This window comes from Nycticebus coucang, chromosome 14, assembly GCF_027406575.1.
Source record: "Nycticebus coucang isolate mNycCou1 chromosome 14, mNycCou1.pri, whole genome shotgun sequence".
Classification (NCBI taxonomy): domain Eukaryota; kingdom Metazoa; phylum Chordata; class Mammalia; order Primates; family Lorisidae; genus Nycticebus; species Nycticebus coucang.
Window position 1 is genome coordinate 11,266,265 of NC_069793.1, and position 69,676 is coordinate 11,335,940.

Below are 69,676 nucleotides of genomic sequence, written 5' to 3' on the forward strand. Positions count from 1 at the left end.
CAACCTTCTGTTTTCTTTTTTTTCTTTCTTTTTTTTTCTAATGTTTTCTTTTTAATGCCTCTTGGAGCCAGATATTCTGGCCACTAATTATACAGTCCACCCAAGTCCTGAGTGTCGAGGATGAGAATGATGAAACTTCCTCTCTGGGTGAAAATGCTTCAGCTTCCTTCTCTGTAAACACACGAATATACTGAATATTGACAAACCCAAACGGTCTTTTGGGGGAAAGGTCGGGCCCAAACACCTCTGAGGGCAGAGGGGACAAGGGCTTTGCTTTCCTCTCCCAGGAGATGTGGCGCCAGATGAGGTACAGATTAACCTTGCCATAGACTCCGGCCAGGGATACTTCCCAGAAAGTGTTTTTGTTTTGTTTTGTTTTTTGTTTCTTCAAAACATGACAGCTGGGCATATCATGAAAAACTTGTCCCAATCATTATATTCGCTTGATCCTCTTTTTCTTCTAGAACTTGTGTTTCTAGCCAACAGAGTTGAGACATGAGAACGTTGATTTACTTAAACAGGTTTGCTGACCACTGCTTACAAACAAGGCCACAGAGAAGTGCTTTTTTTTTACGGTGCTTTCAGGTCTCAGAGTCACAGGGCTTCTGCTCTCATCTCACCAAAGGAGAGGCAGGAATGGTGCCCAGGAGAGAGCTGACTCTCTCCCCCATGGCACAGAGCCTTGTGTTTGCTATGAGGTAAATTAAGTACTAAGTAAATGTTTATAAGGTGAGAGGATGGGTGGGTAGCTGGATAGATGGCTGTTCTGTTTTTCTTTTCTTTTTTTAATTTTTTTTGTAGAGACAGAGTCTCACTGTACCGCCTTCAGTAGAGTGCCATGATGTCACAGGACTCACAGCAACCTCTAGCTCTTGGGCGTCAGTGATTCTCCTGTCTCAGCCTCCCGAGCAGCTGGGACTACAGGCGCCCACCACAACGCCCGGCTATTTTTTGGTTGCAGTTCAGCCGGGGCTGGGTTTGAACCCACCACCCTCGGTATATGGGGCCGGCACCCTACTCACTGAGCCACAGGCGCCACCCGGCTGTTCTGTTTTTCTTATGAAGAAATGATCCTTCAAGGGCCACCAGTAGCCAGGATTTTGATTCTCCCCAGGCCCAAGCATTGGTTGTTAAGTATAGAATGTTCCATCCCACCCATTCTTTCCCCAGGGACAGAATAGGGGTGTCCTGTCAGAGAGCCTTCTTACCCCCTCTTCTCTGATGGCGATTATCCAGAAATGCCTCTCTATCTGCAAAGTGCAGCTTGGTATGAATTTGGATCCCACAGATCTCCGAAAGAGCATTTGCTTCCCAAGTCTGATCTCTGAGCTTGGAACAAAGGGCTTTGTTGTCAGGTGGAAGTCTCCACCAGCCTGAGAGCCAGCCCTGTGTCTTCCCTGAGAAATGCTCTGCCTGGCACGGTATTATGCGGGGGTGGCAGGGATCACCTTAGCAGGGAAGGCCATGAGCAAGGGCAAATGAAAGCATAGGATTCCTCCAGGGAACACAGCAGAAAATCCAGAAATAGCCCCCACTGCGTATACAAAGCTGATATATGATAAAGGCAGCCTTGCAAGTAATGGGGACAGAATGGGTGACTTACTAGGTGGTGTTAGGATAGAAGGAGAGCCAGGTGGACTCAGCAACAATTGGAGGTGTGCCTCAGGCTGTGTACCCAGATGCATTGCAAGAGGATTGGAGATTTCAATGCAAAGACGGAACCATACAAGTACTCAAAGAAAGTACATCTTAATTTTCCTATAACTTGAGAGTGGGTAAACATTCCTAAATGTGACTCTTTATCTGAGAATAAACAATACGGGAAAGATGAACACATCTCAAGGAACTGAAATTTTGTATGGCAAAAAAAATTAGCAACATTAAAAAGATAAATAGACTGGTAAAAAAAAAAAAATTACTGGGTGGCGCCTGTGGCTCAGCGGGTAGGGTGCCGGCCCCATATGCCGAGGGTGGCGGGTTCAAACCCAGCCCCGGTCAAACTGCAACAAAAAAATAGCCGGGCGTTGTGGCTGGTGCCTGTAGTCCCAGCTACTTGGGAGGCTGAGTCAAGAGAATCGCCTAAGCCCAAGGATTTGGAGGTTGCTGTGAGCTGTGTGAGGCCACGGCACTCTACCGAGGGCGATAAAGTGAGACTCTGTCTCTACAAAAAAAAAAAAAAAAATTACTGCCTAGATCATAAAGGGCCAATATCCTTAGTATTGAAAGTTTCTAATTCTCAGTCTATAAAAATATGCTAATATTAATTAAAAGGCCAACCTGATAGACAAATACATTAAAAATAGGAACAGCTTGGCCGGTAGTGGCTCATCCCTATAATCCTAGCACTCTGGGAGGCCAAGGCAGGAAGATCTCTTGAGCTCAGGAGTTCCAGACCAGTCCGAGCAAGAGCAAGGCCCCCATCTCTACTAAAAACAGAAAGTTAGCTGGGTGTTGTGGCAGGCACCTATACTCCCAGCTACTTAGGAAGCCAAGGCAGGAAAATGGCTTGAACCCATAGTTTAAGGTTGCTGTAGGTGAGGTAGGCTGGTGCCCCAGAACTCTAGCTTGGGCAACAGAATGAGACTATGTCTCAAAAAAAAAAAAAACAAAAAACAGCTTACAGAAAAAGAAAGGCAAATATTTAAATATTTCTTTTTTTTTTTTTTTGTAGAGACAGAGTTTCACTTTATGGCCCTTGATAGAGTGCCATGGCATCATACAGCTCAGAGCAACCTCCAACTCCTGGGCTTAAGCGATTCTCTTGCCTCAGCCTCCTGAGTAGCTGGGACTACAGGCGCCTGCCACAACGCCCGGCTATTCAAATATTTAAATATTTCAAAACTATATGGAAAGATACTCAACCTCACTTATAGTAAAAGAAATGCAAATTGCCCTGAGGAACTATTTCTCACTGATCAGATTAGCCAAAATCCAAAAGTTTAACAAAATACTATACTTTCTTGCTGTCCAGGCTGTGAAAAAAACCAACATTCTCACACACTGCTGGAATGTGAAATGACACCATCTCTGCGGAAGGGGACTTGGCAACATCTAGCCAAACTGCGTGCAAATTTGCCCTTTGATCCTACAATCCCACTTCTAGGAATCTATCCTAAAGATACACTGCAAACACAATGAAAAGACACAGGGACGTGGCTGTTTATTATAATAGCCAAAGTCTGGAAAAAAGCCAAAAGTCCATCAATAAGGACCTTGAGAAAGAAACAATAGTACAAAAAAAAAAAAAAAGAAAGAAACAATAGTACATCTGCACAGTTGGGTATTTTGCAGCCATAAGAACAAGAAAGACTTTTACGAACTAATACGATGTGATCCTTAGGACACCTTATTAAAAGAAAAAACTGATGTGTAGAAAAGTGTGCCTAATGTACTATTTATCTGAGGAGGGATGCAAATATAAATAAAAATATATAAATACGGGCGGCGCCTGTGGCTCAGCGGGTAGGGCGCCGGCCCCACATGCCGAGGGTGGTGGGTTCAAACCCGGCCCCGGCCAAACTGCAACAAAAAAATAGCTGGGCGTTGTGGCGGGCGCCTGTAATCCCAGCTACTTGGGAGGCTGAGGCAAGAGAATCACCTAAGCCTAGGAGTTGGAGGTTGCTGTGAGCTGTGTGACGCCACGGCACTCTACCAAGGGTGATAAAGTGAGACTCTGTCTCTACAAAAAAAAAAAATAAATAAAAAAAAAATAAAAATATATAAATACATATTTGCTTAATGTCTATTAAAAAATAGACATTGGGGGCGGCGCCTGTGGCTCAGTGAGTAGGGCGCCGGCCCCATATACCGAGGGTGGTGGGTTCAAACCCAGCCCCGGACAAACTACAACCAAAAAATAGCCAGGCATTGTGGCGGGCGCCTGTAGTCCCAGCTGCTTGGGAGGCTGAGGCAAGAGAATTACATAAGCCCAAGAGCTGGAGGTTGCTGTGAGCTGTGTGACGCCATGGCACCCTACCGAGGGCAGTAAAGTGAGACTCTGTCTCCACAAAAAAAAAAAAATAGACATTGGTTGTTTCAACAGAAAGAAAGAACAGGGTGGCGGGGGCAAAGAATAGACACTAGGTCCTTTTAAATATACCTTATTTGATAGATTTGACTTTGACCGGGCACATTTTTTTTTTTTTTTTTGAGAGAGTCTCACTATGTTGCCCTCAGTAGAGTGACATTGGGTCACAGCTGACAGCAACCTCAAACTCTTGGGCTTAAGCGATTCTCTTGCTTCAGCCTTCTAAGTAGCTGGGACTATAGGCGGCCACCACAACACCTGGCTAATTTTTTTTTTTATCACCCTTGGTAGAATGCCGTGGGGTCACAGCTCACAGCAACCTCCAGCTCTTGGGCTTAGGTGATTCTCTTGCCTCAGCCTCCCAAGTAGCTGGGACGCCCAGCTTTTTTTTTGTTGCAGTTCAGCAGGGCCCAGGTTTGAACCTGCCACCCCTGGTATATGGGGCTAGCACCCTACTCACTGAGCCACAGGCGCTGCCCCACTTGGCTATTTTTTTGTTGCAGTTGTTGTTTAGCTGGCCCAGGCCGTGTTCGAATCCCCCTAGCCTGGGTGTTATGTGGCCAGCACCCTACCTACTGAACTACAGGCGCCACCCACGGACATATTTTAAATAATCATAAAATGAAGGAAATGTTTTAAACTCCTAAAAATTAAAAGCAAAATGAAGTAAATGCTCCTGTGTAATGAATTGGTAGCATAAACACACAGAGAAGAACTACTCCAAACAACTTTAAAGCACATTAATTTGACTATATATACCTAGTGAGATTTACTTTAAGAAGAAAACTAGAGGGCGGCGCCTGTGGCTCAGTCGATAAGGCGCCGGCCCCATATACCGAGGGTGGCGGGTTCAAACCCGGCCCCGGCCAAACTGCAACCAAAAACTAGCCGGGCGTTGTGGCGGGCGCCTGTAGTCCCAGCTACTCGGGAGGCTGAGGCAAGAGAATCGCTTAAGCCCAGGAGTTGGAGGTTGCTGTGAGCTGTGTGAGGCCATGGCACTCTACCGAGGGCCATAAAGTGAGACTCTACAAAAAAAAAAAAAAAAAGAAGAAGAAAACTAGAAATCATAAAGCGTAAGCTGTCTTCAGTAACAACTGTTTGGTGGGTGTTAGTATTAGGATTGATAATCTAAGACCTAGGGATGTGGTGGAGGAAAATGAAAATCAATAATTCTGTACATATAGTTGAGAACTAAGATTTGGGGCACAGGAGAAAGGCAATTCAGATGTTAAAGCTTTAAGATTACACATAAATCCTAGAATTCTGAATTGGAATTGAAAGTCTCAGAATGGACTCTTATTTCTTCTAAAAACTTTTTTTAAGTGGTCCTCATTCTGTCCTCTGAAAAGGCCTAGCAATACTGAACAAAACAGAAACATCGAGCACATCTAGTACCCACGGTGGCCTCTGAATACCATTTGCACCAAAAGGAACAAGGGCTCCTTGGAGAAATGGTTGATTGCAAGACTAAGGAATGGAAGCAAAAGTACAAAGTGCACCTCAGCTTGGAACACCTTGTAATATCAGAAAGCAAAGACGTCATCAAAGATCTCTAACATCAAGGTTGTGTCAAAAGGACTCAGGTTAAGGTGAACAGGCTGCCACTGGACCCAAATTGAGATTACTTGAAAATTAAGATCCATAATAACTGCAGTTAATTGAAGCACAGCAAATACTATTATTTTATTTTATTTTTTCAGACAGTCTTACTTTGTCACCCTCAGTAGAGTGCTGTGGTGTCATAGCTCACAGCAACATCAAACTCTTGGACTCAAGCAATCCTCTTGCCTCAGCCTCCCGAGAAACTGGGACTACAGGTGCCTGCCACAGCACCTGGCCATTTTTAGAGACAGGGTCTCACTCTTGCTCAGGCTGCTTTCCAACTCCTGAGCTCCAGTGATCCATTTGCCTCCCCTCCCAGAGTGCTAGGATTACAGGCGTGAGCCACCTCACCCTGCCCAGCAAATATATTTAAATCCAATAGTCCATAATGATTTTTAAAACTCATTGATCCCCTTTGGTGGATACTAGAAAACTAACTTATTATTTGGAAAAAGGGGGGGTGGGGGGGAAGCAACCATTTATTCTACCTTTTCCTTATGAACTATTCTTCAGGGTAACCAAATAGTTCATAAATTTCTATAGAAATAGTCCACATAATAACTGAAGACAAGATAATAAGTTTGAATATCACCATTTTGCAAATCCTAATAGATTAATAGACTGACAGCTCCCAACATGCAGAAAGACAAATAGACATGCCTCCTGATGGAAGAACAAAATACCACCAATATAGTAATTTTTCCCAAAAAATAATGCCCCAAATCTGATCAAGCCTCTAGATTTCACTGCCAATTTACAGGAAATTCATGGGACAGAAGAGCATGTTAACAATACCAGAAGGATGCAGTTGGTGACTCCAGATAGCAGGCAGGGGAGCAGAGTGAGGAAAAGCTGGAAAATTCATCGAGAGCCTGAAGACACATACTAGCCAGCCACAGAACTTATTTGGAACCTGATTCAAACAAACAAATTAAAAAATTCTTTTTTTTTTTTTTTTTGTGGTTTTTGACCAGGGCTGGGTTTATACCCGCCACCTCCGCGGCGCCTCTCAGCCCAGTAGATCTCACCAAAATGCCATCTCAGATGGAGCACGCCATGGAAACCATGATGTTCACGTTTCACACATTTGCCGGGAATAATGCCTACTTAACTCCTCAGAGTGCTCACAGAGAAGGAGTTCCCGGGATTTTTGGAAAATCAAAAAGACCCTCTGGCCTTAGACAAAATAATGAAGGACCTGGACCAGTGCTGAGATGGCAAAGTGGGCTTCCAGAGCTGCTTTTCCCTGATTGCGGGCCTCACCATCGCGTGCAACAACTATTTTGTAGCACACGTGAAGCAGAAGGGAAAGTAGTCGGCAGCACCGAGCAATTACTCTGCCCTGAAAAGTGTTCTCTCAAAGGATTGCTTCAAACATCTGCCCCACAGCTTCTCCCTATAGAAGGATTTCATGAGCAGATCAGGATCCTTAGAATATATACCAAAAAAATCCAACTCCCATTTGTCAAGCAGAGAAGAAAAAGTTAATTAAATGCCAGATGAGCTTTTGTTTTTTACATTGTTTGCATCCGTTTGCCCTCAATAAACATACCAAAAGAATCAGAATCAGACATACCAAAGGCCCAGTCAGATGAAGTTCAAGACCTTTGTTACAATATCTGTAGGAGGGGGGAACAGGGAACTCACTTTACCCCTGGAAGAAGGAGGCAACCCTGGATGAAGACCAGGGGATGGGAGCAGATCTAAGAGAATCACAGGGAAATGGGGCCAGAGCCTTGATGGAACTCACCCTGAAGTCCATCTCCTCTGGGCTTTTCAGCTTCACAAACCAATAAATCCCGTTTGTTGCTTAAGCTAGCGGGGACTAAGTTTTGTTGCTAGAAACCAAAATGGTCCTGACTAATGTGAAACCTCCTAACTCTTCTTGAGGGGTCTAATGCAGCCACACACACTTTCATCTCTTCCTCCTCCCGCTCTCCTCCTAAGACAAACACACAAAGGATCTGGTAGCCCACCCTGAGAAGTATACCAAAAGACCCTAACCTGACTGGCAAGCTGTGAAATCCGCCCACTCCCTATGGCCCATATCAAAGTGGTCTCTAACTGCCCTCTGGGGGTGCAGACACCATCTTTGCATGGCCTAAGCGGGTCATCCTCCCCTTTCGATAAAGCTGACCTAAACTTTTCTGCTCCCTCTGTGGCCTCATCTCTGGGTGCCATCGTTTAAACCTTTCAGCTCTCTCGTCTATCCACCAGGCACCACCTCTGAAGCTATGGCTCTCCAGAGCAAGCTCTTCCTGGATTATGTCCACAGGGGCTGGCCCAGAGGTAAGTGCACTTAGCCCTTCAGACCATGGTGAGAACTTATCTGAGATCCAGGAACACTTCAGAAATACCCCCCTTCCCTGAGAATAGCAGGGAGCAGTGGCATCCGGGAAGCTGGGCTTGGGTGGGGTGTTCGTGCCAAGGACTGATCTTTATTGTAAGACGGCATCCAGCATTTTTGTTGTGCTCTCCACACCCTCCTAGAGATAACCTATTAAACACAGATCTCCCCAATTTGATACATTCCCATTTGATAAGCATCCAATAAACATCACCCCCTTCTGTGTGGAGGCTCAGCAGAGTCCCCTTGTCCCCTTTCCTGCTCACACATCACATGTAAACACAGCCTTGGGGGTTCATCTCAGGAAGCAGAGGAACCTCATGAAAGAGGGCTGGTGTGGGGATCACAAGGACTAAAGTCTGGTCCTTGGCTGGGCCACTAACTTCTCCGGTAGTCCTGGGCTGGTCCTCTCCCCTCTCTGGGCTCAGTTTCTTCATCTAATCCAGGGCCTGGCACAGAGCTGGTATTAACACTGGCTGAGTACTTAAATGAAAGTATTAGATTAGATCATCCCAAAGATTCCTTCCTCCCTTGAAAGTTCTGAGACCCATGCAGAAATGAATTGCCATTTATATGATTTAAAAAGTGAGTTGAGGGCGGCGCCTGTGGCTCAAAGGGGTAGAGGTGGCGGATTCATATGCCAGAGGTGGCGAGTTCAAACCCAGCCCCGGCCAAAAAAAAACTGTAAAAAGTGAGTTGAGGCCAGGCATGGTGGCTCACACCTGTAATCTTAGCACTCTGGGAGGCCGAGGCAGGTAGATTGCTTGTGCTCAGGAATTCAAGACCAACCTGAGTGAGAGTGAAGCCCCGTCTCTGCTAAAAATAGAAAAATTAGCTGAGCGTCTGAACTCCTAACTACTTGGGAGGCTGAGGCAAGAGGACTGCTTGAGCCCAGGAGTTTGAGGTCTCTGTGAGCTATGATGATGCACTCTACCCCAGGGCAACACAGTGAGACTCTGTCTCAAAAAAAATAAATAACAAAAAGTTGATTGAAACATTTGTTGCCAGTGACAGAAAACATGTCCCTATTCCTGAATCTGGGGATGGAGGCAGTTCTAATTATAGCACATAGCTGCAGTGAGAAGAGGAGATAGTTCCCCCAGAGGAAAATCCAAATCTGGTATCCAGAATCTGAGAGTGGGGAGATAGATATTGGGAAGTAGGTGTGGATCTGGAGAAATCACCTATTTCACCAAAAGCAAAATATCTGAATTCCTGCTACACAATATTGAAAGGGCAGCTGGGCGGTGCCTGTGGCTCAGTGAGTAGTGCAACCGCCCCATATACCGAGGGTGGTGGATTCAAACCTGGCCCCGGCCAAACTGCAACAAAAAATAGTCAGGCGTTGTGGCAGGCGCCTATAGTCCCAGCTACTTGGGAGGCTGTGGCAAGAGAATTGCCTAAGCCCGAGAGCTGAAGGTTGCTGTTGGCTGTGATGTCACAGCACTCTACCAAGGGTGACAAAGTGAGACTATCTCTACAAAAAAAAAAAAAAAGAAAGAAAGAAAGAAAGGGCAGCTGGATAAGTGAGTAAATAGAAAAAAGAATAAGAGCTACTTAGTTCGGAATAATGATTCCAAAGAATAATAAAAGGCAGGGAAGTTTGACAAGGGGTTAGAATACCATTCATGCAGCTAGGAACAATGGGAAGGAAAAGTTCTCCTGGGTCTGACTTGGGCTGGCAGTCTTCCAAGCATCAGACCACAGCTTTGTCAGAAAGGTGGGTGGGTCCTGCACAGAGAAAGCTAAGAGTGGGCTAAGGTCCCCGAGGAGGAGCTGGAATTGCCCTGGTTTGGAAGTGGGTCATCCTACACTCCCCAATGTGTGATCAGTTTCTGCTCCAGGGACCCAAAGGCTCTTTCAGGAAAGTCTGCATGGTTCTCAGATCCCACATGGGAATGAGGGGCCATGAGATCCTCCAAGGAGGCATTACCCATAGCTCCTTGATATGGTGTGGCCTCCTGTGGCTGAGGAAAGACCCCTAGGCTGTAGAAGGAACAGCCAAGTGCATGGGGAACATGGGAGGTCTAAGGAGCCAGGCTGGATCCCCATTTATGATCTGCTACACAAATGCCCTCTGGTCTCAGGCGTGGACTCAGGTGTGTCTGGGGTTGCCACTGAACAGTCAAGTCTCCAGGCTGCTAGGCATCTCCTAGGCCTGCCAGCCACCAGCACCAAGATCAGGAGATAATTCAAGAGCAAGTCCATGGTCTGAGCCCTACGACCAGACCCCCAAGAGTGCTTTCTAAAGAACCACAAAATGCCAGGCACTGTGGCTAACACCTGTAATCTGAGCACTCTGGGAGGCAGAGGTGGGTGGATTGCTTGAGCTTAATAGTTCAAGACCAGCCTGAGCAAGAGGCAGACCCCATCTCTACTAAAAATACAAAAACTAGCCAGGCATTGTGGCAGGTACCTGTAATCTCAGCTACTTGGGGGGCTAAGACAGGAAGATCGCTCAAGCCCAACAGTTTGAGGTTGCTGTGAGCTATGATGATGCTACAGCACTCTACCCGGGCAATAGAGTGAGACTCTGTGTAAAAAAAAAAAAGAACCACAGAACTCCCACCAACCAGACTCCATTTACTAATCAAATCAACCTATTAATTTTGGATATCATCCTTCACAGCTTTACTCCTGGTGGAATCATAGCAACCACTTTGAAAGTGCCCATGGCCAACTCTGGTGCCTTGAAGCTGGTAGAAGGTGGGTAGGTGCTGACTCACCCTGGCCCAGGATTCGGGGCGGTAAGGATATTTCATAAATCTCCAGGAAACCAGAATCTTGATCTTCTTCTCTGTGCCTCGTGGTGAACGCTCATGTACTGTGCTGTGGTGCTGTGTTTTTCGTAAGTGCCATCACAGCTGTGTTGGGGCACCAGATTTAGAGGATTACCTCACAGTTAGAATCTGGGTTCCCGTCAGAGCGCTGTCTCTTCCCAGCTGTGCAGCCTCAGGCAAGGCTGTCACTTCACCTCTCTGACCTCTGGTTTCCTCACTTGGAAAAGGAAGACCCTGCTTACTGCACAGGCTACCTGCCCTGGCCACTTCTCAGGGGTGTTGTCAGTGTCAGCCCCAAAGATGTCAACATGCTTTATGAAAATCTGTTATATTTACGGCATTTATGGCGTGACACTAGCTCCAGTCCACAGCAGGAAGCACATATTATTTCATAGTAGTGATCAGGATTTATACCAATCCTTCTTCCCTTCCTCCGGGGTCCCTTTCTCCAGTTGAGGAAACACTCTGTGGCCACAAGAGCAAACAAAAGGAACTGGTCCTCAGAGCAGCAGAGCCTGTGACCAAGATATCACCCTCTGCATGGCCCAGGTGGTTCCAGACCTCACTGCCTTGAAGTGCCCACAGGTCTCTACTAGGGAATATTTCCCAAATCCAGAAAGATTTGTGGGAGGTAGAAGGAGCTAGTAATCTTACTTAAGTAAAGATGGAAAAACCAAAGCTATGAGGCATGGGGTGGGGGGCAGCCTATCCCTCAACAACAGGAAAGGTGAGTAAGAGCTGGGCTAAGAGCTAAGTCCAAGTTCAATCCAGCCAGTATTTTGGGTGTCTGTGACCCGGGCACTTTGCTGGTACAGAGGTGGGGAGGCAATGGCATGGCCAAGATCAATAGGGCAGGAGGTTCCTCCTGCTGGGGGAGGCAGGCAGGTAACAGAGCACTGTAGCACAGGGGACAGTGGAGACCTGCTCAGAATGCCAGAGGGTACAAAGAATGAAAATTCTCAGCTCTGCCAGGGCGTAAGGGAAGCCTTGGAGGATATGTGAGCTGGGTGTTGAAGGTTGGGTAGTTTTTCAGGAAGAAAAGTCAGAGGTAGACAGTCTGGGCAAGTTCCAAAGCCTTAGGAGTGGGGTACCCTGGTAGGCCCAGGAGAGGATGTGTTAGGAGCCAGGCCACACAGAGACATTTCGTTTGTATCCCCACAGCCATGGGCATCATTGGAGGGTTTTCACTGTAGAAGTGATATGCTTACTGTAGCATTTTACAGCTGGAACAGACAGGAGATAGGTTAGAGGGGCTGAGGCTGTAGGGGACAGTACCCACAGGAAATGAGGCCTGGGGCCTTTTCCATGCTAATGGTGACATCTTTAGGGTCCTGATCTCTTGTATGACACTCAGGATTCCCCGCTGATGACCAATAGGCCCCTCTACTGGCCCAGGCAGACATGCTGATTTACCCAGATTGCACCTAAGGGACCTTCACTGGTGGCAAGAAAGCTGCCTGGCCACTCTAAGCAGCTCTTTCTTAATTTTTTTTTCCTTTCTTTTTTTTTTTTCCTCTTCTGATTCTCAGACTTTTTTTTTTTTTTTTTTTGAGACAGAGCCTCCAGCTGTCGCCCTGGGTAGAGTGCTGTGGCATCACGGCTCACAGGAACCTCCAACTCCTGGGCTCAAGCAATTCTCCTGCCTCTCCCTCCCAAGTAGCTGGGACTACAGGCACCTGCCACAACGCCCAGCTATTTTTTGGTTGCAGCCATCATTGTTGTTTGGGCAGGCCGGGCTGGATTCGAACCCACCAGCTCAGGTGTATGTGGCTGGTGCCTTAGCCGCTTGAGCCACAGGCCCCGAGCCCAGGCAGCTCCTTCTGCTGCCTCTCAGCTTGGTCAGCCCCAGGTCATCTACCCTCTACTTCAGGCTGCTGATCTCTCAGAATCCTCTTATCCCCTGTTACCCATCCCTTGTTACAAGGGAATCTGGGATTCCCTCCCCTAGACTGAGTATTTATACTGCAAAAAAAAAGTCTGAGGCAGACACAAGTCCCATTTCCAACAGAAGGCACTCCCAACCCCTGTCTGCCAAGTCTTCTGGCTGCCCAGAGCCCTGCTAAGGTGTGGAAGCCACTCTGCTGTTCTCACTCCTTTTGTGGCTGCTAGCTGTCACTCCTACCTGCCATCTGTGCTGAGCTGGGCCTTTCCTGATTTGGGTCAGAGTGAGCCCAGTCAAGCCTGGCCTACGTAATGTGGGCATGTCATGTGGCTGGGTCCCAGCAGATGGAGTGCCCCATGAACTGTGGTGACAAAGGCATGCAAGGGGGGTGCACTCAAAGTTACGTGGGGGAAGGCTGGCTGTAAATAAATAGAAGAGTCAAAGTTCAAGAGCCAGGTGGCCTCTTCAAAGCTTCTAGGATGTGGGCAGATCCCAGGGGTCACTGGGAAGCATACTGCAGGGAACAATCAAAAGTAAGAAAGATCCTTGACCTCTAGGAGCCACTAGTGTAAAGGTAGAAACCAAATGTTCCACTGGGCATGACAATTCCAGAGGAGAGGAACAGAGCTGCAAGAAGAGCTAGAACTGGAAGGTCCCCGAGGTCACGCTAGAGCTTGGGGACACAGCTTACAAAGGAGCTCAGAGTCCAGCAGGCAGCCACATAAATAGCCAGGGCACCCCTGTGGTAAGGGCTCCCAAAGCAGTCTGGATTGCTAGGCTCCCCCAGGGGCAATCAACAATAAAACAAAAACAAACAAAACAAACCAGGCCTTCAGTTCATAGTTGTCCTCAAACAAGGCTGTGGCTCTTAACCTTAACCTTGTGGAAAAGGGGATCCTGAGAACCTAGACTTTGACTCTACATCTCCTGGGCTTTCCAGAAATGATTTAAAAACAAGCTCTCTGAATGTGATTGCATCATTCAGAACTGTACCTGGATCTGATTTTTTTTCCTTTTTTTTGAGACAGAATCTCACTTCGTTACCCTCAGCAGAGTGCCATGATTTCACAGTTTATAGCAACCTCAAACTCTTGGGTTTAAGTGATTCTCTTGCTTCAGCCTCCCAAGTAGCTGGGACTACAGGCGCCCACTACAATGCCTGGCTATTTTTAGAGATGGGGTCTCACTCTGGCTCAGGCTGGTCTCAAACTCTTGACCTCAGGCCTTGGCCTCTCAGAGTGCTAGGATTACAGGTATGAGCCATTGTGCCCGGCCTCTGCTTTTTCCAATTTTTGAATTCTAGAACTCTAATTTCCTGCACACCTCACTTTACTTCAGGGGGACTCCTACACATTTAAAAGAGCAGCTCCTGGGTTAGAGCACTACTTAACTGGTTTTCCCACAACTCTCATCTATGTTTCCTGCTCCGGGATTTCTCTTCCTTCTGATCAATTTGTGGGGACAATGTGGGGCTCTGCTTTTTTTTTTTGTTTGTTTTTGTTTTTGTTTTTTTTGTTTTAGGGGCTCTGCTTTTTCACATCGCATTATTTCCTACGCATATTCCAGCAACACATTTCTCATTTTTAATGGCCACCCACAGTGTTCCCTATGTTTTCAGCCTGTGTTTCTGCCAGTGACTGGAGGACCCTGGGCAAGCCTCATGGCGTTCTTTTGTCCTCACCTCCTTATCTGTAAAACAAGGTGAGCCTTGGAAATTCTAAAGTCCCTTCTAAGCCTTAATATTCTTAGTGTCTATGATTTTTCAGCTGTGGAACCCTAAATTACATCTGAGCAGCAAAAATCCCTAGAAGGGAAAGAGTCCCAACATCTGCTGGGAGTTCACCAAGAAGTGGGGAGGCCTTGAGGGGTGGATAGAAAAAAATGACATCCTCCTCCCCATTTCCAGAAAAAACACCACTGGAGGCGGCGGGGTGATCTAGACGCCTTTGTTCCCGGTATAGCCTTCTGGCTGCTGAGCCCTTAGGAAATGGGGGGGGGGGGGCCTCCCTCCTTCTCACACATAAAAGCCACACCTCTCCAGGCCTTCTGATTTCCCCTCCCCTCCATGACAAAGCACTTTTGGAGCCCAAGCAGACTGCTGAGTCACGGTGGGACCGCACTTTCTACGGCAACCCCCACCGCTGCCCCCTCACGCTCCAGGATGAGCTTATCCTGCAGAAGCCACCTGCCAGGCTCTTCTCTCATCCGGGGAACTCCTGCCGCTCCTGGCCTGGGGAAGCGGCTGTCCCTGGAGGCCAGCCAAACTCCCGCCTCCTCCAAGTCACGAGGAGCTGGACTGGGAGGGCGGGGGTAGGCGGATCCCTGGTCGACAAAGGTCCAAAGACCAGGCCACAGCTTTGGAAGAATCTAGAGGCTTGGAGGTGGCAGTTCTGACACCCCAGGTTACGGGAGGTGGGAAACAGGTCCAAGTAACACACCACATCCCACAGAAGATTTCCCTTTCATTCTTCCCAGTATCTCCGCAGTGACCTAAAGCACAAGCTGTCCCTGAGTTTTGCTGTGATACTCAGAGTAGCTACCTATGTTTGACCAAGCACATATCCAATACTGACTCATGAAAGCCTCTTTCTGCAGCAGACTGACTTCCTTCTGGTGGGTCCGACTATATGCTACCTCTGTCCACCTGCACATCCGGAGGCCCTAAAACTCAGCATATCCAGACCAAGCCACGCTAGCCTCCTCCAAGGGCCTTCTTGCAAACCTTTCCTCTCTGGCTCAGTGAATGGCAGCAGCAGCAGCTCAGCTGCTAGGGGGCTGTCATATCCATTGTCTACCTCCCAACCCCCATGGTAGCCAACCACCTCTTCCCATCCTTTCTTCTTCAAATCTCTCAGATATTCTTTCTGTCTCCTTTGCTTACTGAGAACTAAGACTATTGCCTCCCAACGGGCACCCAGCCCTCCTATGTCACTTTACTCCATCATCCAGATTCAATCATGCACCCATCTGCTCATGCAACAAATACTCAGCATCAAGGAACAAGCACCTTGCAAAATGCTGGGAGTGCAGAGATGAAGAACAGAAACAATGCCTGCCCTCCAGGACCTCACCACCTATATCATCTAGGAAGACAATCAAAAAGGGTTCATATGGCTCAGCGCTCATAGCACAGTGGTTAGGGTGCCGGCCACATGCATCAGGGGCTGGTGGGTTCGAACCTGGCCAGGACCTGCTAAAACAACAACAGTAACAAAAAAATAGCTGGGTGTTGTGACGGGTGGCAGTAGTCCCAGCTACTGGGAGGCTGAGGCAAGAGAATCCCTTTAGCCCAGGAGTTTGAAGTTGCTGTGAGCTGTGATGCTATAGCACTCTACCGAGGGCAACATAGTGAAACTGTCTCAAAAAAAAAAAAAAAATGGCTCATAAAAACCTGTGACTAGGGTGGCGCCTGTGGCTCAGTGAGTAGGGCGCCGGCCCCATATACCGAGGGTGATGGGTTCAAGCCCAGCCCCGGCCAAACTGCAACAAAAAAATAGCTGGGCGTTGTGGCAGGCGCCTGTAGTCCCAGCTGCTCGGGAGGCTGAGACGAGAGAATCGCGGAAGCCCAAGAGCTGGAGGTTGCTGTGAGCCGTGTGACGCCACGGCACTCTACCCTCAGGCGGTACAGTGAGACTCTGTCTCTACAAAAAAAATAAAAATAAATAAAAAAAATAAAAAAAAAAACCTGTGACTATATATATACATATATACTTACTTAGACATATAAAGATATAATATGGTTACTAATCTTCATCACTTAAATGAGCTACGGATATCATCAGCCCAATTTGTCATTTCTATTTAAACTTCTTGTATGACATCTTGTATCTTATAGCTTTTCATTTTTAAGTAGTCAAATCTGCTAACTGTCCTTTTATGACTTTTTTTTTTTTTTTTAGTAGAGACAGAGTCTCACTTTATGGCCCTCTGTAGAGTGCTGTGGCCTCACACAGCTCACAGCAACCTCCAACTCCTGGGCTTAAGCGATTCTCTTGCCTCAGCCTCCCGAGCAGCTGGGACTACAGGCGCCCGCCACAACGCCCGGCTATTTTTTGGTTGCAGATTTGAACCCGCCACCCTCAGTATATGGGGCCGCCCCCTTTTACGACTTCTAACAGTCTCAGAAGAACACCCCTCACAACAAAATTATACAAAATAATCCATACATTCTTCTCAAAACTTTATAGGGATTTTTTTAAGGCTTGGATTTTTAATCCATCTGGAATGTATTTTTAAATACTGTGTGAGTCATTTTTTTATGACTATCAATTGTTTCAACATCATTTGTTGAGCCCATTCTTTCTCTCCCAATTTGAAATTCCACTTCAACACATCCCAAGTTGCCATACATATGTAGGTAGGACTATTTTGTTGCATTGATCTAGTCCTCTCTTTCCACGTCAGTACCACTTGGCTTACAGTACCTTATTGCACTTTTTTTATAGCAGGGAATACAGATCTACCCACCCCCCCAAATGTTTATCAGCTATTCAACACCCTGACTGTTCCAAATGAACTTTAGGATTATTTGGTGAAGTTTAAAAAAAAAATGCACTTAATGGAAATTTCATTGAATTTATAGGTTGATTTGGGGAAAATTAACATCCTTAAAAATAAAGGCTGGACATTTAGGAATATGGTTCCTCTTCATTTATGCAAATTTTGTTTTTGTTCTGGTCCATTTCACTATACATTTCTTGTTAATTTTTTTCCTAGGTACTTCAAGGTTTTGTTGCCAATCTGAGGTGAAAACTTTTTTCTTTCATTAATGAAAAAAAGTTTTTCATTTTTTTTTTACAGTTTTTTTGTTTGTTTTAAATTTTTGAGACAGAATCTCACTTTGTGGCCCTAGGTAGAGTGTCGTGGTGTCATAGCTCACAGCAACCTCAAACTCTTGAGCCCAAGGGATCTTCTTGCCTCAGCCTCCCAAGTAGCTGGGACTACAGTCACAACGCCTGGCTATTTTTAGAGACTAGGTCTCCCTCTTGCTCAGGCAATCCACACACCTCGGCTTCCCAGACTGCTAGAATTATAGGCTTGAGCCACCGCAACTGGTCCCTTTACATTTTCTAACTCGGGGCTACTGTTATTGTTAGGTTTAAGCAATGGCACCCAGACTGAGAGGGAGTGGAAGACCGGGAGCAAGAATTTCGGTCAGGTTTATTGAATGGGGAGATTGACCTGCCTGGGTAGTGCTAAGATGGCGTCCAGCCTGGTGGGGATTGTTACAGACATCTTCTATAAGGGGCATAAGGAGTGGGAAGATTTCACAGCTTGCCCAGAAGGCTTTGGTGGTTTAGGATCCTTTAGTGTAAACTTTGAGGGTGGGACTAAGTAGATCCTTTGTCTGCTTCTTCTTTGCAGGAGAGGAAGTGGGAAGAGGGTTCCTGCAGCTCTGTTAGGCTTCCTAACATTTACATTAAAAAAACTTTGCATTCTAAGCATGGTGACTCCACTGGACTCTTATCCTAATAGTTTTTCTGTTGAGTCAATGTAAGCTTTCTCAAAACGAATGTAATGTGGTGTCTCCATATTGTCTCCAGGATAAAGTTTAATCCCTTTTTATGGCACATACCTCACCTGACCTTGCCCCTATACTCCATCCTGCCCAGCCTTCCCCTACCTGCTCTCTACTTTCCAGGACAACATACTTTCCACACCTTGACAGCTTGGCACATGCTGTTCCTTCTGCTTGGAATCCCTTCCCCATTTCCCTCCTGCACTTCGCCATCCTTTTAACTTTTTCTTCAAATTTTGCTCAAATGTCACTTTCTTAGGAAAGCCTTCCCTGACCTCCCATCCCAGACTGGATCATTCCACTTACTACATTGTAGCTCTAACACCACTAAAATGTTTTTCCTCCAAGTGGTATTGGTTCATTTTGAAATAAACGCAATAAAGATTCAAGAAGGAAAAAATCATTTTAAATCCTTCAGCAATTTAATATTTCACTAGAGTTGCTTTTTTAAAAAAAGGTTTAGAAATCCAGCTGCCAATTGCAGGTCTGTATAAATATCCTGAATATGGTCTTGATAGGTCTCACACCTATGCGTCAAAAGACCTGACAGAATAGTGGACCATGAAGACAGGGAGGGCCTGCTATGAGCAGGGCTCAGGTCCAGTTCTGCCACCCTTATGGTCACACCCACTCTGTGCCTGGGACCCAGCCACAAGCCACATATACTGGCTTTGCCTCTCTAAGGTTCCTTACACCTGTTACCTGCCATCAGCCCCATCAGCTTCTCTTCAAGGACAACCCCAGGGGGGTGGTTTCCTCTCGGGCCACTTAAGCCTGAGGTTTCTGTAACTGGCGCCCATAGAGAGAGCATTTGGGCTTTGTCTTCAGACCCAAGTCGCTTGTCCTTTCTGTCCAACACCGAGGTCCATCTTTGAGTTTTAAGCGATACTGCGATTTTCTCAAAGCCCAGGTGGCTCACCCTCAGGACTCCCTAGGAAAGGCGGCCCGCCCAGCCTTTGTTGTCTAAACTGCACAAGGAGCCATATTTGCTTTCAGTACAAGGTTAGGCATGGTCGCCGGAGACAGAAGGGCCGAGCAAACCAGACTTCAGCCCCGCACCCCCACTTCTCTTACATTGTGCTCTGTCCTAGACTTTGAGGAAGAGAAAGTGCACTCTTTCCCGGCTCAACTTCTGACTCACTCGGCCCCCAAGGCCATGTTTCCACCTTCCACTTTTTCAATTTGCAGTAGGGTGTGGTGGCTGCCTCTCTACAGCCTTCATTTTTAACAACGTCCTTGGCCAAGGGCCTCGGGATGTCCCTTTGGGACTTAAGAATCACCCCGATGCACTTTCAAGGCCCAGGACGCCAACAGAGTCGGGGATCCAAGGTGGGCATCCAGGGCCACCTCACGACTTCCTTCCAAGCCCACTAAGCGGGGCCCTAGAGGCACAGAGACGCCCCCCCAACCTCCGGCCCGCTCTGGTCGTCCCGGCTCCGGCCAGGATCGGATCTTCGCCAACTCCGGCCCCCGCCGCGGCGTCCCTCCCCCGCCGAAAAAGGCGGGCCCTGCGCGCCCACCGGAAGAAGCGGGGCGCGGCGGCGGGCAGCGCTGATTGGCCCGGGGGCCTGACGCCGCGGCCGCTATAAGAGTCCGCTCGGGGACCGTTGCGCCAGACGTTCTTCGCCGAGAGTCGCCGCGGTTTCCTGCTTCAACAGTGCTTGGACGGAACCCGGCGCTCGACCCCCATCCCGGCCGGCCGCTCACAGCCAGCCTTCCGACACCTCCTCACCGCGCCCTCGGACCGTCCCAAGGCCCCCGCCGCCGCTCCAGCGCCGCGCAGCCGCTGCCTCTCCTCAGCCGCCGCCATGACGACCGCATCCCCTTCGCAGGTGCGCCAGAACTACCACCAGGACTCGGAGGCCGCCATCAACCGCCAGATCAACCTGGAGCTCTACGCCTCCTACGTCTACCTGTCCATGGTGAGCGCCGGCAGGTCCGCGGCGGAGCGGAGGCCAGGAAAGCAAGAGGGCGGCCTCCCCGGGCGGGCTGGGCGGGGCGGGGGTGTGGCTACGGGCGGGCTCCCACCTCCCCGCGCCCTTCTGGAAAATGGAGGCTGCCCCAGGTCTCCCAGGGCTTCTCTGGCGCAGAGAGTCTGGGCTGTTGGTGTTTTTCATCTGTACCCTGGGAAATCTCACTCGTAGGCAGAGGCCGCCTCTGCACGCTCCTTTCAATTTAAGGAGAGCCTGGTTTGCAAGACTGAAATGCCGGGATTGCAAGACTTGGAAGCTGTACAATCGATCCTGTGGTTGGGAGGGTGTATTTTTGCATTCCTGTCCCTTTCTTCCTCTTTCTCATTTGGCCCAAGGCCCTCCGTTTTCTTGGGTATTTAGCTCCCATCCCCCTAGGTACGGCGGCCCCGCTAGATAATGGTGTCAGATAGCAACCTTGGTTGCTGGCGTCAAATGGCTTATCTCGTGGGCTGACCCAGCTGCGTCTTGGTTCTGCTTATCTGTAAGCCGCACTTGTATTGAAGCATTATTTCTAGAAATGCCCCCTTCTGCAGTTGCAGAAGCGTCATCCGACCTTGTGCCTCAGAATTTAATTTTTTATCCTTTTTACACACCTTAACTCCTAAGTCATGAGGCACTATTCGAACCCTTAGTTCTTGGACAAGTTACTGAACAAGGGATTTTTCCACGCAGTAATTTATGGAATCGGTTTTCCGAAATCCTGGTTTTAAGGCAGGGCATGATGATTCCTACCAGTAATCCTAGTACTCTGAGAGGGTGAGGCTTCCAAGCTCAGGAGTTCCGAAATCCTCGTTTTAGGTGGTTGGAGGGGAGTCTTCCTTAGAATTGATTTGTGATTGTGCAAATTATCCAAGATAGACATGTTCCAAATGAATTTGAAAACAGGCCTTAAGTTGTATGACTTGTTGCCTTTTGAGAACACTAAAATACAGTGAATATTCAAGATTGAAAGTCAAATTTTTGCTTTCTGCTGATGTTTACATCAGCTTATTTGCCCAGTCTTCATTTCGCATGGGGTGTTAGTTTTATAAATAAACCCAGCAATGTGCTGTACAGCTAACAAGCTCATGAGGGTTTTGTTTTAACCATGCTTTAACATGGTTAAATCTGGGAGGGAGGCAGGAGGGACTGATAGTGCAGGACAAAAATTCCAGTACACTCCAAATTTGGCACTGGCTATAGGAAATTTTCTCTGCATTAATACAGATCCTGAAAGACATTGTGAATTCCTGTGCTACTCTAAAGGTTCTTTGTAGTAAACTTTCAAAGATCAAGTTTCAGTTTTCTATTTCAGAACAGAAACATTGCTGTTGACTTCAGTCTGGGAATATATCTGCCGCCAGTCTCCAGCATAACACGTTCATGTTTCCCTTTCAGTCTTACTACTTTGACCGCGATGATGTGGCTTTGAAGAATTTTGCCAAATACTTTCTTCACCAATCTCACGAGGAGAGGGAACATGCTGAGAAACTGATGAAGCTGCAGAATCAACGAGGTGGCCGAATCTTCCTTCAGGATATCAAAGTGAGCAAAAGATCCTAGGGGTGTCATACTACATCAATCAAGTTAGTGCTCACAGGTGTCAGAAATCACTTAGAAACTAGCAGTTGCCCTTATTTATAAAATGATGATACACTGGAATTTTGCCTTTTAGCCTTACTGTCTAAAGTATCAAACAGTTAACGGGCAAGGTTGTTGAATAGGAAGCTGTCATCGGAGGAGACTTGGACGTCCCTTTTCCACTGCATGGTGGTTAGATGTTATGTGTTTGCTGAACTGTTAGAGATGCACTGACCTAACCTCTCATTTAGAAACCAGACTGTGATGACTGGGAGAGCGGGCTGAATGCGATGGAGTGTGCGTTACACTTGGAAAAAAGTGTGAATCAGTCACTACTGGAACTGCACAAACTGGCCACTGACAAAAATGACCCCCACGTGAGTATTGGAAATCGTTGGAAACGAAGTATTGGAACGAAGGAAATCATTTGCCTTAGGTGTTAGGAAAGCTGGCCACTAACTTTGCATCCCCCTTTTGTTTTCTAGTTGTGTGACTTCATTGAGACACATTACCTGAATGAACAGGTGAAATCCATTAAAGAACTGGGTGACCACGTAACCAACCTGCGCAAGATGGGAGCCCCTGAATCTGGCATGGCAGAGTATCTCTTTGACAAGCACACCCTGGGAGACAGTGATAATGAGAACTAAGCCTTAGGCTAACTTCCCCATAGTCACGGGGTGACTTCTGTGATCACCAAGGCAGTGCATGCATGTCAGGGTTTCCTTTACCTTTTCTATAAGTTGTACCAAAACATCCACTTAAGTTCTTTTATTTGTACCATTCCTTCAAATAAAGAAATTTGGTACCCAGCTGTTGTCTTTTGAGATTTTGGTGTGGACCAGAAATCTGTCTAGGCCATCTTCTAGATTCCACAAATGTCATAGTTAATTTTCCGTTACACTCATCAAAATGAACCACTTAGAATATTTGTGTTTATTATATTTAAATAATAGTTTGAAAAAGATAAAAAGGTGTGACTGTGTTGAAATAAGACAGGACTAAGGGTTCGTGATTATGAACTACCTGTTTCTAGTAGTACATTAGTAGTAGTTATTTCTAGCTTTCAGTTTTTATGTATGAAAGGCATTTAAAGACTGAATTCTGGACTAATTTTTCTTATCCATAAGCTAACCATTTCATCCAGGCTGTCACAGGAACATAGTCTTCAGTGTGGACAGCTATATGGCAGTGACTGGCTCTGTCCCACTGATGCACATGCAGGTGAGGACCGGGCCCGTGAAGCCATCCTCCTTAGCAAACAGATTAGGAATATGCTTCATCCCTGTTGAGAATGTGAGAAAGTTCACAGTGTGAGTATAGAAGGTAACTTCATTGCTGTGCTACTTTTTCTGTAGGAGGGCAAAGGTTGACACATCTTAAATAACATCCTTTTCTAAAACAACCCACAGGTGATTTGTAAAGTTCCTGTCTAGTCAGAGAGAAGCAAGACTGAAATAGTTGGCCTCTTCAAGTTTTCAATCACAATAGCTTTGTGTTCTGACCACAAAAACAACTTGAAAATTTTGAAGTGGGAAGTTACACTTCCTCTCATTATGGTTGGGGGTGGGGTGTTTCTTACTGGGTGGGAGTGTCTAGGAAATCTGGAATAGGGAAATGTTTCTGATGGCTTTGGGCTAATTCTAAGGAAGCACCAAGTTAAGTATTTTCCTTGGATGCCCTCAGTTTTGCTATATGCTAGTTCCTGAGAGTGAAACAGTGCTTGGGTACCACTGTGGACAGTTAGGGGAAGTGCTCATTTGCCCATCTTCCAGCTGACTGGGTAGTGAGTCAAGTTTTGGGGCTATGACCTTGAACCCCTAGTTCTGCCCTATAGCTTTGTGTCAGCTACCTCTGCTCAAAGTAAACTGGGCATATGATGGCATATACTTATCTAAGCTTGGCCTCTGCCCAGAGATAGCTCTTCCAGTGTTTTTTTGTTTTTTTTTTTTGAGGCAGTCTCACTTTGTCACCCTTGGTAGAGTGCCGTGGTGTCATAGCTCGTAGCAACCTCTAATTTGGGCTCAAGTAATTCTCTTGCCTCCGCCTCCCAAGCAGCTGGGGCTACAGGTACATGCCACAACGCCCAGCTATTTTTAGAGATGGGATCTCACTCTTGCTCAGGCTGGTCTCAAACCTGTGAGCTCAGGGCAACCACCCACCTTGGCCTCCCAGAGTGCTAGGATTACAGGAGCCACCACGCCTGACCTCCACTGTCATTTTTTTTTTTTTTTGTAGAGACAGAGTCTCACTTTATGGCCCTCAGTAGAGTGCCATGGCCTCACACAGCTCACAGCAACCTCCTGGGCTTAAGCAATTATCTTGCCTCAGCCTCCAGAGTAGCTGGGACTACAGGTGCCCGCCACAACGCCCGGCTATTTTTTGGTTGCAGTTTGGCCGGGGCCGGGTTTGAACCCACCACCCTCGGTATATGGGGCCGGCGCCCTACCGACTGAGCCACAGGTGCTGCCTGTCCATTGTCATTCTTGTCAGTGCAACCTCATCCTTAACCTGGATCCCAGGGAAGTCTTCCTGGTGATTTCAGGCTTTTGGGTGAAGTGAGTCCCCAGCATTTCCCCAGGGTCCCTTCTGAGGTGGCCAGGTATATATGCCCTGATCCATTGCTGGGCCTAGGTTCAGCATACTCGGACAGTGATGGAATCAGGAATTTATGGAGGAAGGGTAGGTCAGTGGGAGGAAAGAGGGCTCTTGAATGGGCAATGCAGTGACCTTGGTTTGGGTAGAGGACAGACCTGTTTTCCAAGGCCCAATAATGATCTCCATGATCTTTGAGAATAGTGTGTATGTTGCTTGCCGACTGCTCCATAGGTGGCTCTCTGAGATGTTCAGGGATCTCTGGCATATCCATCAGGTTAAACTCCACGGTTTTCCTCCTCATGTAAGATACCTCTGGGTGCTCTGTCAAGGCCATGTCATCCTCTGAGAGCAATTCAAAACCATTCTTGGACCCTGAAGTCACAGGCTTTAGGCTTTTATCTTTGGTGTCTATGTTTGCAACACTGTGAAGCCCTGAAGGTGCTGAATGTTCCGGGGGGAAGACCATGGATTTGGGGCTGAGGGGTGTCTGGGGGGCACTGTAGTAACCTGGCCTCTGATACAGTGGAGCAGACTTAAAGGCGTCCACTACTTTAAGCTTCAAGACCTTGCTATCTTCATGGCCTCTAAGGTTCTGTTTGGTCCCCTTGGGGTTCTTGTGCTGGCCCTCCTGGAAAAATGTGTCCCTCTTGGGCCATACTAGTTTGGTCTTTGAGTTTGTCCTGGGAGGATTGTGGTCATGGGACTGCAGCCCTAAGAAGCGGCCAATGATGCCAGTGTGACCATCCTCCTCCTCCTCCTGATTCCGCTGGAGCTCCATGTCTTCTTTGTGCAGGCTGGTATAAAGGGGAAAACACAGCGCTGAGTGGACAAAAGACCAAAGCCTGCCCATGCTTCTCTCCAACCCCCTCCTCCCCCTCCCAAGGCCAAGGCCACACAGCCTTCCTCACAAAGCCCTAACCTCTTTCCTGATCCCTCCTGTACCTCCCAATTGATCCCTCAGGGCCCAGCTCACCTCATTCTGTCCTGTGACTCCCTGTTGCCCACAGTTAACATCCAAACCCCTTCCTGGTATTAAAGGGTCTCCTATTCATCACCCAGTTTTTCCCTTTAAACCCCCTCACTCCAGGCAATCAGGACTACTGGTCCTCAGATATGGGTGGTTCAGATCAGGCCCAAGAGTGACTGAGCAAGATCAGGGATTTATGGTTCCAACTGGGGAGCAACATCCACAAAGAGAGAAGAGTGGCTTCTTGGCAGCAGGCTTTCTGGGAGCCCAAGACCTTTACAAGGGAGGGCTTAACCTATACCAGAGTGTAGTCTATCCTTGGAGCCCAAATTCTCCTCATGTTTCAAGGCCCAGCCCCAGGGCCAGCCAAAGGTGAACTTATACCCCTTTCCTAGGCATCTAGTGCCTTGTACCTTGTATCCAGAGTTTGGGCCTTGCGTATGAGCTCCCTCACTAAATTGTTCATTCCTTATAGGCAAATTCTATGCTTTATTATTCTGTTATTTACTTTCTGTACCCCAACCTTCAGCTGTGTTGGGGTATAGACTACATAGTGCTCAAAACTGTCCTCCAGAAATGTCTCTGACCTAAGCAAGCCAAGCCCCCTGCCTTCATGTGGTCACATTCCCAACCCTTGCTCACAGTAACTATGGACTATAGTCCTAATGGCAGTTTATTGGTTTCTTAAAAGAGCAAGGAAACAACAGTGCTGGATACTGTAGAAGAAAACATTGAGTATGAACCCTGATGTGTGCCACTCTTCAGAGCCCTTTCAATTTGTCATCCTGGGGAGGGAGGACCATCTGGCACAGCCCCCAGCACATAACATACAGTTCAAAAGAGAAGGGGAACATTTGGTAGTTCTGGTTGCTGTGGGTGACTTGAAGCCCTTCCTCCGTAGGACGAAGTCGACTCAGGAGGTACCTGTGATAGCCCTGCTCCTAATGGGACGTGCTTCCTGTCCCTCTGCCATGTCAGGGAACCCTACTCCCACTCCTCATTTAAACACCTTATCTTATTAGAAAACCTAGTTCTTGGGCGGCGCCTGTGGCTCAGTGAGCAGGGCGCCAGCCCCATATGCCGAGGGTGGCGGGTTCAAAACCAACCCCGGGTTCAAAACCAGCGGGTTCAAAACCAGCCCCAAACTGCAACAAAAAAATAGCCGGGCGTTGTGGCAGGTGCCTGTAGTCCCAGCTACTCGGGAGGCTGAGGCAAGAGAATCGCGTAAGCCCAAGAGTTAGAGGTTGCTGTGAGCTGTGTAATGCCACGGCACTCTACCCGAGGGCGGTACAGTGAGACTCTGTCTCTACAAAAAAAAAAAGAAAACCTAGTTCTGGATGACAATAGCTCTGGGTGACAGGAACCAGGCCTTAATATCCCACTGCATCACGGATCACTGGCTGTTGTCTCTGGACCTCAGTTTCCAACACTGGACAAGGAAGGAGAAGTTGGCCTGGAGGTACTCAACAGCGTTATAGCTTGAGCAGCACAGATCAGGGTTGAGAGGTGGAACCAGATATACCTGGCTCAGATGTGCCCTGTGCTATCTATGTAACCTTGGGCTGGGCAACTTAACCTCTCTAAACCAGTATTTAATCCACGGAAAACAGTGGATAACAAGCAAGAGTTACTGGGAGAAAAAAAAATTGTTAAAAATCTTAAAAGAACATGGTACAGTGCCTAGCACTTATTAGGCACCCAATATATATTAACTAAGTTCTTAGGCCCCTGCACTAGAGGGGTTTCCCATCTATTCCGAGGCACTGCCTACCTGATGTTGAAGGTGGAGCCCATAAAGGAGGATCCGCGGAACTGGGCAGAAGCAGCTGTGTAGGGGGGCTGGGGTTCTGGTTCATTCCAGTACATGTCCCGCTCCATCCGAGGCAGGTCCTGGTGCATCTCATCCACAGCCAAAAGGGACACCTGGTCACCAAAGACAGAAGGAGAAGCCCAACAGAAAAGTCATCCTGGGCAAGGCCACAAACTTGCCTGATGGCTTGAAGTAGTCACTTCTCTCTCTCTGGACCTCAGTTTCTGTACCTGTGAAATGGAGAGACTGATGCAGTTCCAGAAACTGAGGTGAGAATCCTGTGGTAGTGAATGGTTGGCTACAATGGGCAATGGGTTGGAAGGGGATGACAGTTCACTGGGAGGTGGGAGGCCCCACTTTAGAACTGTGGAGTCCTCTTCCTTGGGGTCCAGTTTAGGGAGGATCCATGGTGTGCACCCCCCATACCTGTAAGTTCCTGTCGACAATCCAGTTGGTCTCAAAATCATCATCATCCTCTCCAAAGGGGTTGATGAGCTGTTCTGCCACCTTGGAGATAGGTGAGGCTCTGGAACCCTCAGGTTGAACTTGAGGCCTTACTTCCCACCCTTAAACCTTAGCTCCTACCATTTCCTCACCCCATGATGCCTTTCCTGCCTGACCACGGTCTTCAAAGCCATGCCCCCGTCCCTTCTAGACACTCAACCCCTCTGACTCTCTTGAACCAGTCCCTTCCTGAATACCCACAGCTGTTCCAGAGTGTGTCACTTAGCTGAGACACCACTTTTATCTCACTGCATGCATCTTACCTGGACTTGCATAATTTTATTCATTTATTCATGTTTTCAAACATGTATTTATTCATGAGTATCTAATGCAACAGAGATATATGCTGACGATGTGCTGAATTAAAAGGTGGTCCAGGTGGGCAGATTCCTGGATACTAATCTCTGATACACCCTGACTAAGCCCTGCACAGGTGATGAACTGTCTTAAGGGTCCAGAGGACATCTTGCAAGCAACTGAGGCACTTTCAAGAATTTAAAGCATAAAAGTTGTGTGATCTCTTTTTGATCTATAGAAATCAAGACGACTGTAGGGGGAGATTATAGAGGGAATCACAAGTGTGAGTGTGCATGAGAGACAGAGAGAAAGAGAGAGAGAGAAATACACATGGACAGAGGGGGAGAGAGGAAGACCCACGCTGCCACTACCAAAAAATAAAGAAAGAAAGAAGAGAGGGAGAGTGGGTGGGAAACAGAAAGGACAGATAAAGAGATGGAGAGGAAACTGTTTATCTCTTATTAGGAGAATTACTGACAGAGAGGGAAAAAATACTTGGATGAGCCGCCTAGGGTAGGAATGAGACACCCCCCCTCATCCCCCATAGGCATCCTAAGCAAGGATAGGTGATACCAATCTGCTTTCTAAAACGAAAGGGTTAGTCAACCTCAGGGCTGTGTTTTACTAAGCAGAGGTGACCAGCAGAGCCGGCCACTACCATTCATATGCCATGAATTTCCCTCAGTCTGGACAGGCGTCTGAAGAACATTCTGGAGGTGGGGGGGGGGGGAGGCACCAAAGGGTTAGACTGACTGAAATTTCCCTCTCATACTGCTAATTTCTAGACCAATCAGACACAGGCTTCAAGCAAGTACCTCTCCTCTTAGGGTTTCATTTGTCACATATGCGACAACACAGAGAACACGTAGACTGGAACATTGTGGATGGGGCCTAATACCCTACTTTCCATATTCCAGACCCTCCTTTCCAGGCTGTCCATCCTTATTCCAGGCCGCTGCTGGCCAGAACTACTCTGGCTATGCCTCCAGCCCGTCCAGGTGTGGGAGAGGCTCACCTTCAGCCAGCCGACATAGAAGAAGAATTGCAGGAATGTGAAGAGAGGCACAACAAGGTCCAGCTCATGGCCAGGGTAGGCCTTGGCTGGGTTCAGAAACTGTCTCCCAACCAGGCAAGCCAGGAAGAAGCTGTACACTGCCACAGTCACCACCTGGGAGGAAAGAGAAGAGGAGGTGGCAGAAAAGGGCTAGCGAGGCCTCTGAAATCAGGCAGCTCACAAGATTGAGAATCTGATGCCTTGCTCTGATTTTCTTTTTTCTTTTTCTTTTTCTTTTCTTTCTTTCTTTCTTTTTTTTTTTTTGAGACAGAGTCTCATTTTGTCACCTTTGGTAGAGGGCCATGGCGTCATAGCTCATAGCAACCTCAAACTTTTGGACTTAAGCGATTCTCTTGACTCAGCCTCCCCAGTAGCTGGACTACAGGTGCTCACCACAATGCCCTCCACTATTTTTTGGTTGCAGTTGTCATTGTTGTTTAGCAGGCCTGGCCCAGGCCAGGCTGGAACCAGCCAGCTTTGGTATGTGTAGCTGCGGCCCTTCTCTCTGAACTGCGAGTGCTGAGCTGTTATCCCTTCTTTAAAATGGGGATTATCACATTGCCTTCACTGGGCTGGACCAGATAGAAGAAGCCTGGACTCTTAGAACTTGGCAACCAAGGCCCAACTTCAAAGCCCAGTCCCAACTCCCAGGGTTAACTTTTTACTCAGCCTCTAGGCAAGCCCTCATCACAGGCTAAATCCTTCTAGCCTCAGTTTCCCAAACAGGCAGCCTCATCAGCCTAGTCCTCACCTGTGTGTATACTAAAGGGACACTGATCCAGTCGTAGGCATAAAGGTGTCCACATTGAGTACGCAGGGTGTTCATTTCCTGGGGGGCAGGAGGGAGGAATGGGATTCTGATCTCTCCTGCTCTCTGCTTTCCTGGAGCACTCCCAGCTCTTCTCCCCGTACCAGGGTCCGGTGCTCGTGGCCCAGCCCTGGTTGTGAGGTCATGGGCAGCTCACTAAACCTCCCTATGCCTCACCCTTATCCATCAAAAAGGACTGAAGATCCCCCAGGCTCACTTAAGAGATGGAAGGGGGCATCTGACTCGGAACCACCTTGGGCAGTGGGACCCTCCTTTTGGAAAAGATTCTACAACCTACCACAGGCTCTGGGGAACCTGCATCTGGGCCACACCCTTCCCACTGCAGCAGCCCCATTTGTGTAGTGGGCTCACGTTCAGCAGACTGTGGAGCAGAATAGGATCCCGGATTCGACCTCCAAGCCAGGCTTTCATCGACAGGTTGGCAAACCATACCCAGGGCACCCAGAACATGTTGTGTGGTAAGCTCAGTTTTTCGAAGTGCTTGTGTTCTGCAGGGGTCATAAAGCCTGCGGAGTACAGTGAAGAAGGCAGCGGACGAGAGAACCTGCTGAAGGGGCGCTGGCACCAGGTGCCCAGGCCAGGCCCTGCTGACACCACGAAGACCGTGGCCCTCCTTCGCCATCTTTCTTTCAACAAAAAAATTGCCGAGCACCCACTTTGTGTTGTTGTGGGCCGAGCATGTGGGAGGGACCTGTCTTATTATCCAGGACCAGGTCAGGCAAGGCCAAGGACAGACATCGATGTCACAGACCTCCAGACTGGAGATTACAAATAAGCAGGAGCTAGGGCGGGAGGTGGAGCTTAGCTCTCCACCAATTCCCAAGCTGCCACCCTTTCCCTACCCCTCAAGGGTCCTTAGCCCTGCCTCAAACGCTCATCCTCCCAGGGTAGACTCCTTACTCCGCCCCGCCCAATTCGGCCCCCAGGTCTTGGCTCCACCCTACTCTCGGTTCCCCGAGTCCAGGGGACTCTGGGTCCACCCATCTTCCGCTCTCGCCACGCCCCTCTCAGTCTCTGCCCCGCCCACCTGCTTGCACCAGGTGCTGGGGGCTGGGGAAGCGCTTGTAGACCGCGGTGCTGACGCTGCGCAGGATGAGCACGTTGCCCAGGTTGGCGTAGCGCATGAGCGTGCGCCGCAGCAGCCGGCCTAGCTCGTCCTTGCCCTCCACGAAGCCCGACACCAGGCTCATGAGGCGGTCGGGCCACGGCAGGTTCTCGTACTGGTTCCACCAGCGGGTTACTACCAGCGTCACGTAGAAGCCTGCGCAGGAGGGGCCGGGCTGCGGCCAGAGGCACCGGCTACGCCGCCGCCGCCGCTGTTGGTACATCCTTCTGCTGCCCGCGGGCCCAGCCCCAACCCTCCCCGGAGGCGTTGGCGGGGATTGGGGGTGGGTGGGGGGAGGAGGGAGGGGAGGACTGCGGGAGAGGGGCAAGCAGAACTTCGCTTGGAGGCGAGAAGGCATCAAGGGTTAACTCTCCCAGGAGTCTCCGGCCGACCCCCCAAGTCCGCCAGAGCCCGTCCTCTCCTGCGCAAGGGCTCCAGGGATCATGATGTCATTGCTTCCCTCGGAAAATGGGGTTTTGAGTGCTTACGCCCCTCCTAATGTCTAACTTGGTCTCTCTGGCTGCGGCCTGCACATTGCCAGAACTGGAGAGGCACCAACGTGCCACACTGGCCTTGCTGCTCTCTACCCCCCACGTTCCACCTCCCGGTAGTTCGCCCAGGGCCTGTCTGGAGATGGGCAGCTAGGGGACGCGGGACAGCCGGAAGGGGAGCTCACCCAGCACGAAGGAAATGGGGATAAGCTGGATGTAGCTGTCACAATTTAGGGTCAGCTTCTCAAACAACAGCTGCTGTTCCTCCGTGAGGGCCAGTCTGGGGACGGGCAGATATGTGGACACTGGGGGAGATGGCTGAGACTGCCCCCAAGTCAGACCCGGTATAGGAATGGGGCCACCTAGGTGTTGTCCCACACCTTCCTTGTCCCTTCCACGGGCCCAGGCCCAGGGCCCCTCCTCTGGCCCCTTCTCTGGCAGCCCAAGCCAGGACAGGACAGAGACAGCATCTTGTGGAGTGGGCATCTGGCGAGGTGAATGCTCACATCACTGGGTGAGGAGTAGGAGGGACGGTTCTCCTGAAGGGACCAGTTTTGGCACCACTGACCTTTTGAAAGGAGCTAAGGGACAGTTGTTTAAAAGCAAGCTGGGACAGAGTGATCTTTAAAAAGGGGTAAGACAGCCAGTTGTGGTGACTCACATCTGTAATCCTAGCACTCTGGGAGGCCAAGACAGGTGGATTGCTTGAGCTCAGGAGTTTGAGACCATCCTAAGCAAGAGTGAGACCCCTCTCTCTAAAAAAAATAGCCAGGTGTTGTGGCAGGTGTCTGTTGTCCCAGCTACTTGGGAGGCTGAGGCAGGAGGATTGCTTGAGCCCAGGCGTTTGAGATTGCCGTGTGCTATGATGCCACAGCACTCTACCAGGGGCAAAAAAGTGAGACTCTGTCTCAAAAATACATAAATACATAAAGAGAGGGGTAAACAGAGCACAGAAGATTTTAGGGCAGTGCAGCTACTCTCTGTGATGCTGTACTGATGATACATGCCACTGCCTAGCCAGACCCAGAGGATGTACATCAGCAAGAGTGAACCCTGTGTAACCTGCCAACTTTGGGCAATAATGGGTTCACAGAGGTGGGAGGGGTTGTGGGGGGTGTCACGGATTGTAACCAATATGCCAGTGTGGGGGTGTTGATTATGGGGGGATGTGAGTGTGGGGATAGAGCAGAGCAGCTGTACCTTGAGAACTCACGTACCTTCTGTTCACTCTTGCTGGGATCCTAAAACTGCTCTAAAAAAATAAACTCTTAAGTTATTTTGAAAAAGTCCTACTGCAAACCACAGAAGACTGGTGTGTTTTGTTATCAGTATTATTAGGAACTCAAGAGTTTTGTGTATTTGATATTTTACAATCCATTGTAGTCCTTAATGTGTTTTCAGTTTAAAATGTCATATATTCTGTGATTATATTTATTCTACATTGTATTATTTACACAAACATTTTAATTAGAATATATGTTTTTAAAATGTACCTTGTAGGCTGTGAGTGGGTATGGGACTGAGTCAAACAGGCTGGCTGAGTGGCCAGGTAGGACCTGTGTCCCAGGGCGCTCCCTGGGCCGGAGGAGAGCGCTGCTGAGGCTGTCCCCAGCTGGGCTGAGCTGCCTTCCCAGTCTGACTTCCCAACCCTCAGAACCTGGCTGGGAGCTCAGTTCATCCTTGCACTTCACAAGGGCAATGACCCCCTCGCTGGCTGGGGCCCCTCCCCCAGGAGCTCCAAGCCCCTATCAGTACCTGTAGATGAAGCGGATGGCATAGTAGCAGAGCAGGAAGATGAGGAACTCGCCATACAGCAGTTTATAGATGCTTCCGCGCCAGCACAGCAGCAGGCGGGAGAAGGAGCCCAGGCGGGCATTAGCCACTTGGCTTGTGTAGGTGATGGTCATGGCCAGGCACAGGGCTGTAGCAGGTGGGCAGCCCTGGTGGGCAGACAGAGGGGTCACCTATAGGGGCCTATCAGGACCCTTCCCTGCTCTGGGCCCCAGCTCTCCCATCTGGACACTGGGAGATGCATGAGGTGGTCTCTAGGGCCCTCCCTGCTCCAATTGCCTGTGGCAGGTGGCAGAGGCTGCCCACAGTCTTGGCAGGGTAAACATTGCTAGATCTTTATACTGGCATGTGCCTTTAACTTTGTATGGTGACAAAGGCGGTAACAACATTAGTGTCCACCCTCTGCACTGAGGTCCTCTGAGCCAGGCAGTGTTCTGAGCCCATCTTGTTCATTAGCTCCTCAAGCTCCCTCCCTGGAGTAACAGCTAGGTAAGGAGCCAGGTCAGCTGGGTATACCACCATATTCCCACCCCCAGAACAGAGCCTACTTGTGGAAGTGCTCAAATGGCCACTGCATGGTGGCCTGAGGGCCTTTCCATCTGCTAAGGGATACTCTTCTTCAGAACACTACATGGCCCATTCCTACTTCAGAAGGGATGTTCTCTACCATCCTGCCTGGCACTCTTTGCCCCTCACCTTGCTCAATTATTCTACATAGCACTCACTTGAATATCTACTTGTTTGTTGCCCATTTCCTTCTCAGAATGAGAGTACCTCTTGTGTTCTCGTGGGAGGTACTCAGTAACAAGTTACTGAGCTATGGGTGATCCCCTCCTCCCCATTGTACTGATGCAGCCACACTGGCTGCCTCTCTAGGCCTGATGCACACCCAGCTCGTTCCTACCTCAGGGCCTTTGCACAGACACACAGGTGCCCGCACATCTGACATGTGCTGCCTTGTGTACACATCACACACACATATGCAAGGATGGTCATCCACCCCGAAGGCCCTCACAGCCCCAGCCCAGTCTACTGGGGCACCTCCTACTCACAGGTGGGTTTCCTGGCTGGTCCGGTGCTCCACAGTTCTGGCTACTAGGTTGGTGGGACTCTCTGGAACCCTTTGGCCAGTGCCTTTGTCCACACTGAGAGGCTGGCACTGCCCACGTGTGTGCTGAACAGTCACTTGACTCCCTAAGCCAGGGCCTCCACAAAGGAGCCCTTGTCTTGGTCACTTCTTATAATCTCTTAAGGAACAACCAGCACAGCCTGGCCAGACCCCTCTAATTCCTTCCTGGGGGATACTGGGCTGACAACAAGGCTGGAATTTAGGGCAATACCCCTCTACCTTGGCCCTAAAATCCAGAGGTTGAAAGATCTGCTCCGCCAGTGTCCTGACCCCCAAGGTCTTACAGGGACAGTGTGTGTGTGGATGGGAACCTCAGCCTCAACTCCTATCCCAGGAGCTACCCAGGAAGGGGGAGCTTCTGCCCAGGCCCTGGGGTCTTTCATAGTCCTGTGAGCTACAGCAAGAATACCAGGCTACAGTCTGAAGTCCTGGCTCTGGCGTCTATATGTGGTGACCCTGGGTGGGTATATGTTCCTCTCTTGGCCTAAGTGCCCCTGTCTGAAATGGATGGTGTTGCTTTGGAATTTCATCACCTCAATAAGAGTGACAGACTTCTGCATATGCTAGTGTGGAGCTCCGATTGGCTGCTGGTGACATCATGGGTTATTCTGGCTGTGTTTGGTTGGTAAGGACCCATTAATAGTTTGCTTGAGATCTATGGAAGAAGGGGCCAAAGGGCTTGTGTATGGGGGCCTAGCCTGGTGGTGGTGGTGGTTGTGTGACAGAGCAGCCCTGGTGTTTATGCTGCTGCTCCCAGCCTGCCAGTGCAAAGTGGGAGTGTGTGCCCAGATCCCCAAGGGCAGCTGGTTAAAATCTCAGCAGCTGATCCAATACATTTTAATACATCAGTCCATACTCAAGGGCTCTCCTAAACCCCTGGAAGTGGTGGTTATCTACTCAGATGCTCAGTGTGTATTATTAAAAGAGCAGAGCTCCAAACAGTGGTAGTTCTTGGTCTTTCGTGGCTGTAAGAATTCCCTAGAATGTTTATTAAATGTGATTCTTCTCAGGATGTTCCTCCAGAGTCCAGTTCTGTGGCCCTGGAGGTGTTGTACTTTTATTAAGCAGGGTAGGAGATTTTGTATGTGAGTGGTCTTGGAACTATAGCTCAGAAGTCCTGATTTGCAGTATGACCCTGAGCCTTAAAATAAATCCACTTTCTCCCTCTACCCCTCTTCCCTGTCACCCTTCCCCACCCTGCTCTTTTTCAGACATACTAAGTGTTAGCAACGCTGAGATTGCAGGTAATTTTTGCACACCGATTTTGCCCCTATTTCACAATGACCTTGGGTACTTTTTTTTTATTTTTTATTTATTTATTTTTTTTAAGGGGGTACTTTTCTAATAACAGCATACAATAAAGCTATTGCGATCATGAGAGAGTCTCTTCAGAGACAGAGCCTTGTAGGATTTGCTGCCTCCTTGCAGCCCCATTGCTGTCCTTAACTGAAACAGGGGAAGAAGCGGCTTCACTTGAGCCTTCGTCTCCTCATCTGCTAAATGGGACAATGCCTGCTCACCAGTCATGTAAACCTCTGATGCCTGTATCCCACCCCTACAAATTCTGATTCCATGGGTCTGGATGAGCCCCAGGTGTTGGTAGTTTTTCAATTATTCTGGGCGATTCTAATTACAGCCTGGGTAGCAAATCACTGCTGTAAGGGGTTATTTTTCTACCTTGAATTTTCTCTTGCTTACCAACACATACTGACACTCAAGAGAGAGCTTTCCACTTAGCAAATGATTAATAGATACATTTTAGCTAAAGTTAAAACATGTGCCTAGCAAACTGATGCAGGCTCTGTATCCCGCCTTTGTGGAGACTCGACCTTGCCTTCCCTGTGGTGACCACTAGAGCGCGCCCTTGGCTAACTGGCTCTGGGAGGCCTGGTCTACCTATCAGTGTCAGGGCAGACCTTGAAGTTCTCTCTGAAAGGCTCATTCACCTCCCTGACCATGACCAGCAGCCATACAGCGATGACAGAGAGCTGGGAGACCCCTGAACTGCAGGCTCCTCGGCATATTCCAGAAGCACCTTGAGGACCAGCTGTCAGTGCTTCTTCAGTCTCCCATCCCCCCCCCAGATGCCCCAGATGTCCCTAGAGACACCCCAGAGACACCCCAGGGTCAAGTGCTCCTGGCCCTATCCCAGAGCTGAGACAGGCACACCCTGTCATAATTCATGGTCTCTCCCACTGGTTCTCAGCCATGAACATATCCCCACCACCCAGGCATGGCCCGCACATAGCAAAGCCATGGCGAGTGCTGACTGGCTCCAGCCATGCCCACATGAAGGTTCCAGAATTGACCCTTGCAAAGATGGCACCCAGCTTAGGTCCTGGTCTCCTTCTTCCATTTCCACAAAATAGTCATTTAACCAACCATTTCTCATTCTTGAACTAAGCCTAATCTCATTCCTGCCTCCATGTATTCATAGTCAAATAAAAATCAGGGAAGCACCTAAATAATTGCCACACAGAATGGCAAGACTTGAGATCAGTGCCAAGTGCACAGAGGTCAGGGACATCTTTACAGAGAAGGGAGCATTTGAGTTGGGTCTTGAAACATAAGTAGGAGTACACAGAGCTGGGAAGAATGGAAAGGCAGAAGAACAGCCCAGGAAAAGTCACAGAGGGACAAACCAGAGGGATGGTTTGGTATGGCATTCTTATCAACATTTTACAGAGGAGGACACAGAAGCTCAAGGCCTGCTTTGTTCAAGGTCACTCAGCTATAACTGACTTGAGACTGGAATCATCTGGGGCTTTTGATTTTGGATCTACTACCTTCCACCAGCTCCATCTTGGAGGCCAGTTTTTGAGGATGGAGTCTTAACTGTTAGAGTAGTAGTCCCTATGGGGGGGTGAAGGGAGTTCCAAGGAGTATGGGGTGCATAGAAGGGATTTTGACTGCTTCAGAGTCCATCAGCAGAGAGCCATTTCTGAGCCAGGCAGAACAGAGCTGGGCAGATGGGTGGAGGTTCCAGATGCAGAATGCTATGGTCTTCTCACTTAGGATCACCATGGCAACAGGAACATCACAGAGGGCCTGCCAGGATGCCCTTCCAGGCCCTGCTCAGCTGGGCAGGAAGAAAGGGACCCAGCTTGGCTGGGGGCAGAGGGCAGGAGGCCCTGAAGTGGGCCAGCCCAGCCTGGATGCTGCATCCAGGTTCTATGTAGGGCACCTGCCAGCCCACCACACCTGTCTTGGGCCAATCACAGAACAGGGCAGAGGCCAAGAAAGAAAAAGACGGGCTTGACATCCCTTGACAGGGATACTGCTAGCCCAGGGCCTGGAAGCGAGACAGACAACAGCACCGCTACCTGGGGGTCAGGCAGCCCTGCTCCCTGAAAGGCTGGGTAGACTCAACATTCAAAGAGATGAACATGAACATATAAACTCTGGGTCCTGCTTCACACAACCCAGTCCCATCAGTGACAATGGCAAAGCATGGACTAGGCCAGAGTTAGCCCAACTAGAGACACGAAGCAAGAGGATTCACCATAGCCTTGGGGAGAACGCTGGGATCGCCAAGCTGCACTGTCCCCCATGGACCCTGCCCCACTGAGGCCAGCCAGGTGAGGCACTGACCCCATCCGAATCCCACCCCTCCGTCTCAGAACTAGGGCTGAGGGACAGAGGAGGAGGGAGAGGAACACCGCGGGAACTGAGCCAGGTGTGAGATGACCCGGATGCTATCGCTTATTCACCACCAGTCAGTAGCCTCAGTGTCCTCAGCTCAAATGGGTGTGAAGCTTGACAGGCTGTGAAAGAATGCTGGTGGTTTTTTGTGCAGCTACTCATTTTGCAGACAAAGAAACAGGCATAGAGAAGGAAAATGACTTGCCTGAGGTCCCAAAGAATTTACAGTTGAGACTGGGCAGTAAAGGCAGGTCACCTGTTTAGGTCAGTGCAGTGACTCTTGGCTGCTCCAGGATGTTCCCACTGTTCTGTTCCAAGTGCTTAGCACTGTGTTGGGCATCATGAGAGGGAAAGAAGAAATGGAACAACAGTTTCTCCCACATTTTGGATATTTACTGGGTGCCAGGCAGAGCATTTAGAAATGGTGTCATCTAATCATTGGAACAAACTCCTGGGGAATAGAAAGGGGTACTCAGGGGAGTACCCCTTTCAAGTGGAAAGAGGTGTGGGAGGATAGCGATGGGCTGACCAGATGAGGAGAAAGCTATGCCAGAGAGTATGTGTCAGATTTCTTGCCTCAGACAGAGGTCGGCTCAGTGTAACATGGGCTCACACAGTGCCGGCCTTCTCCACTCCAGGCTAGAGCTACCAGATGTAAGGATGGTCAGCTAAATTTGAATTTCAGATAAACAATGAAGAAGTTTTTAGTGTAAATATGTCCTACACTATAAAAGCTCCTGGGAGAGGGGTCCAGAAACCATCTTTTCTCTGTTGGCCTCTCAGCTCCATGATTTGCTTAATCAGTCCATTCCCTCCTGCTGATGACTTCTAGAACTTCAAACTGAGGTCTGTGGACAGCATTTGGGAACTTGTTAGAAATGCAGACTCTCTTGCCCAGGCCGGTGGCTCACACCTGTAATCCTGTAATCACACTGGGAAGCAGAGGTGGGAGGGTCACTTGAGGTCAGGAATTCAGGACCAGCCTGAACAAAGTGGGCCCCCTCCTCTTCTAAAAACAGAAAAATTAGCCTGGTGTCATAGCAGGCACCTGTAGTCCTAGCTACTCTGGAGGTTGAGGCAGGAGGATTGCTTGAGCCCAGGAGTTTGACATCGCTGTGAGTGAGGCTGAGGCCGTGGCACTCTAGCCCTGGTGACAGAGGGAGACTCTGTCTCAAAAACCAACACCAGGGTGGCACCTGTAGCTCAATGGGTAGGGTGCTGGCCACATGCCCTGGGGCTGCTGGTTGGAACCTGGCTTGGACCTGCTAAAACAACAATGACAACTACAACAACAACAAAAAACCAACAGCAAAAACAAAGAAATGCAGCATCTCAGTCCCCACCTTTTAACGACTGGATCAGAATCTGCGTTTAAACAAGATCCTCAGGTGATTCCGTGCACATTCCAGTTTGAGAATCTTGCTTCAGAAAAGAGACTTAAGTTTATTATTGGTTCCACTTCAGAAGTACTAACTGCTTATTATAATAATAACTAGGCAACTACAGGGCAGTAAAAAACCAAAAACGCCAAAGGTTCTCATTTTGTTGTATTTCCTTCTAGTTTTTTTTTTTAATGTTAATATTTAGCTAAAATCCTGTAAAAGTCGCCTTTTCCATTTATTTATCTATCTAGACAAAAGCTGTCCCCGTAGGTATGCAGTGGTATCTCATTGTGGTTTTGATTTGCACTTCTCAAATGGCAAATGATGTTGAACATCTCCTCATGTGCTCGTTAGCCATTTGTATGCAAATGCATTCATTGGAGAAATGTGTATCGAAATCTTTTGCCGATTTTTTAGTTGGATTGTCTACCTTCTCGTTGAGTTGAATTGTTAGAGTTATTTATATATTCTGTATACTAGACCCTTATCAAGCTTATGACTTAACGCATTTTTTCTCCTATTCTGTAGATTGTCTTTTCACTTTCTTGAGGATGTTCTTTGACACATAAAATATTTTATTTGGATGAATGGAAAACCATTAATGAATTGTAATGAATTTTGACCTTGCCAAATCCAAGATCATAAAGATTGACTAATGTGGTTTCTTCTAAGAATCTCATAGCTTTAGTTCATACATTTAGGAATCTGACCTATTTGAGTTAATTTTCATACGTGGTTTGAAGTAAAGATCTAACTTCCTTCTTTTGCATGTGAATAACCAGGTGGCTTGTGCACTATTTGTTGAGAAGATTATTCTTATGCTGGAGGTGGCGGGTTCAAACCTAGCCCCGGCAAAAAAAAAAAAAAAAAAAAAGAAAAGATTATTCTTTCCCCATTGAAGGGTCTTGGTACCCTTGTTGAAAATCAATTGACGATGGATATGTGGGTTTCTTTTTGGATTTTTAGTTCTATTCCTCTGATCTACTGTATATGTCTGTCCTTATGGAAGTCCTGCACTGTTTTGATCATGTAGCTCTAGAAATTTTGAAATTGAAACTGAGTTCTCCAACTCTGTTCTCTTTTCTTTTCCTTTCCTTTCCTTTCTTTTCCTTTTCTCTTTTCTTTTCATTTTGTTTCGTTTCGTGACAGAGTCGCCCTGGGTAGAGTGCTGAGACGTCATAGCTCACAGCAACCTCACACTCTTGGGCTCAAGTGATCCTCTTGCCTCAGCCTTCCAAGTACCTGGGACTGCAGGCACCTGCCACAGTGCCCAGCTGTTTTTAGAGATGGGGTCTTGCTCATTCTCAGGCTGGTCTTGAACTCTTGAGTTTAAGCAATCCACCCACCTCAGCCTCCCAAAGTGCTCGGATTACAGGCATGAGCCGCCATGCCCGGCCCAACTCTATTCTTTTTCAAGATTGTTTTGGCTATTCGGGGCCCTTGAAATTTCCCATGAACTTTAGGATCACCTTGCCCATTTCTGCAAAAAAGGCAACTGGAATTGTGGTAGAGATCACTTTAAGTCTGTAGATCACTTTGCCATTTTTGCAATATCAAATCTTCTGATCCACAAACAAGGGATATGTTTCCATTTATTTAGGTCTTTAATTTCATTTACAATGCTTTGTGGCTTTGTGGGTTTTTGTTTGTTTGTTTGTTTTGTAGAGACAGAGTCTCACTTTATTGCTCTTGGTAGAGTGCCCGGGTGTCACACAGCTCACAGCAACCTCCAACTCCTGGGCTTAAGCGATTCTCTTACCTCAGCCTCCCGAGTAGCTGGGACTATAGGCGCCTGCCACAACACTGCTTTGTGGGTTTAAATGTAGAGTCTGTGCACCTCCTTGGTTGACAATATTCCAAAGTTTTTATCCTTTTTAATACTACTATAAATTGAATTATTTTCTTAATTTCATTTTCGGATTGTTCATTGCGGATATATAGAAATAAAATAGATTTTTCTATGTTGATCATGTATCCTGCAACTTTGCTGAATTCATTTACTAGCTGTTACAGTTTTTGTGTGGACGCTTTAGACTTTTCCATATATAAGATTATGCCATCTGTGAATGTAGTTTTACTTCTTCCTTTCCAATTTGGATGATTTTTATTTCTTTTTCTTATGTAATTGTCCTTGCTAATACTTCCAGTGGAATGTTGAATAGAAGGCAAGAGAATCGCTTAAGCCCAGGAGTTGGAGGTTGCTGTGAGCTGTGACACCACGTCACTCTACTGAGGGTGACAAAGTGAGACTCTTTCTCAAAAAAAAAAAAAAAGGAAAAGAAAAGAAAGAAAAAACTGCAATGAAATATCATCTCACCCCAGTTAGAAATGGCTTTTATCAAAAAGACAGGCAATAATGAATGTGGGTGAGAACAAGGAGAAAGGGGAACCCTTGAACCCCCAACCCTTGGTGGGGATATAAATTAGTGCAACAACTATGGAAAACAGTATTGAATTTCCTCAAAAAAAATGAAAATATAATTACCATGTGATCCAGCAGTCCCACTAATGAGTACATCGAAAGGATGAGAACTTGGTGTATTGAAAGGATATCTGCACTGCCACATTTATTGCAGTATTATTCACAATAGCAGAGATATGGAATCCGCCTAAGTGTCCATCACAGATGACTGGTTATATACACATGAAATATTATAGAGCCCTAAGAAAGAATGAAATGCTGTCGTTTGCAACAACATGAATCCAACTGGAGAACATGATGTTACGTGCAATAAGGCAAGCGCAGAAAGACAAGTCTTATATGTCCTCCCTCATATGTGGGAGCAAAATAGTAAAAACAATTGATCTCCCAGAGACAAAGCATAGAATGATGGTTACCAGAAGCTGGGAAGGTGGCGGGGAAATAAAGTGAGGATGGCTAATGGGTGTAAAAATGTAGTTAGTTAGAATTAACAACAATATTTGTTTGTTTGTTTTGAGACAGTCTCACTTTGTCACCCTTGGCAGAGGGCTGTGGCGTCACAGCTCACAACAACCTCCAACTCTTGGGCTTAGGCGATTCTCTTGCCTCAGCCTCCCGAGTAGCTGGGACTACAGGCATCCGCCACAACACTCGGCTATTTTTTGTTGCAGTTGTCACTGCTGTTTTAGCTGCCACCCTCGGTGTACGGGGCCGGGCACTGAGCCACAGGCACTGCCCAGAATTAACAATATTTGATAGCACAACAAAGTTACTAATCAATAGTAAGTTAGGATATACTTTAAAATAACTGAAAGAGTGGAAATGATAAATGCCTCAGGTGATGGATACCCCAATTATCCTGATTTGATTAACTGACATTGTATGGTTGTATCAAACCATCACATGGGGGCAGCACTTGTGGCTCAGTGAGTAGGGCTCCGGTCCCATATACCAAAGGTGGCAGGTTCAAATCTGGCCCCATCCAAACTGCAATAAGGCTCAGTCGGTAGGGCGCCGGCCCCATATACCGAAGGTGGCAGGTTCAAACCCGGTCCCGGCTGAACTGCAAACCAAAAAATAGCTGGGCGTTGTGGCAGGCGCCTGTAGTCCCAGCTACTCGGGAGGCTGAGGCAAGAGAATCGCTTAAGCCCAGGAGTTGGAGGTTGCTGTGAGCTGTGTGATGCCATGGCACTCTACCGAGGGTGATAAAGTGAGACTCTGTCTCTACAAAAAAAAAAAAAAAAAAAAAGTACAAACTGCAATAAAAAAATAACCAGGCATTGTGGCAGGCGCCTGTAGTCTAAATTCCTTTATGGAATTTTGATTGCAACTACGTTGCATCCATAGATCAAACTGGAGAAAATAAACCTATCCAGTTTTATAATTCCCATCTAGTTTTAGAATTTTCATAATTCTAATAATTTAGTACTATGTATAATAATTCATATTAGAATGATTATAATTTTAAAAATTTTATTCAGATTTTAAATTTCGCCATATGTCTTACACATCTTTTGTTAAATTTTTTATAGGTGATTATTTTTTATTTCTATAATAATAATGTATTTGTTAAGTTCTATTTTCCAAGTGTTGCCAGTATATAGACTGGAAATGATGTTTGTATTAACATAATAGCCAACCTTTTTGCCAAACTCTCTTATTAATCATAATAATTTACTTATAAAGTGGATTTGATATGTAGACAATCATAACATTGCAGTTTTTGGCCGGGGCTGGGTTTGAACTCACCACCTCCAGCATATGGGGCTGGTGTCCTACTCCTTTGAGCCACAGGCACCGCCCTAGTTGTTCTTTCTCGGTTTTTATGTCTTAAATTATTTTTTCTAGTCTTGTTGTGCTGGCTGTAATCACCAGAATAATGTTATACCAAAAGCAATTAAAGTAGCCAAACCCCTCTCATTTCTGTTTGTTGGTTTGTATAATCCAGCTGATTTGGCCCAAAATGTCAGAACCTTCTATTTTTAAGAGATGTTTGCAAGGCTGGGTGAGGTGGCTCAGCCTGTAATCCTAGCACTCTGGGATGCCAAGGTGTGTGGATTGCCTGAGTTCATGAGTTCAAGACCAGCCTGAGCCAGATCAAGACCCTGTCTCTAAAACTAGCCAGGCATTGTGTTGGGTCTAGCTTCTCCACAGTCTGAGGCAAGAGGATTGCTTGAGCCCAAGAGTTTGAGGTTGCTGTGAGCTGTGATGCCAAGGCACTCTACTAAGGGTGAAAAAGTGAGACTCTATCTCAAAAAAACAAAAACAAAAAAACAAATAGAGATGTCTGTAGCACTTCACCATTAAGAATGTTTTCTCTAAAGGGATGGAGGGAGGGGGGTGGGGCCTTGGTGTGTGTCACACTTTATGGGGGCAAGACATGATTGCAAGAGGGACTTTACCTAACAATTGCAATCAGTGTAACCTGGCTTATTGTACCCTCAGTGAATCCCCAACAATAAAAAAAAAAAAAAAGAATGTTTTCTCTGGCGGCACCTGTGGCTCAGTGAGTAGGGCACCGGCCCCATATACCGAGGGTCGCGGGTTTGAACCCAGCCCCAGCCAAACTGCAACAAAAAAAGAGTTAGGCATTGTGGCAGGCGCCTGTAGTCCCAGCTACTTGGGAAGCTGAGGCAAGAGAATTGCCTAAGCCCAAGAGTTGGAGGTTGCTGTGAGCTGCAACCCAACAGCACTCTACTGAGGGCAACAAAGTAAGACTCTACAAAAAAAAAAAGATTGTTTTTTCTGGGGTTTTGGTGGATGTCCTTTGTTAAATTGATGAAGTTCTCTTTTATTCCTAGATTTCTTTTTTTGAGACAGAGTCTCACTCTGTTGCCCAGGCTGGAGTGCTGTGGCATCAGCCTAGCTCCCAGCAACCTTAAACTCTGCTGTTCAAGTGATCCCCCTGCCTCAGCCTCCTGAGTAGCTGGGACTACAGGCTCCCACAACAATGCTGGCTAATTTTTCTGTTTTTAGTAGAGACGGAGTCTTGCTTTTGCTCAGGTTGGCCTTGAACCCCTGAGCTCAAGGGATCCTCCTGCTTTGCCCTCCCAGAGTGCTAGGATTACAGGCATGAGCCCTTCCACCCAGCCTTTATTCTTAGATTTCTAAATTGTTATTGCTGTTTTAATAAATTGGGATTGGGGTGGTGGGTGCCTGTGGCTCAGTGGGTAGGGCGCTGGTCCCATATACCAAGGGTGGCGGGTTCGAACTCAGCCTCGGCCTAACTGCAACAAAAAATAGCCAGGTGTTGTGGTGGGCACCTGTAGTCCCAGGTACTGGGGTGGCTGAGGCAGAAGAATTGCCTAAGCCCAGGAGTTGGAGTTGCTGTGAGCTGTGATGCTACGGCACTCTACCGAGGGTGATAAACTGAGACTCTGTCTCAAAAAAAAAATAAAATTGGGATTGAATTTTATCAAATGCTTTTCCTGCATTTATTTGGATAATCATAATGTCTTCCTTCTTTAATCTGTTAAAGTGAATGACATTTAAAGATTTTCTAATGTTAAACCAAACTTGAATTCTTGGTATGATACACCATAAGCAGGTGGAGTTTATATTTTGTGCACTGCTGGATTCAATTTGCTAATATTTCATTTAGAATATTTGTATGTGTGTTCATGAGTGAAACTGGTTTTTAATTTGTTTTTTTTTTTTTTTTTGCAGTTTTTGGCCGGGGCTGGGTTTGAACTCACCACCTCCAGCATATGGGGCTGGTGCCCTACTCCTTTGAGCCACAGGCGCCGCCCTGGTTTTTAATTTTTTTGTTCCTCATATTGTCCTCATTAGGTTTCTAGCCAAACAGAATGAGCTGCAGTGCACTTTCCCCTTTTTGATTTTTATCAAACTAGCCACATGTGTACATAATTTTAAAAGTCAGGCCAGGTTTGTGGCTCACACTTGTAATCTCAGCACTTTGGGAGACTGAGGAGGGATGATTGTTTGAGACAAGCCTCAGCAAGAGTGAGACCCTGTCTCTACAAAAAATAGAAAAATTAGCCAAGTTTTGTGGCGAGCACCCGTAGTCTCAGCCACTTGGGAGGCTGAGGCAGGAGGATGGCTTGAGCTATGTGGATGCTACTGCACTCTAGCCCACGTAACAGAGTGGAACCTTGTCAAGGAAAAAATCAAATAGTCACAAAACGATTTATAATAAAAGACAGTTTACTTCTTCACACCTCCATCCCCTCCCACTCCCCTGTAGCTGTCTCTTCGGGGCTTACACATCTTCTAAATCATTTTTAATAAGACCGATAGATTTTTATCAATCAGTTTGAGATATTATCTACTGACTTTCATCTGGCAGTTGAGGATTTAATTCTCTGATACCACTGTGGGTTAAAACTAAAGGTTAAGGGTGGTGCCTGTGGCTCAGTGAGCAGGGCGCCGGCCCCATGTACCTAGGGTGGTGGGTTCAAACCCGGCCCCAGCCAAACTGCAACCAAAAAATAGCCGGGCGTTGTGGTGGGCGCCTGTAGTCCCAGCTACTCCGGAGGCTGAGGCAAGAGAATCACCTAAGCCCAAGAGCTGAAGGTTGCTGTGAGCTGTGATACCACAGCACTCTACCAAGGATGACAAAGTGAGACTTTGTTTCTCTAAATAATACTACTAATAATAAAATTAATAAACTAATGGTTAAGGGAATATTTGACATTTGCCGTTTTTTGGCTACTCAATATTATTCATAGCTAGGTACTTTAGAAACTATAATTTTTACTTTTGCTTTTCCCTGAGGTTAGTGATTGACCTTTTTAAAAATTGCTCAGCTTTCTTTGTGCCTATTTCCAATTCTTGCCACACCTTCTGACATCTCCATCGCACTAGTTAATCTGTCAGTGTAATGGTTTTCTTTGCAGAGATCATTCCAGTGACCACCCTTCTCCTCTCTCTGCTCTGGTAGCTCTTGGGGCTGCCTTGCATTGTCCCAGAACTTGGCTGTCACTCTCGCAATAACCTTTCTTGTTCTCTTGGAATTCCTGTTTTCCTAGATCTTCTTTCTTACAGTTTACTCTTCTGTCTTTGGTGGAACACGTCCTGTCAGAGTTGATGAGTTCAAAGTGGTGGGGCAGGGGTCAAACGTGTGGTGATGACAGCCCTCAACATACCAAACTTGGGCTTCTGTTTTCCAATTTGGACTGATCCTACACAGGATCCCAGGACATGCCCTTACTACCAACCTGAGGATTCCCTTTCCTTTGGTCCTGTGTTGAGTTTCCTGTCTCCTGACCTGTGTGTTTTTCTTTCTAGGTTCACCCTCTCATTTTGTTGCAGTGCATTTGTTTTAGTCCATCTGCACTGCTGTAACAAAACTCCTTTGAGTGTGTATTGTATAAAGAATAGAAATGTATTTCTCTAGCCGGGTGTTGTGGCGGGCGCCTGTAGTCCCAGCTACTCAGGAGGCTGAGGCAAGAGAATCGCTTAAGCCCAGGAGTTGGAGGTTGCTGTGAGCTGTGTGAGGCCATGGCACTCTACCGAGGGCCATAAAGTGAGACTCTGTCTCTACTACAAAAAAAAAAGAAATGTATTTCTCGCAGTTCTGGAGCTGGGAAGTTCAAGATCAAGATGCAAAAGGTTCTGTGTCTTTCTGGTTTCAAGACGGTACCTTCTTGCTGCGTCTTCACATGGAGGAAGGGATGAAAACTGTGCCCTCACAAAAGAGACTACGGCAGAAAGGGACCAGGTGCTCCTTTGACCTCTTTTGTAAGGTTACTAATCCCATTCACGAGGATGGATCTCTTATGACTTAATCACCTCCTAAAGTCCCCACTTCTTAATACTATCACACTGGTGATTCAACATATGAGTTTCGGAGGATACGTTTCAAGCATAGCAGCATTTTTTAGGTGTTTCTGAGAAAAGAACCTGATAGAGTTCAGTTTTGGGAAACCTTGAATAAATAAAATTGATTTATTCTACCCTCGTTCCTGAATGATACTTTGGTTGGTATAGAATTCCAGGCTGGAAATGACTTTTCTTCAGAATTTTGACGATGTAGGCTTAAACAACAATGACAACTGCAACAAAAAAAGAGCCAGGTGTTGTGGCAGGTGCCTGTAGTCCCAGCTACTTGGGAGGCAATTATCGTTGCTTAAGCCCAAGAGTTGGAGGTTGCTGTGAGCTGTGATGCCACAGCTCTCTACTGAGGGCAAATATAGTGGGACTCTGTTTCAAAACAAAAAACAGAAGAGGGTTGGAGGGCGCAGTCTCAGTTTTCAGCACATATGCAAACACTTACTCCCCTTAGCTACTGGCCCAAAGACCTTCTGTTTTATCATTCCCAGAGAATAAATTTCCAATCTTTTGTTAGACTCAGAAAGGAGAAGCTGCCCAGTGGCATGATGTAGGGGAGAGGATCCATGGATCTATCTATTATCTTTGATCGAGTGCACCATGTTTTAGCTTTTATTACCTATGCCAGAGGTCTCTGTTGCTGCCAGTTTCTGACATTTTGCTTCCTTGATCTCTCTATAATTGAGAGAAAATTGTTGATACTTCACACTATCATGATACATTTGTCTCATTTCCCCTACAGCTCTAATGACTTTTGCTTTAAAATTTTTAGGTCACTTATTAGGCACATATTAATTTAGAATTGTTATGGCTTTCTGGTGTATTGAACTTTAAAAAATATTGTCGTAATTTTATTATTACTGCATAGTGGCCAACTGTACCCCAAATATTGTTTTCTTTGTCTTAAAATTTGGTTATTAATATAGGTATAGCACCTTTCTTTTTATATTATTTTTTTTTCATTATTTTAAACACTTTTATTTTTTATTTATTTATGTTGCAGTTTTTGGCCAGGGCCAGGTTTGAACACGCCACCTCTGGCATATGGGGCTGGCGCCCTACTCCTCGAGCCACAGGCACTGCTGACATTACTTTTTCAACCTCAACTTTTCCATATCCTTATGCTTAGGTGTGTCAGATATGTCTTTTTTTTTTCTTTTACCATTTTATTTTTTTTTCGGGGGAGAAGGTGTCAAATAATCCTTTCTTTTCTTTCTTTTTTTTTTTTGAGACAGATACTTTGTTGCCCTCGGTAGAGTGCCATGGCATCATAGCTCACAGCAACCTCAAACTCTTGGGCTCAAGTGATCCTCTTGCCTCAAGCACCCTCAAGTAGCTGGGACCACAGGCACCCACCACAATGCCTGGCTCTTTTTAGAGATGGGGTCTTGCTCTTTCTCAGGTTAGTCTTGAACTCCTGAGCTCAGGCAATCCTTCAGCCTCCTGGAGTCCTAGGATTACAGGTGTGAGCCACCGTGCCCAGCTTAAATGATCCTTTATTGAAACATTTTCCTTTGTACTTTTTTTTTTTTGAAGGGACGGGTTCTTTATTTCAAAAAGACACATATCAATATTCAGTATCAAAACAGTTGCACTACTGGTTTTCTCTTTGTCCCCATTGGCCCCAAAGAGACCACACCAAAGGAGAGTACATTTTAAGCCAATAAGCTGCAGGATGTACACCTAACAGTCCTGCCTCCGAGAAACCTCACCAAAAAGCGGGGAATGGGCAGGGAAAGAAACTTTAAAAGGTTTTCAGTACACTGCCAGCTCAAAGACTGTTGAGAACTCTCACAGCCAGATTGGGTGGCCAGGGTGCCCCAAACCAAATGAAGCATTCAAATAATATAAAAATTTCAGAGTCTTGTACATAAGCTATTCAAGATTTCTCCAGCACAGACTGTTGCAAAGTACAAGGAGATGGCACTTTTAGACATAGCAGCTTCAGACCCAGAAAGGGTAATGAGATGAGTTTCTTATTGCTAAATTAGTGGCAAAAATATAATTTTCTTTAAGAAGCAGGAGAGCCAGCCCGAGCCCGCCAAACAACAATGACGGCTGCAATCAAAAAATAGCCGGGCGTTGTGGCGGGCGCCTGTAGTCCCAGCTACTTGGGAGGCAGAGGCAAGAGAATCACTTGAACCCAGGAGTTGGAGCTTGCTGTGAGCTGTGATCCTACAGCACTCTACCCAGGGCAACAGCTTGAGGCTCTGTCTCAAAAAACAAAAACAAAGAAGGCAGGAGAGCAATTATGTGGTCCACTCAACATAAGGAGCACATGATCCATTCTCTGAGTCATTGGCAAGGGGGTAGAGACAGGACAAAAATCTGGTCTCAGAGGTCTTACCATCTTAATTTGGTCACTTCTAAGGAATAAAATAAAAAAAGTTGTCCAAAGATATCTTAAAGCTGAAAACCTCAACAGCATGTTTTTGTTGTTGTTTCCTTTTTTTTTTGGCTAACTCCTCCTGGGATCACCTTTCTGGTTTGGCTGGTACTTTGAGGAGTGAGGTTGTCCATCGAGGAATCTCTCCCTGGGCTCTGTTTGGTTCTCAGTAAGGCAGGCCCATACCTTTTCCCCCTCTTCTAAGAAGAGGGCAATATAAATTAAACTGAAAAGTCATCTTCCAAAAGTGAGAAAGGGATTAGATTGCTGCTTCAAGAGCTGGGGAAGTATCTAGAATGTTTTACAAATGGTTGCCACAACAACAGAAAAGGTAGTTACAAAATGTGTACATCACAACATGCTTTTAAAGACATTTTGCATTGTGCTGACATTCCCTTAAATGTTGTTCCCAAAGATGATCAGCCTCTAGCCCAGCTGGAATTTCTGGGAAGACACAGAGATAGTTTGGCGAAAAAGACCTGGCGGTGGGGTGGGTAGGAGATGGAGGGAGTGGAGAAGGGAGAAAGCAGCCTTCCAGTTAAGGATCAGCCCTCAGTTTAAAGGTCAGCTTCAGGCAGGCTGGCCTCAGGTGGAGTCAGGGTCAGAGGGAGAAGCTGCAGCAGTGGGGACTGGGGTGCTCTACATCTCGTGCGGGTCAAGCGGAGTCTGGTCCAGCATCCTTTGTGTACAGAGCTGCTCCACTTTGGTACATTTCAGTTTATCTTCCAAATCATCAATTGTCTTTTCCAGCTTGGCTACGGATCTCTCAGCAAACTCAGCAGGGGTCTCTGCCTCCTTGAGTTTATCAGTAAGAATCTTTATCTCTTCCTCATATTTGTCTTCTTTTTGAGAATACTTTTCTTCAGCAGCGCTCAGACACTTCAGGTTCTGGTCCATCAGTCTGATCTGCTCATCCATCTCTTGGCTACGGGACTCCGCCAGCTCGGCTCGTTCCTCTGTGCGTTCTAAGTCTCCTTCAGTAATCACCAACTTACGAGCCACCTCTTCATACTTCCTATCTGCCTCTTCTGCAATATGTTTCGCTTCTTTGAGCTGGATTTCCTGCAGTTCCATCTTTTCTTCATCTTTTAAGGCCCCGTTTTCAATAACCTTCATACCTCTCTCACTCTTACGAGCAGCTTTTTCTGCTTCCTCCAACTTTTGCAGGGCAGTGGCTAGGCGCTCTTGGGCACGATCCAGCTCCTCTTCAACCAGCTGGATCCTGTGGTTCAAGGAGGCCACCTCAGCCTCGGCCTGCTCCCAGGCCCGCCTTTCTCCCTCCACTTCCCACTGGAGGTGCTCGGCTCTCTCCTCTGCATCATGGGCCTGCTGCTGCAGAACTTGGATCTTGTGCTTCACCGCCTCGATGGTGGTGATCCCGGCCATGGTGCCTACACTGACCCCGCTCGCGCCTCGGCTCCTGCATTCAAGCCGCTCCTCCTCCCTTGTACTTTTTAACCATTGATGTCATCTATGATGTCATGAAGGTGGTGACCATCAATGCTGCAGCCCACCGACTGGGCCATCCCCAGGATCTCTTTAATGGTTTCAGAGAGTTCTCTGGCTAAAGATGGTTGCCATACCTGTCTGGCAATGATGACAATCTCATCAAAAGTGATATTTCCATTGTGTTTAATGTTTTTCCATTTCTTTCCTTGAGGGCTCTGACAATGAGGGCAGAGGCAGAAGGTACCACTTCAGTCTGGGCCTGTCTGTTTTGGATAGTCAGTTTCACTGCAATCCTCAGATCTTTCCTGTCACCACTTGCCTTGGCAATATCATCACCAACCCTTTTTGGAGACAAACCCAGGGGGCCAATCATGGGGTCAGGGTACATGGGGCACCAATTTCACTACCTGTGCACTTCAGGTACACGACTTGGATCTTGTTGGGGTCAAACTTAAGTGGCACGATGGAGGTGGCTGGTGTCAGTTGAATCCAGATTCGGGATGACTGAAGAAAGTTGCACCTTGGCCTCTTCTGAGCCAAAAGTCAGAAGGGTTTTTTTTTACCACTTTAAAGCGTATAGTTTAGTGGCATTAAATAAATGAGGTCTGACAATTAAGTTCATAAACTCATCCTAAGAGAAGCGCCACATACCTTGTTGCTGAATATCATTATGGTCACCTTCAAATCCCGTTGGGAAGCTATGTTCTGACTCCAGTGCCTAGACTACCCTTCACAGCAATTTTGGAACTCTTTTTCTGGAATGGCCATCAGAGCTGTTGTCATATTGCCTTTGATGTCTGGAATGTCATCAACATGTGTTCTTTTCACTATTTCCCTTATCTTCAGGTAAAGAAAAAAGTCACTGGGGGCCAGATCAGGTGATGAGGGAGGGTGTTCCAATACAAGTATTTGTTGCTGGCTAACAACTCCCTCACAGACAGTGCCGTGCGAGCTGGTATGCATTATCAGGATGCAAGAGCCACCAGCTGCTGGCCAAGATTTTCAGTTAAGATTTTCCTGTTTTTCTATCAATGTTTACTTGGTCTGTTGTGCTTCTCACCGTCAGCTGATGATTTTGACATGCAACTTGACAAATTTTTGCAATGTTTTTGTCAGTTCTACTCTTTACTGGCCTTCCTGACCTCTCTTCATCAGTGATGCTTTCTCTTCCCTCAGAAAAACATTTAGTCCATTTGTACACTGCCATTTTCTTCATGCCATTATCCCTATGAACTTGGACTAACATGTCCCTGATTTCACTTCCACCCTTGCCAAATTTAAACATTCACAAATGTTTGTTCATTGCTCTAATTCAAGGTTGACATTCTCACAATGGCACACAAAAACACACACTCAACAACAACGAGAACCACTCAGTAAGACCCTGCCACATGCTGACATGAACACAGATTTGCAACACTGATACATATATCAAGGTCATGAAATCTTACCAAGTTGTCTGTACAGTGCTGCTAGCATAAGTGCACAGTGGCAGGCTCATAACTTAATTGTCAGACCTCTATTCACATTGTTGTGTGACCCTTATTCACCTCTAGAACCTTTTTCATCTTCCCATACTGAACCCCTGTATCTATTGAACAATATTGCTTCCTTTCTATTTTCTATTCTTGAACTTCATAGACCTTATAAGTGTATGCTGTATATCTCTTTTTAACTTCTTTTTCATGTTTTCCATCTCTTTGTGTGCCTCTCTCTGCTGCTTTCTGATTAATTCTTTAAATATATCTTACATAGCTCTAATTCTTTTTCTAGCTGTGTCTAATCTGCTGTTTAACCCATTCCTTCGGAGATACAGAGGGTGGCCACAAAGTGTATGTACAATTTAAAATGGTTATTGCCACCCTGTATATATTCACTTGGTTATTTAAAAAATTTTGCTTGGTTCTTTTGATAATCTCTTGTTGCTTATTCATTTTTTTTTTTTTTTTTGAGACAGAGCCTCAAGCTGTCACCCTGGTTAGAGTGCTGTGGCATCACAGCTCACAGCAACCTCCAACTCCCAGGCTTAAGCGATTCTCCTGCCTCTGCCTCCCAAGTAGCTGGGATTACAGGCGCCCGCCACAACGCCCGGCTATTTTTTTGGTTGCAGCCATCATTGTTGTTTGTCAGGCCAGGGCTGGATTCAAACCTGCCAGCACAGGTGTACGTGGCTGGTGCCTTAGCCGCTTGAGCCACAGGTGCCAAGCCATTATTCATTTTTTTTTTTAAAGACAGAGTCTCACTTTGTCACTCTCAATAGAGTGCTGTGGCATCATAGCTCACAGCAACCTCCAACTCTTGGGCTCAAGTGATTCATTTCCCTCAGCCTCCCTAGTAGCTGGGACTACAGGCGCCCACCACAATGCCTGGCTATTTTCTAGAGATGGGGTCTCAAACTTGGTCAGGCTGGTCTAGAACCTGTGAGCTCAAAGCAATCCACCTGCCTTGGCCTCCCAGAGTGCTAGGATTATAGGCATGAGCCAATGTGCCTGGCCTGCTTATTCATCTTAAATCATACATATTAACAATACTTTATTGTGTGTGTGTGTGTATATATATATATATATGTTTGTTTTTTTTTGAGACAGTGTTTTACTTTGTTGCCCTCTATAGAGTGCTATGAAATCATAGCTCATAGCAACCTCAGACTCTTTGACTCAAGTGATTCTCTTGCTTCAGCCTCCCAAGTAGCTGGGACTACAGGCACCTGCCACAATGCTGGGATATTTTAAGAGGCAGAGTCTTGCTCTGGCTCAGGCTAGTCTTGAACCTGTGAGCTCAAGCAATCCACCTGCCTCGGCCTCCCAGAGTGCTAGGATTACAGGCGTGAGCCACCTCACCTGGCACATATTGTCTATTTAAAAATACCTTGAAGAGATGATTTGGAATGTTCCCTACACAAATAAATTATAAGTGTCTGAGGTGATACATATTCCAGTAATCCATATTTGATCACTATATATTGCATATTTGTATCAAAATACACATGTACCCCATAAATACGTACAACTGTGATATATCCATACAAATTAAAAATAAATTTTTAAAAATTAGGGCGATGCCTGTGGCTCAGTGATTAGGGCGCCAGCCCCATTTACGGGTTCAAACTGCAACAACAAAAAAATAGCCAGGCATTGTGGTGGGCGCCTGTAGTCCTAGCTACTTGGGAGGCTGAGGCAAGAAAATTGCCTAAGCCCAAGAGCTGGAGGTTGCTGTGAGCTGTGACACCATGGCACTCTACTGAGGGTGACAAAGTGACAACAAAAAAATTCATACATAATCTTTTCATACTGTATGTCAGAAGCCACTATCTGGAGCCCTACTGGATCTAAACCTGTGTTTGTTGTCTCTGCTGATTCTTACTTATCATGGCTAGCATCTCTGTGTGCTGCTCATCTCTGACTGTAAACTCATTGCTCAACATCAACCAGTACAAATCCTTTCTACCTAAATTTGGACACTTTTCTCCAAAAAGGAGAGTACTTTTGCTTTTTCCTAGCACCAGAGAGTTCCAGGGAGCACTTCAGCCTTCTTTGAGGATCATAGCTTGATGTAGTTGTCCAAGATTCAGCTCGTCAGCCTCCCTCCTGGCCAAGCTCCCAGCTTAAGCCTTACTTTCCTTTGTGGGTAAGGAAGTGGCTTTTGGTCACTAGATCTAAGCCTAGATCTTGAAGATAACAAGACCTCAAAGAAGCATGGCCTTTCTTCCTAGGATACATTTTGTGTAGTGGGAAGGTTCCTTTCTGCTCCAAGCCCACTACATCACTAGGAGCAGAAATTCTCCAATCCATTCCACACACACACCCATAGGAGCCATCTTTTTTTTTTTTTTTTGGAGACAGGGTCTCATTTTGTTGCTTTCAGTAGAGTGCTGTGGCATCACAGCTCGCAGCAACCTCAAACTCATGGGCTCAAGCTATACTCTTGCTTCAGCCTCCCAAGTAGCTGGGACAACAGGTGCCCACCACAAGTCCTGGCTAATTTTAGAGACCAGGTCTCACTCTTGCTCAGTCTGATCTCCAACTCTTGGGTCAAGCAATTCACCCACCCCAGCCTCCCAGAGTGCTAGGATTACAAGCACCTTGCCCAGCAGCTATCTTTTTTTTTTTTTAGACAGTCTCATTATGTTGCTCTTGGTAGAGTGCTATGGCATCACGGCTCACAGCAACCTCAAACTCTTGGGCTTAAGTGATTCTCTTGCCTCAGCCTCCCAAGTAGCTGGTGCTACAGGTGCCCACCACAACACCTGGTTATTTTTTGGTTGCAGTTGTCATTGCTGTTTAGCAGGCCCAGGCTGGGCTTGAACCCACCACCAAGCAATGGGCGCCAAGCCCAGGAGCTTTTTGACACGTGAATCTGATCACATCATGCTCTTGCTTAGACCTTTCAGTGACTCACCTTGTCCTTCAGGATAAAGTTTAAACTCTTTACCTATAGCATATAAAGCCCCACGTGGTCTAGCCCTGCTCTCTTTCAAGGCTCCTCCTCCCTATTCTCAAATTCTTCCCTTAGGGACTTTTTCCAGATCTCAAGTCTAGGTTATCAGATCCTGAACCAGCTTCCAGAGCACCCTGTATTTTCCCCCTCCTGTAACTGTCACACAGCGTTGTAATTAGACGTCTGAATCTCCCTACACATGACCTCCTGTATCTGTCACAAGTGCAGAAACGTCTATCTTGTTCACTAATGTGCCAGGAACACTTGGCACAGGTGCTCATTAGGTATTTGATGAATGAATGAACACTTCTACTGAGCCCCCGGTGTTTTTCTTATTGATTTTTATGAATTCCTTGTATGTTAAAGATGTTAGCATATTTCCATTGGCTGGGAATATTTTCCCTGGAATATCCTGGGTTATGTGTTTGCCTTTTAATTTTGGCTATTTGCAGGCAAAGGCAGGTTGCAGAGGATGGAGAAGTCTTGAATTTGGATGTAAACAAGTCTATCGATCTTTTTCTGTTGAGATCTCCTCAAACGCTTCCAAGTTTAGGAAGTCTTTCCCTGGCTTCATATTTGATAAGTGTTCACTTATATTTTCTACCCACACAGCTGTCAATTTAATCTTCTCAAAGCAGGGCTCTGATCATTTCACTCCCCTGCTCAAAAATGTTTAACCATCTCCTTGGAGCCTTTAGAATAAAGTCCAAATTCTTTTCTTTTTTTTTTTTTTTTGAGACAGAGTTTTACTATGTTGCCCTCGGTAGAGTACCATGGCGTCATCTCTTGCCTCAGCCTCCCAAATAGCTGGGACTACAGGCGCCCGCTACAACACCCGGCTATTTTTTTGTTACTGTTGTTGGTTTAGCAGGTCCTGGCCAGGTTCGAACCCACCAGCCCTGATGCATGTGGCCGGCACCCCTCCTCCATTTCTTTATAGATATTTAAGCCCTGATTATTCATCAAGCCCACTATCTCTAAAAACCTCACTTTACCTTTCCTCCAGAGAGGTGAATGGTGGAGGGCTTTTTTTGGCCAGATGTTGTGGCTCATGCCTATAATCTTAGCACTCTGGGAGGCTGAGGCAAATGAATGTCTTGAGCCCAGGAGTTCAAGACCAGACTGAGGAAGAGTGAGACCCCATCTCTACTAAAAATAGAAAAATTAGCTGGGTGTCATGGTGGGCACCTGTAGTCCCAGCTACTTGGGAGGCTGAGGCAAGAGAATCACTTGAGTCCAAGAGTTTGAGGTTAGCTGTGATGCCACTGCACTCTACAGAGGGTGGAAAAAGTAAGACTCTGTCTCAAAAAAAAAAAAAAAAGAAAGAAAGAAAGAAAGAAAGAAAAAAGAAAATGGGCTTTTTTGTAACCTAAGTCATAATCTGGGTTAAATCTGAATTCCTATACTTGTTATCTGTTGGCCAAATCATTAACCTTCCTAAATCTCGGTTTTCTCATCTTTTAAAAGGGATCATAAAGCACTGAAAGACCACATTGGGTGGTGGCAAGGGTGAACTGGGTCTGGTATTGCTTGTAAATGTCCTAGCTCAGCCCCTGCCACACTCCATATTCTGACACCTTGGGAGGAAGTCACCAGCTGTCTGGGAGTCCAACCTTCCCTCACTAGTCTTGTCTTTCCCCAGGGTTTCTGATGGGTTCTCTAATTCTATTCCTACCAGGGTACGGGAGTGGGCAAACAGGTTCTGCCTCAAGGCATTCAGCTCAGGCCCCCAGGCACTTTGATGGGACTTCCACACCCATCTGGGTCCAAAGGAATCCCTTCCTTCCTTCTTTTTGGTTTTATAACTGAGTAGTGTGTGTGTGTGTGTGTGTGTGTGTGTGTGTGTGTGCGTGTGCGTGTGCGTGTGTGTGTGTGTGTGTGTTTTCAAAGGGGTCTTCCAGCAGCCCCACTCCTCACCATCAGCACCCCATGATACATGTATTATGATGAGCCAAGCAGAGTAAAAATAATCCTTCTGAGTCTAAGGTGGATAAGCTGAGGCTCAAGCTAGCTTCCATACAGTTGCAACTAGGATTTGTGCTTCTTCAGAGCCAGAGAAGGAATTTACTCAAGGGGCTCTGGGAGGCCTGGGCAGCTGTGGTAGGGGACTAGGGGAGCTCTGGCACCAGAGCAGGAGATAGGCCAGGATTCTAGTTGTGGGGCTCCTACCCCTTGTCCAAGGAAACTGAGTCCAGAGGGTTAATGCCACTCTCCCCAAGGCTAGTGAGGAGCTCAGTGTCAGTGTTTGCTTTGGGAACCTACATTATAAGTAGATTATCTTGCCTGCATGGTTTTGGGGAAGAAGCAAGGATGACAAATGCCTGGCTGGGGTGTGTGTGTCTCTGGGGCTGAGGGTGAGGGCAGGGACCTCCTGGGTAGTTAGAAGAGAAAGGTTGGCATCAGGAAGCCTGGGGTCCAGCCCAGCTCTACACCCAGCATGCTGTGCCACCTGGGGCAAGTGCCCCTCTGTACCCAAATTGCCCCATCTATAAAAGGGGAAAGAGCACACTCAGGGGATCTTTGTGTTCTCAAAGTGCTGTCCTGGGCTCATCTCTTCCCAGAGCCAGACTGTCCTCCAGGACCTGATTTCACCAGGTTGGCCTGACCACATCTCTGACACCACTGAACGGTCTCCACACCCTCTGTCCTGCCCTTCCTCGAGGGGCCTGGGCCAGGTCTAAGTCAGATCCGGGGGAGGGCAGGGAGCCTTCAAGCCCAGCTTGACCTCTCATGTCTCTTTCCTGTCTCTTTCCCTGTCCCCGGAGCCAACGCCAGCATCCTCTTCTCCCTCCCTCCTGAAATCTGAGCTCAGGGAACCAGGGAGGACTCTGGCTGCAAAACATTCCATCCAGTTGTCCAAACACTCTGAGCAGCTGGAGGAGGGAGGAGCCTGCTTTCAGGAGCCCTTGGGCTGTTGTTTTCATGGAAATGGGGGAGTCCTCACTCTGAGGGCCAGCCCTGGCTACCTTGAAGGGGTTCAAAGGATTGAGGGGACAAAGGAAGACACCCCCCCCACCACCACCACCACACAGCCTTCCTGGGACCTACACAAGGTCCCCTGCAGAGTGCCAGGTCCCTGCAGGGGAAGACTAGCTGCCCCTGAGGTTGCCCAGCCAGGTGTGTGTAGCCAGCCTGTGGCTGAAGGTGGTGGCCTTGTGAATCTCCCTTGTGACTGGGCTCTGTGGCAGGGGGGAGGGCAGGCAGGAATGACACTGAGATAGCAAGTAGGGGAGGTGACTTCAGGCTGCAGTTCTTACTGATAAGCTGACCCAGACCTGGCTGCCTCTCAGATGTGTCTCCAAGCCTCGGTTTCCTTGCCCTCAAGAGGAGAGGATCAGGCTTTTTCTGGCTCCGATTTTTCTAAGAAGTCACAGCCAAGGACAAGGTCCTCACAGCTCTTTATCCAGTCCAAGCTGTGTCTAAATATCCAAAAAGTAACACATCTCTCTATATGGTCCCCAGTAATTCTGACTCAGTTTCCCCCAGAGAGAGACTGGCTGGGGCTTGGCAGAGAGGGACCAACGCTCACAGTTTGCCACCCGCCAGGCTGAGCTCCTTCTCCTCCTGCCAAGCTGGGGTGATGGGGAGACCCCCCTCTTCGCACATCCTGTTTTCCATTAATTGTTTCCAGGTGGGCCTAGAGGTTGCCTGGCAGAGGAAGGTGGGAGCAGGGGAGAATTCAGCAGGGGGGTCAGAGAGGAGTAAAAACAGGAAGGGGGTGGGAGCTGGTCACGGAAAATTCATTGCCAGGAGAGGGAGGCCAACATCTGGTTTACATTAGGCTGAGAGCTTCGAAGCTCAAAGCCGAGTGGGAGATATTGTTATCCGGTCCACTGGGCTGGGCGGGGTGTGAGGAACTGGCAGCTTCTCGGCAGCAGGGACTCAGAGGTTGACAGGAAAGAAGAGGGGAGTGGAGGGAGAAGGCAATAGGAAACTCGCAGTCTACACCGTGCCAGACTCTTCAAAGGTTATTTTCTTTGATAGTCATACTTCACAGGAAGAATTCTTCCCATTAATAGATGAGGAAACTGAGTTCCAGAGCAGTTAAGTGACTTGCCCAAGGTCACACAGCCAGGAGAAATTGCAGAACTCGGATTAGAATTCAGGCCATATGAGACAGGGTGGCCTGGGGTCGACTGAGGCTGACCATGTGCCAGGCCAGGGGGTGCTGAGAAGGGTTTGGCGATGAGGGCAGGCCAGCTTCAGTTCTTGCGGGAATGCCTGACAGTTCCCTGGGGCATGTGTCTCGACTTATTGTTTGAGGGCCCCAGTCTGGTGCCTGCAGAGGAAGAAAGCAACCCACAGGGAGGCTTCCTGGAGGACAGGGTGGAGGCAAAAGAGATTTATCAGCAGGGGTGGGATGGAGTAGAGGTTGCAGAAAGAGGGATAGTGGATGGAAAGAAGAGGGGTGGTTCAGGGCATTTCTAGGCAATGGTGGCTACTGGGCAATACATTTTACAGTGGGAGAAACTGAGATACAGAGAGGCTAACATGCCCAAAGGTTCACAGTCTGAAAGTGGGATTGAATCCAGCCTGTCTGACCCTGGGCTTATATTCCTAACTGCCACACCGAGTTGTCCCTTGGTGGTAGTGGTTAAAAGTTTTAAGGTCTGGAGTAGTCAGGGGAACGGCCTGTCTGAGGCCACACAGCCAATTATGAAAGGGTGGGGCTGGACAGGCTCTCTCCAATGCAGTGGTCTGCTGGGGAGGGGACAAGCAGCCCCACCATGGGCCTGGGTGAAGCCTAGGGCCTCAGGCCTCCCACCTCCCCTCGAGATACCTCACCTTCCTTGGCCCAGAGCCCGGGAAAGAGGGCCCCTGTGTCTTCTGTTGCCCGATGAGCCACAGGAGTTAATTATTATGGGGTTTAAGGGGATAGAGGCCTGTCTGGGAGGTGCCTCCCTCATAGCAGCTGCTCCTGGGAGATAGCAAAGGTTAGCTAAGCCTGGGGGTGGGGAGAAGGCTCCTACTACCTGCCCTCCTGGCAGTCTCCAGAGGGACCCTCATCGGACTGGTCCCCCAAGCATGGACACCTCTGAGGAGCCCACCAGGTGCCCTGCCCGAGGGACATGCCCAGTGTTCCTGGCCATGAGCTCAGGGACTGTCCACTATGCCCCATCAGGCCTGTGCCCTGCATTTGAAAGGAACTTGGGAAAGGAACCCTGGGGCACAGACAGGTAAGCCAGGAATTTGGGGCCTTGAGGGGAGGGGCAATCTTGCCACTCTGCAGGGACACGGGGTTGGGGATGGGTGTGAGAAGCCAGTCTCTGGACAGGGACTGGCATGGAACTAAGAGGAATTTCCAGAGCCTCCTACAAGTTCAATACCAGGGGGTGGCTCTAATTGTTTTGTCCAATTTGGTGATTGTACAGAGGTGGAGACCACCAGCTCAGAGAGGGCAAGACAGTTATCCTGGATCACACAGTTAGCTGAAGACAGACTTAAGTTCAGAATCAGGGCCTGGGTCATCCAGGCTGACTGTCTTCAGCTCCACATGTGTCAAGGATCTGTGGTCCAGGATTCCAGGTTGGAGAGGAGATGGCAGGAGGGGACAGAGAAAGGGAAGGTTGGGAAGGGCAGTGGCTTGTGGGCAGAGGAACCTGTTTTCTCCCCCAGCTGTTGGGTCAGGCACCTAGTAGGTGCTCAGTAACACAACTGCACACAGCTGCAACTTCCAGCAAGCCCTCTGCTTTCTGGGTAGTCTTTGGAAAACTAGTGTTGGGGACTCACCCCTACTTTCCCTGGCTGTATGATATGATGCATCCTTTTCTGCTATGGAGCAGGGTTGGCGGTGCTTCTGGGAGGAGGCAATGAGGTCTGGGAGGCCATGGTATCTTGATACGTGGATTACACACTCTCCTTGAGGCCTCACTCCAGGGCCTCCCCAGTCTACCAGCCCTCCAGGCTGAGGACTCTTCCTCAGGGGCCACAGCCCTGCGTTGACACCCACTCCACCCTTTATCTCCCACTTGTCTGGATTACTACAACTTATCTCCTCTTTGGGCTTATGAAGACTTAGAGGGCAAAGGCCCTGTCCGTGACTCCTTTTTTGTCATCTTTTCCTTTCCCTAAATGGTCAACAGAACAAAAGGCAGGAAGACAGCAATTACTCGAGATTTGCTTGGTAAATAATTCGAGTCAATAAACATAGTATGTTGACATCTGCTTTGGGTGGGCTAGACCCTGAGCTGGGCTGAGGTGGGTGGAGGAACGCAGCTCTAAGAAGGAGCTGGTTCCCACCCTCTGGAGGCCTTAGTCATGGACAGGGGAGGCCTGTGCTGAATGATTCTGGAAAGTTGGAAGGGATACCATGGAGGGCTATTCAGGTTTTTCACTACACAAGGGAAGTAGCGTGGCATGAAACCCAGCCTGGCCTTCACTCACCAAGTCCTATACTTTGGTGTGAATTGTGCCCACCTGGGAAAAGGAGCACCTCATTCTATTTTGAACAGAGACATCATTTACTTGGCAAGGTGTGCCATAGGCAGACAGTGGCTCTGGAAGTAAAGGTCCTTGAGAGTATGTGCCCCATCCTCCATCCCCCACCATGCTGGGGCCCCAGGAGGGCAGAGCTTTTCTGTGCACTTTCCCTTTGGGTCACCAGCCTTTGCATGGCCCATAGTTTTCTGCTCAGATGGGGCAGCTTAATGAAAGAATGAGTGAATGAATGAATGAATGAATGAAATGTGTCCTCACCTAAACATCTGACAAACTCAAGCCTGGGGCCCCAGAACTGGTGAGTCTGGAAGAGTAGTGCTGAGTTTTGGTGGCATCTGGAAGAGGAAATACCATACCCCCAGTCCTGCAGACACACAGAGGGAGCCATGGGCCCCAGAGGGAAGAGGGTTATGCAGTCCTTGGACCCAGGCTCAGGTCAATGCTGATGATAGGTGGGACAGAGAGACTGAGAGACAGATAGACTAGAAGTCTGGGATTCAGGGAAAGGTTTTACAGAGGACGGGGGACCAGACAGATCTGTGAATGTGTGTTGGGGGTAGGGTGTATTCTCCAGAGTAAAGATAGTGGGTGAAAGTAAGGGTTGGGCAGAGTATGTTCACAGGCAGGAGACTGAGTGCAGAGAATTGATTCCAAGGTGGCTACTCCCTGGGGATAAGCTGCAGGACTCAACAAAGACTCAGCAAGCAGGACTCAGAAAACTTGTTTTGGGGTCTGCTCCCATCCCCCACCTCCAGCAGGCAGGACATTGCGAGGGGTAGGCACAAAGCCCAGAGCCCAGGGAAGGGACACATGACCTGAGGGCCAGGCGAGGGGATGGGAGGGTGTCAGCTGGCCTGAGTAACGATCCGTGTGTGAATCAGATTGCTGAGAGCCCGGGAGCCAATGTAGGTTCTTGAGCAGGGGTGGCCCAGGATGTCGTGAGGCAGTGAGTGACTGGAGGGAGAGCTTCCGTTGAGAGTCTGACAGCCATGCTGGCTGCAGGATGCTGAAGATCGGGTTCCTCCCACTACTCCGCGGTCTCACTGTCCCCGTGCGGCCGGCAGAGGGGCGGGGCCGGGCACGTGTCCTCGGGCCGCCCCTCGGCCACGTGACCCGCCACAGGCCGGGTCGGCGCTGGGCTGGGGGCCGGCTGGCCCGAGCGGCACAGACTGACAGACTGACCGCTGGCTGGATTGACAGGCGGCAGGGCAGCCCGCCGGCCTGGGGCGGAGTCGCAGACAGAGGGGGACGCGGCGGCGGCGCGGGGAACCGACGCCCGGGCGCCCCGAGGCGACGGGATGTGGAGCGGGTAGGTCCGCACGCGCTCGCAGCCCCGCGCCGGGTTTGGGCCGCGCTGCCTCCCGGGGCGGGAGCATGAGGATCCCCGCCGGGTCCGCACCCAACCCTGCGTGCGGCTGAGTGCGCAGGCTAGCCGGACACGTGGAAGGACCCTCGCGGCGGGGGCCGGGGGCGGGCGGCGGGTCTGTCCTGGGGCCGGGAGTGTGAAAGCAGCGGCCGACCGCCCGCTGTGACAGCGCCAACTCCTCCTAGCTCATCAGTAAGTAGCGCTAGTGAGAAGAGTGTGTTTGGGGCTGGGGAGTACTACAATTTAAATCTGGGGCACGCATCTGGAGGAGGGAACCCCGCCCCAGCTGGATGAAGTTTTGGAAAGGAAGAACAACTGGGAAAGGGAGCTGGGTCACTGCCAAGGTCGCTTCCAAGTCGTTGGCAGAACCTCCTTGTGGGGGTTCTGGGGTCTGGGTGGGACCTCTGTGCATCTTGGAAGGGGGTTAGCATTGACTCTGGGTCCTGGGTTTGGGGCCCCAGGACACGTATCTACTCAGACTATTGGTTCTCAGAGGTGATTCCAGTTCCTGGCCAGTCTGATGTGGGACCCCTGCCCTGTATGTGCAGAAAGGTTGTGGTCTTTCAGTGATGTTGATTTAGATGCTCCTCTTCCCCATAGGCTGGAAGGACCAGGTCCTGGAGGAAATGTGGCCAGAGTGCATGTGGGGGTATTCCTGTAAAGAACTGGGCCAAATGGGTAGTCCCAGGACCCAACTACTTCCCAGCCACAGCTGGGAAGCAGACTGGATGCATCTTACCCCCCAGCACCTAGCAAAGCTAGAGCCCAGATGCTAGGGGTAGAGTGAGGTATCACTCCCACCAGGGGCTCTGGGAGGGTGGACTTCTGGGAGGGGTGAGGTATGGTGTGGCTTGAGGCTCTAAAGGAGAGAGTGGAAGTGGATCATGTATTTGTTGGCCTTATGCCCTGGGGAAGGAGGCTGGGCTTAGGGAGAAAGTGGCTGTGGTGGGTTTGTGCTTTCTGGAGAGGCTGAGGGCAATCCTGGGGTGGGAGTGGTGTTAAATGTGTTTGAGGAGCAGCTTGGTCTGCAGGAAGCTTGTGATCCCCTGTGTTGGGTGGACAGAGGCAAAACACAGCCACTGAGTTGCTGTGTGACCTTGAGAGTTTGGCCTCCCTCCTCTGCGCCTCTAGGCGAATAAGTGGTTTGTGGGGTGGGAGTGATCCCAGCCCAAAGAGTGTCCTTCCCTGGAGGCATCCAGACCAGGGCCAGGCTATGCTGGGAGCCACCAGTGGATAGATGCCCACTTCAAGGAAAGAGTCAAAGAAGTAAAGGTCCTGGGCAAGGCCCCCAGTCCAGCCCCCTGCCATATGCCCAGGACCCTTCTAGATGACCCTGGCTGCCAAGCTGACCCCATATAACTGTCAGTATGGCTCACTTCCCATGTGTACCTTGGGATCCCCCAGGGCCGAGCTGGATGCCAAGCATACAGTAGGTACTTCAGAAATACATATGGAAAGGATGAGAGGCAGTGAGGAGCTGGGCATCTGTGGGGTTACCCTGTGTATTGCATTTTTATTAACTTCTCCTTTGGATGTGGAGTCAGGGATTTAGGGACCAAGGGCCAAGCACCCACTGGGGAGCCTGGTGTCCTAGGTACTAGCTCACCCAGATCCCAGCAGTAGTTAGGAGGGATAACTCTGAGCAAGCTGCTTGTGCTTGTGATAGCTCTGGGCAGGTATGTACTTAGAGACTAGGAGGAGTCTAGGATTAGGAGTCGATGACCCCAACTAACCAACCCATTGATATTTCTAGGGCTTGGTTTTCTCACCTGTAAATAGAACTGAGATCTCTCTCTTGGGTGGCTGTGCTTTGTTATGAGACAGATCCTGGCCCTGGCTCTGGCCCTGGTCCCAGGCTGCTCTCCCCTGGGGTGGGCAGCAGTGGCTGAACTTTGCAGGGGCTCTGGTGGACCGTCTTTTCTTGGGACTCCTGAGTATGGGCCCTGAACACTGAAGCCAGAGGCAGCTCCAGTCTGAGTTTAAGCCTCCCCCCACTCCCATACTCCAAACTGGGCTGCTCCCTCCCCTTCCCGGAGTTTTACATGTCTGTAGTTTTGGGTGCCAATCCTGCTCCAAGGGGATGGGGTGAGGATGGCATCAGGGGTACTTCTGCATCTAACACAGTGCGGGGCACTTGGGACTTGGTCAGCGGAGGCCAGATAGAGTTTGGGTTCCCACGTGACATTGGTGCAGTCCCTTGGTCTCAGTTTCCCTTCCTGTCTGATGGTGCTAAGCATACCTATCTCTAGGGAAGGCCAGGCTCTGATGGCCTGCCTAGGAATGACATGAGACCACCCTAGCTTCCCAAGGATTGGGGACTGTGTCTTTGCAGTAGGCAGGATGCTGTGTGCTCCAGGGCTGCAGGTGCCATTGATCGACTGGCTGGCTATGTGATCTGGAGCAAGTCATTTAACTGCTCTGGGCCTTGGCTACCCTAAAAGGTGTGGATCTGTGAGCTTCTGCCTGCAAAGTCTGAAATATGGCCTGAGGCCTCCAGAGTCAGGCAGGTAGTCCTCACTGGGAAAGGGTTGCTGCCCTCTGGAAGTGCTCCATGATCTACCTACCCTATCCGCTTCACAGGTAAAGAGATCTTTTCTGCTGTTCCTTAATCACCACATTTATGTGTAGAGCACAGACCTTCATTAGAGCCCTGCTTGTCCTAGACGCTCCCAGCCTTTGCACAGGATTTTTTTTTTTTTTTTTTTACTAGCAGAGTCACAGGGAATTTGCACAGGATTTGTGTCCACTAGGCCTTGGAAAGTGAGGTGGGGAGAGGGAGGTGCAAAACAAAATGGAATATGATATGAAGGGGACTTTGTGATGGTGATACTACTGCTGGAAGCCACCTTGTCTTACAGACTGGATAGATCAGGAAAAGTGGGGTGCCTGGCACATGATAGGAGCTCACTATACATGTTGGATGTCTGAGGTCAGTTCTTCTTGACTGAATGTGCAGGGACGCCGCAGGCAGGTATTAGGCTTGTAGCGTACCAGCTGAGGAGTGGAGATCCCCCACTCTCCCAGGCTTTGTGCTGTTCCCTGGGGAGAGACAGGGCTAGATTCTCTTCAGAGATTGTGCTCCAGGCTATGGCAGGAAGGGCTGGCCTGGCCCTGAGGCTGCTCCTGACCTCCTCTCCCTCTTGCAGATCTACCAGGACCTGCTGCCCCACCCCTGCACCTGCTTCCCTTCCCAAAGTGGTCCAGGCCCACTCTATCTCCCACCTGTCCCTTTGCCCCTCCTGGCCTAGAGCTAGGAATGTGGCCCAACTCCAGCCCTAAGCTCAGGGAGACTCAAGACAGCCCCACCCCACCACCCCCTATCTCTCATCCCCCACCCCCCTCTTAGGCACTTTGCACTTCTGCTCTCTGGGCCCTGGGCCCTCTCTCAGCCCCTGGGCCAGGCTGTGGCTGCTTGCCCCTGCCCCCCACCAGCTGGTGCCTCCCAACAGCTGTCACCTCCTCCTGCCTACAGGACATGCCACTTCCCAAACGCCTCAGCCACCCCCCTTTCCCGTCCCTGAAAGACCCACTCCCAGTTCCTCATTCTGTTACCGCTATTCTCCTCATTCATCTTTTCTCTGGTTTTTAATTAGCTTAATTAGTTCATTGCTGTAATTACTTTTTTCTGCTCTTCATCATCAGCCGGTGCTCCCATGACTTCCCCTCTGGTGTCTGTGTCCTCTGAGGGTTCCCTGCTAGCCCGGGTTCTGCCTGGCTTGGATAGCAGTGCTCGGTGTCACCTCCAGCATCACCACCACCACCACTACTGCTGTCTTAAACTTCCTCAGACCTTGTCTGTGTCTTGCCTTGCTTCCCTGAAACCTTCATTCATCTCTGGGCCAGAGGTTACGTGCCACACTGTGTCTGCTCTCTGGGTTTAGTTCCTATCCTACCACTTCTTTGCTGTGTGTTCTAGCCAGTCGCCATCCCTCTCTGAACCTTGGGGGCCTCTTCTTGGGCTGGGGAGTATCTCCTAGAAGTGTCTTCATGAGCCTGCCAGCAGTGATGGGCTGATGTGGAGAGGGCCAAGACCTTGGGAACCCAACATGCTTGTGGGTTGTTTGTTTTGAGACAGAGTCTCATTTTATCGCGCCCAGTAGAATGCTATACTGTCACAGCTCACAGCAACCTCCAACTCCTGGGCTTAGGTGATTCTTTTGCCTCAGCCTTCCGAGTAGCTGAGACTACAGGCGCCTGCCACAACACCTGGCTATTTTTTTTTTTGCAGTTTGGCCGGGGCCGGTTCGAACCCGCCACCCTTGGTATATGGGGCCGGCTCCCTACCCACTGAGCCACAGGCACTGCCTGTGCTCGTGGGTTTGAGGCCAAAGCCTTGGCCCCTGTCTATAGGCTGAGCCTTGCTAGGCTTGCAGGTTGGTCCTAGAGCCAACACACGAACCTCTCCGGGGACCCCTTGGTCCCTGGATATAAGCCACATGGCTGCCAGCCTCAGTGCCCTCAGGGCCTTGCTGAACAGTCTGAGTGAGTCAGACTGTGCCATGACACTGCCCCCTGGAGCTTGGGCCTGGGGCCCTGGCAGTGTACCCTCCCTGCTACTCCTTCCTCCAGCTTCAGAGCTTCCCTCACTCTCCCTCTCCCCGCTTACTTAATTGACCCCATTGTGCCCACCAACACACCAGCCTTTAACTCCGGGAGATGATTGAACAGGGTCATCATGGGCATTAATCGTGGGCGGGTGGGTCTGGGAAGGGCTGGAACCCTCAAAGAGCCACTCAAGACCGCATCTGTACCCTGCAGGCCCTAGGAACGGCCCCTAGCTAGTTTCTCCTGTCCCAGGGGACTTAATGAGTGACTGAGGGCTTTGTAGATAGGGACAGGAGCCCTGCTGGCCTGCTGGGGTTGAGGGCAGTGGTTACTGCGTTTTCCCCTGTCGTGTGTTTCCTGGGGAAGTGACCCAGTGGGGCCTTTCCTGCATGAACTGCCCAGGGCTCTAGGCAGTGGAGGCTGGCATGGCTTCAGGATGGGGATGTTGGCTGCTCCCTCTACCTCTGACCTTGACCTTGCTTCTCCCATCCTCAGCAAGCCCCTTCCCAGGGGCATCTGCAGCTTATGCTAGCTGCTGGATGCTATTTCTACAGGGCATGGGGCATATAGAGGTTTGAGTAGAGAGCATGGTTCTGGCTAGAGGAAGGGAGAGATGTCAGGCAGGAGAACTTGAGAGCTAGTCTGGCTCTCCTGACGACAGAGTCCCCATCACCTCAGGTATTCATGCTCAGGGTTTTGGGCTTCTAGTCTGGGAGGCTGAAGTTCCTGTTTGGGCTGTTCCCAAGAGGTCCAGGATCCTTCGTTTCTCTGAAATTTCTGAGTCTCAGGAGACAGCATCAGAGCCTGGAAGTGTACGGGGCAGAAACGTACAAGTGTGAGGTGGGGAGGGGGCTTATTCCCCTCCTGCTCCTGCCACTCTTGGCCCAGGCACTGGGGAGTTGGTGGCTACTGGGTGGTCCTGCTGTTCCCACACTTCAGCCAGTAGGACTTGGCTTTGGGCTTTTCCACTGAGGGGCAGGGTGAGAAGGATGTCATGGAGACTGTATCTCAGGCCTCCTGGAGCACCATTTCCTCTGGCTGCAAAATTGGGCCTCAGTCCCCAGCCGTGGGCTGAAGTGAGCACTTGTTGGGAAAATGGTAGGGACTGTCCAGCCATACCTCTAGCCCATGCCATTGGGACAAGCAGGAGCGTTAGAGTCTTTCACTGTGGGCAGAGGCTCTGACCACAGTGGTGGATAAAGCCCATGGGTCGTGGGGCTGGCGGATTGGAGCATAGGTATTGCAGGGGTCGTCCTAAGCATGGGAGAGGCATTAGGGCTGGGTGTCAGAGACCTGGGATCCTGCCCTATGTCCTGTACTGGCCTGTGGGTCATCCCTTGCCTTAAACCTGTAGTTCATGCTCATTCTATTACAGTGGGTACTTCTCACGGTGGGATCTGCTGCCAGCCAAGCCCAAGTGACTGTGGTCACATCTGTCCCACCTATGGAAATGGGGCTGCAGGACGAGGAGCTTGGGCCAGCATATGGGTGTCTCAGCCAAATGTGGTTATGGATTGAACACTTTATCCAGTGACTTCTATTTGATTCTTAGAGC

The 69,676-nt window shown here is 48.4% G+C and overlaps 4 protein-coding genes across 8 annotated transcripts in view; 2 read left to right on the forward strand and 2 right to left on the reverse strand.

Moving 5' to 3' along the window:
* Positions 1 to 19,713: 19,713 nt before the first annotated feature.
* Positions 19,714 to 22,501, forward strand: FTH1 (ferritin heavy chain 1). Its single transcript, XM_053562318.1, has 4 exons — positions 19,714 to 20,078; positions 21,507 to 21,653; positions 21,941 to 22,066; positions 22,175 to 22,501. The coding sequence occupies exons 1-4, from the start codon at positions 19,965 to 19,967 to the stop codon at positions 22,337 to 22,339; spliced, it is 552 nt and encodes a 183-aa protein (XP_053418293.1). The 5' UTR covers positions 19,714 to 19,964; the 3' UTR covers positions 22,340 to 22,501.
* A 155-nt stretch (positions 22,502 to 22,656) lies between these two features.
* On the reverse strand, positions 22,657 to 33,251 carry BEST1 (bestrophin 1). The gene is made up of 10 exons (XM_053562319.1): positions 33,100 to 33,251; positions 31,530 to 31,624; positions 30,776 to 31,009; positions 30,100 to 30,254; positions 29,671 to 29,748; positions 28,881 to 29,033; positions 27,491 to 27,571; positions 27,026 to 27,177; positions 24,443 to 25,081; positions 22,657 to 22,974 (listed from the first exon to the last, which is right to left on the reverse strand). The coding sequence occupies exons 1-10, from the start codon at positions 33,249 to 33,251 to the stop codon at positions 22,956 to 22,958; spliced, it is 1,758 nt and encodes a 585-aa protein (XP_053418294.1). The 3' UTR covers positions 22,657 to 22,955.
* Positions 33,252 to 50,089: 16,838 nt separating this feature from the next.
* On the reverse strand, positions 50,090 to 51,304 carry LOC128565681 (tropomyosin alpha-3 chain-like). 2 transcript variants are annotated; one of them, XM_053562321.1, is made up of 2 exons: positions 51,141 to 51,208; positions 50,091 to 51,006 (listed from the first exon to the last, which is right to left on the reverse strand). In XM_053562321.1, the coding sequence occupies exons 1-2, from the start codon at positions 51,206 to 51,208 to the stop codon at positions 50,526 to 50,528; spliced, it is 549 nt and encodes a 182-aa protein (XP_053418296.1). In that variant the 3' UTR covers positions 50,091 to 50,525. The 2 variants fall into 2 exon arrangements, with proteins under 2 accessions (XP_053418295.1, XP_053418296.1); XM_053562320.1 differs by having other exon boundaries at positions 50,090 to 51,304.
* Positions 51,305 to 60,717: 9,413 nt separating this feature from the next.
* Positions 60,718 to 69,676, forward strand: part of RAB3IL1 (RAB3A interacting protein like 1) — a 19,721-nt gene continuing 10,762 nt past the window's right edge. For 2 of the 4 annotated variants that reach the window (XM_053562096.1, XM_053562099.1), the window contains exon 1: positions 63,331 to 63,519. In XM_053562096.1, the coding sequence (XP_053418071.1) occupies positions 63,509 to 63,519 (11 nt within the window). In that variant the 5' untranslated portion in view covers positions 63,331 to 63,508. Of the gene's footprint in view, positions 60,950 to 63,330; positions 63,520 to 69,676 lie in introns of those variants that run through there. The other 2 variants (XM_053562095.1, XM_053562097.1) reach the window with 2 other exon arrangements.

Coding starts and splice junctions, on each gene's coding strand:
- FTH1 (XM_053562318.1), top strand. CDS start 19,965: ATGACGACCGCATCCCCTTCGCAGGTGCGCCAGAACTACCACCAGGAC. Junction 20,079..21,506: donor CCTACGTCTACCTGTCCATG/GTGAGCGCCGGC, acceptor TTTCCCTTTCAG/TCTTACTACTTTGACCGCGA. Junction 22,067..22,174: donor CTGACAAAAATGACCCCCAC/GTGAGTATTGGA, acceptor TTTGTTTTCTAG/TTGTGTGACTTCATTGAGAC.
- BEST1 (XM_053562319.1), bottom strand. CDS start 33,251: ATGACCATCACCTACACAAGCCAAGTGGCTAATGCCCGCCTGGGCTCC. Junction 31,010..31,529: donor CCCCATTTCCTTCGTGCTGG/GTGAGCTCCCCT, acceptor CCTCCTGCGCAG/GCTTCTACGTGACGCTGGTA. Junction 29,749..30,099: donor TGCTCCACAGTCTGCTGAAC/GTGAGCCCACTA, acceptor CCTGCCCCCCAG/GAAATGAACACCCTGCGTAC.
- LOC128565681 (XM_053562320.1), bottom strand. CDS start 51,272: ATGGCCGGGATCACCACCATCGAGGCGGTGAAGCACAAGATCCAAGTT.